At 45.7% G+C, this 60948-nt stretch overlaps 2 protein-coding genes across 2 annotated transcripts; one reads left to right on the plus strand and one right to left on the minus strand.

Moving 5' to 3' along the window:
- The first annotated feature begins 25783 nt into the window (after positions 1–25783).
- Positions 25784–27035, plus strand: id1 (inhibitor of DNA binding 1, HLH protein). Its single transcript, XM_068593923.1, has 2 exons — positions 25784–26254; positions 26468–27035. The coding sequence occupies exons 1-2, from the start codon at positions 25892–25894 to the stop codon at positions 26501–26503; spliced, it is 399 nt and encodes a 132-aa protein (XP_068450024.1). The 5' UTR covers positions 25784–25891; the 3' UTR covers positions 26504–27035.
- A 3834-nt stretch (positions 27036–30869) lies between these two features.
- ncoa3 (nuclear receptor coactivator 3) lies at positions 30870–59738 on the minus strand. Its single transcript, XM_068593922.1, has 22 exons — positions 59636–59738; positions 42145–42249; positions 41723–41883; positions 40303–40403; positions 39934–40108; positions 39638–39829; positions 39379–39465; positions 38942–39085; positions 37958–38105; positions 37195–37829; positions 36124–37085; positions 35903–36026; positions 35485–35724; positions 35070–35282; positions 34815–34932; positions 34171–34342; positions 33276–33638; positions 32954–33160; positions 32619–32850; positions 32341–32533; positions 32011–32230; positions 30870–31878 (listed from the first exon to the last, which is right to left on the minus strand). The coding sequence occupies exons 2-22, from the start codon at positions 42228–42230 to the stop codon at positions 31867–31869; spliced, it is 4785 nt and encodes a 1594-aa protein (XP_068450023.1). The 5' UTR covers positions 42231–42249; positions 59636–59738; the 3' UTR covers positions 30870–31866.
- Between the last annotated feature and the right edge of the window lie 1210 nt (positions 59739–60948).

Consider the following 60948-nt stretch of genomic DNA (forward strand, 5'->3'; position numbering starts at 1 on the left):
GACAGCAGCATGGGACAGCTATTGCCCGGGAGGCCGGGGAGGGGGGCGGGGGTTAGATTACATAAACTCATACAAGAGCCATGGGAGAGCAGGAGAGAGGAGTGCAGTAATAACCTGTGGATCACTTCTCTCTGAGTCAACATCAAGGCTCTTTGTTTATTTTTCATTATTTCCCAGAGGCCCTGAGCTCCTGGGAGAGAGGCCTCGTGCACATGAACACTGTCTCATCTGAAGTACAAGCTCAACCGTAACCGTCTTTTTCAAGTCTCGAAAACAACTGTATCCACGGGGACCAAAATGATGGCTTCACTATTTGTGTGCAGGTTTTCTGGTGGAGCCTCACCAGATGACACAACAGCCTACAACCCAGGGAGAGCACTCCATAATCTGTTTAAATATGTCTCTGAGAAATGTTGGTATGATTACCTGCAGAGCTGTTATTACAGCATTACTGTGGGCTTGTTAAGTGTCTCCTAGCAATGGTTCTAGTGCACAGACACGTCGACATCACTGATGACAACAACAGCTGGAGGACATGATGATACACACACACACACACACACACACACACACACACACACACAGATGCATCGTTTCGGTTCAAGCGTTGAAACGAGAGAATCAACGTTAACAAGAGACCAGCCAAGAGTGAAAGCGAAAAAAATTCCAGCCTCGGAGAAAATAATTTGAGTGAAAGGGTAACTGCCACCCGCAGACAGTTCAGGACGCCACAACAGTCGTAAAAAAAAAAAGAGAAGAAAAACCTCTTAAGGCAGTTTGTTACAAACCAGGTTAACACACTGGAGAAGTTTACAACTGGAGGTGAGGCACAATAAAGCACTTTACACAGTCACTGTGACTGACTGGTTTGGCAGACAGACACACACACACACACACACACACACACACACACACACACACACACACACGCAAAGACACTCCCAGCAGAGTGATTTTTTTGAACAAGTATCTTTGTTTTATGACCGTTCTTGTCTGGTTCTATCTGACAGGGCATGACCACTCTTAAATTTCATTTCAACTCCCACGTTCTGTCCCAATACAGCCTTCAAAAACTTTACTCAATTAATCATTTTCACCCCACAGGTAGTTTGGTAGATCTGCCTGTCCTTCTGTCGGACCAGAGGAATTCTCCATTGGATGTAAGACTGCAGCCATAAAAAAACACGGTATTTGGGTTTTCAGTCAGCAAAGTGTGATACAGCTTCAGTGAAGACACGAAATACGTATGTAATGTGAAATCAAAGCGACTCTCTGTAACTTTTGCTGAACAGCAAGACAAAATCACAATCAGTTTCGCTTCATTTTTGCCAGATTGTCTTCAGTCAGTTGAATTAAAACTTAGGACTAAGAGCGAATGCAATGGGATCAACGAGCAGGAGACAATCCTGGATGCATGAAGAGAGCTGAATATTGTGTCACCAGCCGGCCTTCTTGTCAACCTGCCCCAGTGGCCACTTCCAGTACTGCAACGTGAATTCCCCTATGGCCCAGCAGTGTTTCCCCTGTAGTCCATCATCATTACAAAAAGACTATAAAACTGTTCACAATACAAGTCAAACTGCAAATTAAGCCACACATTACTCTTTGCATCATTACGTTTGAACCTTTGAAGGTTGAGCCTTTGATAAAAAGCTATTTTTTAAGAATGTGACATAACGTCAATTTAAAGTAAACCAAACGAGATCAGTGAAAGAGGGAGAAATGTGCACATTATGCCGTACACCAGAAACAACAGAAACAAACTGTGAAGCGAGTGAACATATGTACTGCGTGAGCAACTTTGGTTGGAACAATTTGAATGCCCCCGAGGTGAGTTTGATATCCAGTTCTTTTGAGTCATCCATTGAAAAAATAAACATGCCTAGTCGTGAGATATGAGTGTTTCATGATTCAATCATCTTAATGTGGCATAAGAGATAAAGTGTGTCAGCTCACTCAGTAATGTTAGTAACTCAGCAATATGTATGTACCATTTGCTTACGTTATTTTTCATTGCATTTGATCATTTACAAATGTTACATAGTGCCAGGGATTCAGGGTAAAGATGTGATGAACATGTAAAAGCGGCTTTTACATGAATCTGTGTTTGTTGATCTCTAATCGAACCAGGCAGTGGATACACGCAGCAATTCTCTCCCACCATGGCTATGGAGCTGTTTTCCTCCCGGCTTTCTTTATAACTTCGCCACCACCGCTTTATCAGCAGCCAGATCATATACACAGCACTTCTCTCTGATTGCTTTTCTTCCTGCCTGACTTTATCACCAGTCAGAGTTTATTCTAAGCCTCCTGATAACACGTTAAGCCGGTGTTTACCTAACTCTCAAGCACAGCTAATACCAGCGCGGGCACACCACCTCAGTTGTTGAGCCTCTCCCAGCGGGGCGCTTGGCAGGCATTTGTTGACAGTGGTGTTGCCCCAGTAAGCCTGATGATTCACACATAATATTGTGCCAATCTGCACGTCTCAACACACCCCAATGGTACACATGCTCCACGCCTAGCCAGCCAGTCGGGTTGCTTATTGCAGCAGCAGGACGCCAAAACTTTTCTTGACTCACGAGTAGAACACACTCTTCTTTCTTCTTCATTTATTGTGCAACTGCGAAATGATTCAGCACCTAATCCTTAAAAGAAATATAAAAAAGAATCCGCTCAGCTGCCTCTCAGTCTGGTTTGCAGTAAATCGCTTGGCATTAAGCTTTATTTGCTTCTGTCAATAGGGAAAAACTATGACCAGTGCTGTACTGTTTGAAAAGGTCAAAAAAGGCTTTCGTCAGCATCCAATAGAAGGGGTTTTATTGTGTCAGTGGAGAACACCTTTTTGTTCAAACCAGTTATCCAGGGTCGGGTTGGTGCTTGAGGAGAACCTTTGGGCGGTGTGGCTCTCGTCGAGCAGAACAGTGGAGAAAAACCTGTCGCCGCGACCTTTGTCACACGTGATACTCAAGCCCCCGGGTCCTCAGCGCAGGTGAGACGCTCTGCACCTGTAATTGGAAGCCCCAAGTGATAGTTCACCTCTATCACTTGGGACTACTTGTTCTCTTTGACTTTCACAAAAATAACCTCCCTCTGTTGTATCTGGTGTCTTTCTCCCCTCTCTCACCCTCAGTATCTGCCCTGTGATGGAAAACAAGGGTGGGAACCAGAGCTGACACAGATGGTGAGAGGACGTGGAAGGTGAAACGTGAGAGGACAGAGCAGGAACACTGTTTGTCCTAATGGCTCCCAGAGAAGGCAAACAGCAACTAGTGCTGTCCAGATGTTCGCTGTCCTTCTTTACTTCATTCTCTCTTAAATGAACATTTTGTTTTGCCCAAGTAGCTGGATAATTTGTTCCATTTGAGGCGAAGGGGGAGGCAGGCAGGCGACAGGCAGGCGAGCAGCCTCACAGGTTCAGGCCTTGTTGGAAGGGTATCATGTAGCCGCCTTTTACGACCTGTTTAACACCAGAAAGTTGAACGCAGCCATTTATCCCGCAGAGTATGACACGGTGTGAATGTGATAGGGTGAACACAGCAGTAAAAAATAAAAAAAAGGTTCATTACAGGGAGAGGAAATCAGGCAACATGGAAAAAAAAGAAAAGGCCCCTGTTTGTCTGCGTTAAATTATACTGACGCTGCCTCTCTGGCAATACTGACAGAAGTTGTTTCTACAACAACTTTCCACTGCTTAAGAGGGAGACACTATTGTGCTTGTGCTCTTGTGCCAAGGGGAAACCCTGATGCAGGCTGTTTACTGAGGGAGCAGTTATAAAATTGAAAGCAGCCACTGTCAGGCACAATGGATGATTAGCATAACAATTCATGTCTCAGCTAGAAAATAGAAGTTCCCAACTGCCTCCCAAGACCATCTGACCCACCAAAACATATTTATCTTATGGAGCTGAGGGCTTCATCCATCACGTCGGTGTAATGAGAGATAACACACATGTCTCTGTTTACGTATTAAGGGCTGCCATACGAAGGTAATGAGTTCTCCCTTATGTGATGTATATGTGACAAATCGGAGGGGGGAAGGAAAAAAAATCGACAACAGCATCAGTAGCTTTCTCGCACCGTCTGTGTGATAGAGAGAGGAGAGATCAATGGTGGGAGAAGATGTGTGCGAGGCGAGGATTAAGAGCAGGAGTGTGGGTTCGGACAGGAGTTGTCCCCCTTTACACGATCTTCAGCGGAGCAAGGAACATTTTTCTTGACAGCAACCAACAGGAGCCACTATTAAAAGGCTGTGTGTGAGAGAGCGAGTATGTGAGGTATCATGTTTATCGCAGTGCTGTTTATTATGAATGTCAGAGCCAATATGTTTATATGACCGCTCTTTGGCTCAGGAGCCTGATCCACCATTTTCTTGAAAGATCACTGGAGGGTCCCCCTGTGAACACTTAGGCTCTGGCTTTCAGAGGGAGAGGAATAACAATCCCCTCTATGATGTCTTCCACATGCGCTCCATGACGCGCACTCTTTTTTTCTTCTTTTTCTGACTACTTTGTCCTTCATCAGATGTGTTGGGAGGCTGGGCAAGAAGGAGAGAGAAGAGAAAGAGGGAGACAAGGGGGAAGAAAGTGAGTGGGAGAGAGGAAAAAGTGAGAGCTGATCTTAAATTTCAATTGAGCCCCGGCAGCTACGCAAACAGTGGATGGAGTTGGAGGAAGGGGGAGACACAGCAGCTGAGGCCGAGGGATGGATGGATGGATGTGGAAGAAGGGCGGGAGTGAGGCACTCGGCAGAGCCACTCAGTCTAGACTCCAGATGTGCAGGCAGCAGCAGTGTGGCTGTTTTGGCCCCCACCAGGCTGCTCTGGGAGTATCCCCGGCACATGTCCCCACGCCGCCTGTAAATCAGCCCCGCCAGGCCTCAGGCCGCACCGCAGCCACAAAACCCCTCCGCCCGGACCCCCAAAACGGGCCGGCCGGCGACAGACGGACGCCGATGAGCCCACTGTGCCGCGTTAAGCCTGTAATAGTCTCCCTCGCTGCCTATATGAGATAGAATAGGCTCCACGTTTTAGGAATTACCATCATTTTCCTTACACACCTTATTTTTTTCAGCTTCTTGTTTTCTTAAGTACGTGTTTGCATGCATGCGTAAGTGTTCCTATAAATGCAGATGAGGCACAGCATCAGGGTACAGCTGCCTATAGATCAGAGAGGAATGCAGCTCGGTGTCATAAATGCTGCCGTCTCTCCTCATTTAGATCCACCACAGCTCGTCTGCTGCTCCGCTCCCTAGTCTCACTGGCACCAGGGCATGCCTTCAATAGCACACTGCTTCCCAGACTTCACATCCACTCCAACATCCACAGAGAACATTCACACAATTACAGATTCCTGCTGTATGTGTGTGTGTGTGTGTGTGTGTGTGTGTGTGTGTGTGTGTGTGTGTGTGTGTGTGTGTGTGTGTGTGTGTGAGATCCGTTCCCATCAGTGCTCAACACATAATTAGATGTTGGACTGGGAGGCCCGTCCCATATATAGTAAGTAATGCAGACCACAAACATGCACTTAAAACCAGATTTCTTATTGTACTCCATCAGACCAGAGTGAGCTATTTTAAAGGAGGGGAGTCTTTCAGCGGGTCACCGTGCAGCGTTTAACACATCCAAGTCCATGCGAGCAGAAGTGAGCACATGAAGGCGGAGGCCTGTATGTGTTTCCAAACCAATCCCCTGCTATTGTGCAAAGTGCTAAAGTCAACGCTTCACTCAGCTGTTCAAACAGGTAGCGTGGAAACATTGGAGCGCTGTTTAAGTTGATCCGGCTGCAGACATCCTCTGAACAAACAGGTGAGCGTAAGGAGAGGGGTGGGGGGGGGATGCGGAGGTCAATGTGTGTGTGTGTGTGTGTGTGTTTGTGTGTTTGTGTGCGTGTACACTCAGCCGTGACTGTGGCCCTGTGAAAAGAGGCGACCTCCCCTTCTATCTGCTGTGTGTGAACAGGTGAGCAAGCCACCATTTTCGGTCCAACCAGTAGACACAAACACAGGAATTTAAACACACAAATACACCTACACACACACACACATCAGCTGATCCCCTTAAACATACCTATGCTTCCTCATGGCGAGATTCCAGTAGCAGCAGCACTCACAAGCCTCGCTTGGATCCGCATGTGTGAGAGTGTGTGTGTGTGTGTGTGTGTGTGTGTGTGTGTGTGTGTGTGTGTGTGTGTGTGTGTGTGTGTGTGTGTATGTGTGTGTGTATGTGTGTGTGTGTGCGTGCACGCGTGCATGCATGTGTATGTGTGCACTTCACAGTTGTTCAAACATCTTGACTGTGTTGTTCCTTGTCGTTGGGATTCGGTGGGAGGTTTCCCAGCATCGAGGTCCAGACCCCGTATGGGACGCTACAGGATAAAACAGCTGACAGCCGTTGAAATGCTCCTGGACATATGAGGTTAACTGTGCTTTAACCTCTGCACCTCGGGAGAGGAACGCTGCTAAAACACAACACAGGCCTCCGACTGGACTGTCATCAGTAGCTTACATTGCACAATGAATTGTACAAGGCTCAAAGACACGAGTACTGTGAGATTTGTAGCCAATGTTGTTTAGTTAAAACCTACAGTATGCCTTGAAGTGATGAAACAGAGGGATGGGGATGGGAATGTTTATGAATTAGTAGCAGTATCGAAGTGATTCAATTCATTCATTCAATGGAATATCTTTAGGTTTGCCACAGGTGACCAGAAAAACTCCCCCTCAAGCTTTTTGTTACTATATCTATATTTATCTATCTATCTATCTATCTATCTATCTATCTATCTATCTATCTATCTATCTATATATATATATACACACACACACACACATGTTTTTCACAACTGAACTGTCAATCAATCTTTAGGACGGTTTGGTCAAGTTTGCATTTGTACTACTGTCACTTTGACATTACTGTTAGCTAACACTCGCTATCTTTAAACCATTTCAACCGTTAAAATAGCTTCACGTTTAGCTTTTATATTTAGCCAGTACTTTTAGCTGGTATTTCAAGTGATGATCCATTAACCTTGATATCCAGCACTTTCAACTATTTTCAACCATTCATGCAAGCTTCTCTATTCATTTGTGTAATTACTTAAAGCTCACTGTTAAACCATGCATACCATACATGTGTGCTTTATTAAGCTAACCTGAAGCTATTTCAACTGCTGAAATGGCTTTCAGTAAGATGGTTGAAAATGTTTTCATGTAATTAGAAAGCTACAGTTATCTGTTTCAGCTGTGAACTCATTACCTCGATATCCATCACTTGTTATCTATTTCAACCACCTATCAGTAGATTTTTCCTCTATCTGATACTTTTGAGGTGCACGATTCAGCTTCAGTTTTAACAGTTTATCTAATACTTTTAACTACGTACTTGAACTGTTTATCCATCATTTAAGCTCACTATGTGACCATTTGTCCAATAATTTTTGCTATCAATTTCAACTGTCCATCTATTACTTTTGAATAACAATTTGAACTGTTTATTCATTATGTTTAACTGTCTGCTTTGTACCACAAGAGGGCCTCCTTCACCGTCTAAGATCCTCCTGGGGTCCACAACAGATAGGCGTCTGTGTGTGTATATGTGTGTATTTTTCCAGAGTCTGTTAGTATGCATGCATGAGCAATCCTGAGTGGGGGGATTGCAGGAGACAAGGCAGTCAGTCAGTGGGCCCAGGGCTCTCCCAGTTAATTAGTAGCAGGGCTAGGCCACAAACGGGCCAGCAGCAGCCGCCTGGACCACAGTCATCATGTGAAACGGCTGGAGGGCAGAACGTCTCCCTGACGCTGCAGATAGAGCCGTTCAAAGAGCTTATCTGAGGCTGTCTGGCCTCGCTTTATCTGATCTGACCCCAGCTCATACGCCTCCTGTTACACTATGTTTCATCTGGTGCAGAGCGTGGAAGGTGTTCCTGTGTATGTGTGTGCATGCATGCAACTGAAGGCCCTCGTGTGCGTGTGTATTGGAATCTGGTTATGATGTTAAATGCTTGGATTGGATGTCAACCAGGCCAGTGTGAGGTCACCATCCGTTGTAACGCAGTAAAATAAAAGGGGGCTGTGGGTAGAGGAATGAGGCTGCATATCAAATCAACCACAGGTAATGTCATTGTTACAAGGCAATCTGAAATCATTTAAGCGTACATTTGTGCAGTGATTTATGAAGTGATTTATGGGAAAATTACTCAGACGAGCTCTGTGGCCTGCACTGGATATGTTCAGGAGTGTGTTTTTGTTTAAGTCCATAGCACAACAGAACTCGTAGAACCCCAGGGTTTACAGAAAGAAGTCTGATATTGTCGAAGGTAATCAGTAATCTTACAAAATCACATTCTTCAAACGGCCCTCTGAGCTTTGCAATGAGTATGCACTCATCCTGCAGGTGATCATTTATTTTCCATTATATGCTAATAAGCAGTGTTGTATCTTTCAAATGAGCCGCTGCACAGTAATTACGTACCCACTCTAAGCTTTTCTCTCTTGGCACCGGCTGGTTGTGGGCAGGGACGAACAATTCAGACACAATTTAGCTACAATGCTGCAGTAATTGTTGTTGCCCACTGTCTCCCCCGGGGGTGACCCCTCACTTCCCGAAACACAAACACATGCAGATACAGATGCACATACTCACACACATTAACACACAATGTTGACACAGCTTCGGCCGGGACACCCCCTTCTACACCATGACACCCCCCCTCCTCCTCGTTCTACCCCCCTCCTCGCCCTCCTACTCCCTTTTGCCTTCTTGATCCCTCATCCCACCGTCCCTCCCTACACACACACACACGCACAAACACACACACACACACACACACACACACACAGAGTGCTGTTTGGTGGAGATCAGAAGCCCAGCTCAGAGGCCCCACACCTGGGCATGTTTGCGAAGGAAGCGGGCCCTGGGCGGGCTGCGCTCCATGCGCCTGTCGACTGGCTCCACCAAGTCTGGCCAGCTGTGCTCCTGGCCTGGCCTCGCGCTGTGGGGGCTGTGCAGCTGGGAAAGGCATGTTTCCCAAAAGAGGAGGAAAAAAAAGACTGGGAGGGGAGGAGGGAGGGAGGACACAGAGAAGAGAAAAAGAGAGAGAAAAAAGAGCTTTAGGTTATTTCAAGCTCATTACACATTCATCCCTGAGCTCTCCTAAAGCATCTCCCTTTATATGAAAAAAATCCTTCTGAACTAAGCTGGTTAATACCTTGGAGGTGTTGGAAGTCATTATTGGATTTTTTTCATGGAATTATCAAGCATGTTTAAATGATTGGTGACATGTTTGAATGATTGGTAACAAAATAAAAGTCTTGCAGAGCCGATACTCAAATTGCAGCTCTTTTTGAGATAAATATACCACGTTAAAAGCACATTTTTTACACAAACACACATTGAAGTGTTGTTTTCACAACTGAAAACAACACCTCAATGTGGAATTCTTTGCACTTTTCCAGAAAATTAGGACAGCTGGTTCTTAATATTAATCAAAGACAGCAAAATGTTAACTCACGCAGTCTCAAGGAAAACAAAGAAAGTGTTTTACTGCAATGCACTTTAATGTTGAGTCAATGTTTCAATTTGTTCTATTTTGTTATTTGGCAGATGCTGCAGTGTGATGAGGCAGCCTAGGGATACAGTGCACGCACTCAAAACGTGCACCGGTTTAAAGAGACGACAAACAAACTGTTGCAGCATCTGCTGTTTCAGATGTCACCTCTTCCTGTGTGTGTACTTAGCCCGCTGCCATGTGGAGCTCCTGAGGGCTGTCGAGCCCAGCAGTAGCTCAGGAAGTGGAGGACGTGTGGAGAGGCCACCGTGTTCTCCTGTCACTCAGCACTCGGAGGAGCAGCCAGCCAGGCCGAGCCAGGCGGACCTGGGCCAGAGCGCGGCTTAGCTGCGACGGGATCCCTGCTCAGCCCGCCCTCCACATCTCCATTCCCATAAACGACGTCAACCCTATCTATGATGGATTGGGAATGAGATTACATCTCTGCTGCTGTTATTTTGTGTGAGGAAAGTGAAACTGCCGAAGATTGCACTCAAACCCGGCTATGTCTCCACGGCCCCTTCACTTGTTCAGTACTACTTCAGTGCTTATAGCTGTTTGTATAGTTCAGATTTTAGACACTGTGATACTCAGTGTGCTTACATGATGGTATAAATTTGAATTTTGCTTAAGTCGGACTATGCTCTCTTTCGGGGCAACTGCTATTATCCTAATATACATGGCAGTAAATAAATCGAATCATTGGCCTGAAGCATGTCATGTCCGATACGACAGGTGGCGCTGTTTTCATTACATGTAGTGGTGATACAGCCATCTCCGCTTGACCTCCTCACTCTTCATAATGGAGAGAACGCCGCTAGCTTCGGTGGTTGTCGGGGAGCTAGCGGAGAGCAAACGGGGAACTAGCAGCAGCGCTAGCTGGCTACAGCACGGAGCTAGTGAGGACACCCACCTAAGGTACGACTTTTACATTTGTTTGTTTCTGCCGGCCGTGAAAACTTATCGTCTCTTTCGACTTCCGGCTCACGACCTGGGATGGAGGAAGCGAGGAGGGCGGCGGGACCTCGGGCATGCACAAAGACGCATAGTCCAATTACTATCCGATTCACCGTTTACATGCCGCGATTTCCGAATTATCAACCGAGTCGGATCGAGTTACCCAGGGGTGTTAATCGGATGGTTGACGGACCGCAATTATTCGAACAAAGGTGTTTAGATGAACGGGATAATTCTATTTGAGTCTGATTAAGCCAGTAATTCGAATGCATGTAACCACAGTCACTCTCTTTGCAGGTAAATTGAGCCAATTAAAACAGCGTAAGCAGCAGTACACTCCAACAGGTAGGCTTTGGGCTTGTTTAGCTACAGATTGAGCCTTCAGGTGAAACAACACTAGTTATCCTGTCTAGCTATTTATTGCCCCCACCGGGTTGATCTCGTCGGAGGACCTCCAACACGTGGAAGCAGCCGTGCAAACAGAGGAGCAACACACTGAACCCACTTGTTTGTTTCACAAAGCATAGAGCCTGCTGACACACAATGTTTTCTGTCTGCAAGAGCCCATGTGTGAGCCACGTCCCTCAAAGGAGGTGCTCACAATTTGGCCTCAGCGCGTGGGGGAGTGGGCTGAGGTGGCATACTGGCTCACAGCGGCCCACGGCCTCTCTTCAGGTTGTGTTGGCCGGCACCCCAGGACCTTCCCTACTATCCCCAGTAGTGCTGCACCCTGCTTTGGCCTGACCTGCCACCCTGCTGTCAATAGTGGCCCAGGTTCCTCACACGGCGAGGAAGCAGCATAAGGTCAACATATGCTGCTGAAAACAAAAGTGGATGCTTTTGCCACAACTTCATGTGTTGACAACACACACACAATGAAAGAGATCAAAATGTTGCCCCGATAAAATGGCATGTATGGGTGACAGCTGATGTTGTGATAGCTCAGATTGAGAGGCGTCTGAAACCAAACGATTTTCTTTCCTACACACTCTTTCAGCTTCTCCCCTCTTTTTTTTCTCCTTTCTCTGTAGGCCTGTCCTTGCTCATCCACTGAGGCGCCCTCCTTCGCCGGCTGTCTGTGCTATGCCCTTCCTGCCCCATCTCAGGAGCCTGTTCTCAGGCTTGGCGTACCGACCGGAGCCAGTCTCTGCTCGCTACCACGGCCCACACACCCACACCCACTACATTCCTCCACCCGCAGCCAGAGGGGAGGGCGAGGTGAACATCAGTCTTAATGGATGAGACGGCCCGGCGTAATATTGCAGGATATTTTTCTCCACATCAGCAGGTATGGACTTTGTGCCTGGGCCTGATATCATGAGGCCGTGCGATATCTGTTAGGCTCATTTTCCTGTGATGTCCTTCATAGGTCTGCCCTTTCAGAAGACGATCCATCTCAGGGGGATCCGATTTGCTTTGCTTCATATCAAAAATAAACCTGCAGCATAGCAGAGAAAATGGGAAAAACAGTACAGGGGGAAAAGAAGACCTCTGGAGACGAAGAAATCCTGACAAAAGCAGAAAGAGGGGATTATCTCCCCAGCTGTCTGTGCATCAGGAAGTCTCTCCCAGAGAGTCAGCTCGGACCGGCCTGATCACAGAGAGCACAGGAAGTCCCCCTTAAAGAAGAGGAAGTGAGCACCAGCTACAGGAAGTGAGTTTTTGCAGCTTCGGCTCCACAAAGTCTGGACCCCGGAGGGAGGGAGGGGGAGGAGGAAGGGAGGCCGCCCATCTGAACACCAGAGTGTGAGAGAGGAGGAAAAGAGAGGGAAAGACACACGAAGGGAGGTAGAGACAAGTTAGGGCGTAGTGACGGCAGTGACAGCTGTCTCCATGCCGCCAGCTGTGTGTCATTTAGTGAGTGCTTATAAAAATGAGCCTGGCACCAGGGAGTGATGTTCCTGATGCTGTGGCGCCAGGCGCTCCGCTTCAAATGACACTGGGTGCCACCACTGACTTCCTCTCAACCTACACACACACACACACACACACACACACATATACATACGCATATAAATGAAAGAGCACAAAAAGCCCAATAGAGCACAAGTAAATGCAGGCTTGTGTTTGTGAGAGGCGTATTTTTTGCAGCTTCTTGATATCCCCTGCAATCTCCTACAATAGAAAATTGAATTGTGTGTTCTACAAGTCATCTAATTACACAATACTGTGATTCAACACTATCCCGGTGAAGCAGAGTGCGTCAGGACAAACAGATTAGTGGCTCACCCCCACCGCTCACATGCCCACCTGTGTTCACACATTTTCTGCCTAAGCCCGGTGTTTTGCATGTAAATAGTGTGTCGCTGTGCTGAGGAGGTGCTAACTTCCTCTGTGCTGCACCTGGCCGACTGCTCATCTCCATAAAGAGGGAGGGGGAGTGGAGGAGAGCCGCAAGGACGGAGGGAGAAAGAAGGGGAACATCAGAGGTGTTAATGGGTTAAAACCTGGTAATTGGGGGGTACTTAGTTGACTATTGTCATCCTGATGCCTGAGGGACAACAGATGAAGCCTCATTTAGATTTCTTAGAGTTCACGTGCCACTTGGAGCGCTGATACCTTTTAACTCATATCAGTACTCTTTTGACCTCATCCTAACCCAGTACCTTTAATGTTTGCGCTTCACATTTTATATGCTATTCCAGTGTTTTAGGTTACCTATGCATCTGGCTTTTAACTTCCATTTGCTGCTGTGACACAGTAATCAAGTCGATCTTACCCTTTATCATAACTCATTCCTATTATGAACAGACTGTTCCTTTAAACGGGTGAACTCCTACTGGATGCCATGTGCATATATATATTTTCAGCATACAATATTTTTACGAGGCATCCATGCCATAAACATGCAGTTGTAAAATTCCAGCCAGTCTTGAAACCACATCTCAAAATGGCCTTTTCCAGATCTCTCCATATTTTTTAAATTAAATGACGAACAATAAGAAGGGACAGTTTGACTCCATGCATACACAGATTAGTTGTCATATCTCTGCACAGCCGCTGTGACGCATGTCTTTGTGTCCTCCTGCATGTCCTTTGAACCCATCTTGTTCATTTTTCTGTGATGTACGATAAAGTATAATACGTTATGTTGTCATTTTGCTATCAGACGCTATCCGGGCCTTCCAACAGTATCTATGAGGGCTTCGTCAAGGTCAGGCCGCAGTTCTTCCAGAAAAACCCTTCAGACTCGCAATTTTTTTTTCAGATGGGACTCTGGCGTCTTGGAGTCAGCACGAGACACACAGTCATAACATTTGCGTCCAAGTCTTCCAACAGACATAATTCAGCACAGCTTTGAAAGCAAAAAGCTGATAATATTCAAAATGACCGCTGTCATCATACTCAAGAGAGTGAGCAATCTGGCTCGGGGCCAGCCAACTCACTGCTCTATATTTGGTCATTTCTTCTGGCTTAAAATGACTTCACCGATGCAATTTCAGCCGGGGCCCATGTGTTGTTTCAGTCTCATTTTCAGTAAACTCTGTGATCACCTTGCCTCTGCGTTCCAGAGGCCTTTCACTGGGAGCACAAAGAGAGAGAGGGGCGTTAGTCCACAAGAAAAGCCCAGCTTTGGCTTCTTAAAGAAAGCAGAGGTTTAGCTCTTTCACTTCCACTGCATTGTTATGCTAAGGACCAGCTTGGGAATAAGAGTGAACCATTAGCATCTGAAGAAGAGCCAACATCTGAGGGAAACATGTCTTTAAGGCCCCAAAGAAAAGAATCCATGCTGTCTCTCCCTCTCATTTTCTCATTCTCTAACTCACTCACTTGTTCCTCAACTCAACTCTCATTCCTCACCATTCGAAGGCCCATTCTCTTTTTTCTTTCAGTTTCTTCTGCCGGCTCTTTTGGCGGGATAAGAGGTGTATATGTGTGTGTGTGTGTGTGGGTGGATGGAGAGGGGGATTAGGAATTAAAATGCTTCATGAATCAATGAATATAGCTCTTACCAGATACTATGCATCTATATCAAACAGGCTATATTCATTAAAGGTCTATTATTAAGACACCACTTACTTAACTGATGTTGCCAGGAGAATTTGAGCTTACTTAAAGGTTTGCTACCATTTACAAATTGAACATATTTTACAAAATCATTTCAAAGTGAATTTCTGGCGCTGGCTATTATTTTTGAAAATGTGTTGCTGCAGAACCTTTGTTTTTATTATTAAAAAAAGACGTGTGCACAATTTGCAACATTTTGATCACAAGCAATATCAGATCAGTGAAAGATGAAACAGGATTGTTGACATTTGGATTCTCAGTCATTTGGATCCATTCAAGGCAACGCCAAAAAAAAGCACAGCGGTTCAGAATTGTGACATCAGTAAACTTTGTACTCTCTCTTTCATTTCTATAGTACGGCATTGGCTACACTATCACTACTGTTATCCTGTCAGCTCCAGAGCATCGGTCACGCAGTTTGGTGCTAATCAACCCCCCCAAATCCCATCATCAAATGTGGAAAACTCACTTGGTTTCGGGTTTTAAGCTTAAGCTTACTTTATGTTTCATTGTTTTGGTCAGGCGGTCACTGGAACCAGTTAAGACACTGTTAAAGCACTCTTCAGAGTACTCAGCAGCTTATGATGTTCTTTGATATCATCTTTTCTTTTTACGAGGGAGTTAGTTAAAGGAAACTCAAAAACTTTGCACGTTGGTGGGAGACAGCTGAAAAAGTACAAGTACTGCGAGTACTGATCCGATTCTTGGTATGTCTCCTCTCAAGGCATTCATTGGCGTAGTTGATTATTTATTTCAGGTAACATTGAGTCCAGGGATTACAGAAACCAATAAGGATTTTGACAACAAGAACAAACTTATTTAGTTCGGAATCGCCATGTCACGGTCGACACAAGATCAGTTCATTCAGCGCATTAGATTGGCGCATCTCGACTATTCACAGTACAAACACATACAAGATGTCATAGTAACACAAAATAAAAATGAATTTGCTCTGAATTTTAGTTTAGCTGAGAAGCAGGGCAGTTGAATATATGGCATTTAGTTTCTGCAACGAAGTGCATTACCATGGAACGACAACAAAGCTTTGACAAAATCAAAGCCTCGCTGATGCCAAGTCTCACGTGAGTGCAGCCTAATCTACCCGGAACAATCACGTTACCTGGATAATTGAACATGGCATCATTACGGCATCCAAGTGCGAAAGCGGCTTTAGTTTCTGTACTGCTGTGAGTCTGGGTTTTTTTTGTAAACAGCCTGAACGCTGACAGTGTTGCTCCTGCAGAGCTGGAGTCGGTCAGGGGGGCAGCTGTGGACACACACACACACACACACACACACACACACACACACACACACACACACACACGTCATCCTTGGGTGTGATCCTACCCCTGGGTCACAACTGGATATGGAGTTGACCGAACTGTAGAGTGATACTGTAAAGATTTGGGATAAACAAACACACTGGAGGGCAAAAGGCAGGAACCAAAACCTAGAAATGCTGAGTCACTGGAGTTCTGCGGACTGTTATGTTCCCATCTCGATGTTGACATCGAAACGGAGGAGTGATGACTTGAGTGGCTACAACAACACCACCAGCAGCAGCACTGTGAGGCCTACTGTCTGCCTGATAAACACATGACTCTGACAGGGTTTTTCGGTCAAGCCCTTCTAGCCGTCTAAAGTCTCAGTGAGGCACAAAACCATTCGGCTAAAGAAAAGAATGACTAAGTCGTGCACCTGCCTCTCTTTCAGAGAAACACAGCCAGCACACTGACAGGAGGGAAGGGGGTGAGAGGGCTGTATGAAAAAAAGGAATTTCCAAGGACAGGGAAGATGTTGTGAAATCATATTGCGCATGTAGCCCGCACAGCTGCAGAGGGAGTGAATCGCTCCATGCGCAACAGCATGAATCACCAGAAAAGTTCCTCAGAAGTCAGTTCATGCTTTCAGCTTTCTCTCTCCCTCTCCCTCTCCCTCTCACACACTCCTCCCTCTATTATGTTTTCCATACCTTGCCTTGTTTATCACAGGTGCAAGCGGTGAAGTAAGCTGACTAGATTATCCACATTTGCAATCTGTGATCACACCCCCAATCTCACAGCCATGCACAAACACACACCTCAGTATCACAATGAACAATGCTTGAGGCATCCAAAGTCTCTGCATCAGCATGAGATCATGTGGCACATTTAACCCACATCGCTCACACACTTCCTGCTCCCTCCTCCTCCCGGCTGCACTCTAACGCAGGTGGCTGACTGCAGCAGCCGGAGCAGCATTCCTGCTCGGTTGTTAAGTGACATCTCCTCTGTAGAAGTGTCCTCATCCTCATCCAGAAACATCAGATGACTCACAAGCTTTTTTTAAAATTTATTTATTTTACCTCACATGGATCTCATTGAGTTTATTTTATTTTATTTTTTAATGTCTGCAATGCTTATGGGGGCTGCTTTGGGTCAGTGCACCTACAGGATTTTGCTGCCGACGTCATATTTTATGAGCTTTTTAGCCGCTGCGGCTCACAAAAGGCCCGGTCACGTCATCATTCAATGGCAACATTTTAAAGCAAAATCAATTAATCTCGGACAAGTAAATCAACAAAATTTGTGTGATGAGAACTTTAAGCCATTGACCAAAAGCAAGCTACCTTGACAGTGCTGACCTCTGAGGAAACAGAGGGCTCGATGGTCCAAAAAGGAGGCAGCTATATATCCTTTACTATTAGCTGTATTTCAACTTTTTACTTAATGCCACAAAACTTGGTTTGCAATATATTACTAAATTTACAATGAGTCAAATTTGATAAGTATGAAAACCCAATCGTGAAACACATAATAGTCAAGCTTATTAATCTTGAATAAAACATGTATAACTGTGTTTAGGAATTGCATACTAATGAGTTACTCATGAGTGTCCATGTTGGAACAATGCTTTATGAATTATGAATTAAGTGTTTACTCACGCTTTACTAATATTAACTAGTGTGTAGATTTTTTCAGACAGATGTGAAAAGTCAGTGGTGCAAAAACATCTTTTGAATAATCTGTGACAATGCATTGTCCTGTTAGCAACCAAGCTAACAAGCCTGAGGGGCTTTTATGCCCCTACGACAACCCTGACTGCGTAAACGGATGTACAGCCTGAGGATAAACTACTGTGACTCGCCCCGCCAAAAGTAACCAAATCACCAAAATTCACAAGAAACATATTTCTTATGAATTCCACTGTGTCACTCCTTCGTGTGACCGGGCCTTAAGAAGGTGGGAAACGAGGAGTGACCGTATGTGGAGAGGCTGCCGACATCTTTATCTGTCAAAGCTTTGGCTCTGATGCTAAATTGACAGCTTTAGAATACGTCTTTAATGCTAATTCAATGGCTAAATCTACCCGGGGCCGGGTTAGCTGTAGTGCCCTGTAGGGCAGCGGTGTTATCCAGGGTCCCTAAGGACTGTCCAGTGCTGCTCTGTGTGGTCCAGCCCCCCCAGGAGAGGGCCGGGGCGGTGGGCTTCGGGCCTCTGCCTCCCTCTCCTCCTTGTCCTCCTTTGATATCAGGAGTGCTGGAATGGAGGAGTATAGCACTGGAAGGGAGAGAGGAAGGGGGGGGACTCTCCCTCGTTGCCAAGCGAACGCCATATGGGCAGCTCACTGGTGTTACTGGGGGCCCGAGGCAGTTCCCAGAATTCACATGATAATGAAGCCCGGGGCCATTCAGAGTGCTGGCCTAAAGCTGGGCCTAAGAGCTTTTGATAGCCCCCAGCAGCCTGTAGGCCTGCCCACCCCGGGCCCAGCCAGCTTTCCTGCCAGGCCCAAACCACCTGTTTGATTTTCCCAGGGCCCTGCCACAGCAGAGGGAGAGGAGAGAAAGAGGGAGCAGGGAGGAGGAGGGGAGGGGCAGCAAAGGAATGTCTCCCTCTTATTTTGTCACTGAGTGTGTACTTCCCATTCACTTCCTCTTTATAATCCTCCGGCCCTCCCCTCACGTGCACACACGCATACACACTGTTGCATAGACACAGGCGTGCACGCGATCACACGCACCCGAGTATAACCTAGATGCACATACGCACACACCCCTGCTGACCCGCACACAGGCTCTTTCGCCTTTTGTTAAAGCCCCTGAAACAATCCCAGGAGAAGAATGACGTTTAAAAGTAGGGCACCTTCTGCTGCATCGAAGTTTCACACAAGCAGATTCCTGGAAGTGGGCCCTGGGTTAAAAGCAGGGCACTTGTCTTAGATGTTTGTCTCTCGATTCTACATGGGAACCAGGGGAGGGTCCATCCTGGGGCGACAGAGGGGACTGGTAGTAGGGGGACCTGTAGGGGTGGGGGTGGATAAGAGGCTGATGGAGACTAGGGCGATGAGAGGAGGGAACTGGGGATGCCGCTTGTGGCTCTTGCGGGGGGTCGATGCATGTTTACAAGACGGCCACATTCCTTTATCGTGAGAATGGCTGGTCGATGCACAGCAATAACACAGAGACAACAGACAGGGCAGATGGCCCCCCGGCCTCCCTTACTGTAGCCACAGCACATGAAAACAAATGTTCAACCCTTGCGTGTTGCTTTGTCAAACAACCAAAGGTTGCTCGGTGGAAGAACATGAATGTTGGGTCTGTTTAATTTAGTGATGGGGCTTAATATGACTTTAATTTGCATACAAGGCGCTGAGTGAATGAGGGCTCTAATCTGGGAAGAATTTCTGGAAGAATATTTCCTGTTTGGAAATCATGTGATGTGATCACAGTAGCACGTGCACACACACACACACACACACACACACACACAAACAGGCCGCAGGTGTGCAGGTGTGACGCCGTGTACTGCCAGCTCTAGTTCATGGCGTTATGGGCGGGGCAGCGTTCCAACAGTTTAACCTGAAATGCTACTTTGCTGGGGGCTAAACACCTGCGCTGCACTCACGGCGAGTGAGAGAAAAGGTAAGAGAGGATGGGGGGTGAGGGTGTTTACACCTGAGATGCCTGTGTTTACCCCCAACCCTTTCCTTACAGGTTCTCTGGTTACTGTAGTCTGTTGTCAGAGCAGTTCTTTTAACACATTATTCAGGTCAGGTGTACAGGGGACATCTGCATAGAAAACATTACAATAAGTCTGCACTGCAGCCCTATTGACAGTGACAGGAATACGCACACCTACACCTGTCGCACCTGCAGTGCCTTCTGTAGGGCACATGAATGGATAGCCAGATTCCCACACCCAAGAAAATTAACTTCCTCTCGCTGTTGTGCCCCTATACAGCTTTCATAAAAAGAAACAACAAACAGGAGGCGAAACTTGAGCGGGCTCAGATCACAGCTGAACCAGCAGAGACTGTTAAGGTGGGACTTTAGTGTCAAGAGCGTCAGGAGAGAGAAACAAAAACTCCCCGAGGCCCAAATAACTTGATTATACCCGCTCCACAATCAAAACAAAAGTGGCAGGCCCAATCTGTTCACTGTCAATGGCGGCTCTCATTTGTCAAGCCCATCCAAGAGGTTGGTTCTCAGGCGACTCGCACAATGCCCAGTGACAAACAGGAGGGCTCTCCTTTTAGCCCTGCCTGCCACCGGGAAGCCCATCTGAAGTATTAATCTTTGGGTGGAAGAGTGGAGGAGAGGGCTCAGCCTGGCCCAGCCATTGTCCCCAGGCCTGGGCCCTCTGAATGGGGCTTTGTCAGCTCCCCAGCTGCCACTGTCCATGCTGCATCTTTGGGCTTTGGCTCCCATGTCCCCTGGCCGTGCTGACTGGACGCCTCTGTGCAGCTGTGGGGATGTGTTTGTGTGTGTGTGTGTGTGTGTGTGTGTGTGTGCGAGCCTGTGTGGGATGGACAGAGAGGTTAGGTGACAAACCATTCCTCTCACGCAGACACACACAAATACGTGGCGCGACGTGGTCATTTCAAAGTAGTGCATGCTGTTGCCATGGAATCTTAAAACAACCAGAATGAGTCTCCATCTTTAATACGTTAGTTCAGTTTCTTAATGCAACTTCTATTAGGGTGTATTAAAAAAAAACAATGTATTCAGAAAGATATGTATTTATCTCAATGGCTCTTAATTTTACTGCTCTTTTTTTTTTATCAATTTGATGAAATCACATTCCTAGGGCAATTTGTTGGTGACCTTTCACCTTTTTATGGAGTTCATTAAATGATGTGTTCATATATATATATATATATATATATATATATATATATATATATATATATATATATATATATATAGACAATACTGGAGCTGATCTGATGGTTCCCCAGAAGCAGTTATTTGTTTGTCCTTCATCTCCCTCCTATGGTCGGGGCCAGCTGGCCAGCAGCATTCAGGCCTGTCCCCCACAGGCCGCCTCTGGCCGCCAGCTGGGAACAGCTGGTCCCCCCTTCTGCTACCAGTGGACTCTGGGCGCTGCTGGAAGTCCTGGAAAGGAGAAGGCCTCACAGGATCTGACAAACAGGCCGCATTCACACGTAGACAGGTTCTGCTAATGAAGAAGCCTCATTAGGCCACATTTACAGTTTCTATAGAGGTGCATCTATTGTTCGGTCCAAAGAGGGGAGCAATAGCCATGGGGCTCCTCAGAACAATGGAGTACCTCATCAGGTTGCGTTGCCAGTTTCACCGTAGGCCTCGGCGCAGATTCAGATGTAACTCACCGACCATCCTGTGTGTGTGGTGTCAGCGGTAAACTGTTGCAAAAGTTTTAAAAAAAAAGTAGATGGAGGAGTGAGGTGGGATTGTGAAATAGTTGCTGGTGGTGGTGGTGGTGTGGGGGGGGATGACCAGTGGACAGAAAAGGGTGGCATTATTAGATTTGCAACAAGCCGTAACACTGTCTCCCATTGTGCATCCCTCCACCCCTGCCCTCCCCCAAGCCCCTGACTGTAAAGAACACTACCCAGGATCCCCTCCTCCTCCTCCTCCACCCTCTCACCCCCTCTCACCCAGCCTCACCCCAACACCCCCCCAACTAAAGCTCTCTCTCCAGGCAATTGCCACTGGAGTGGAAAGTATTCCAGAGCACAATGCCTATGCTCTCAATGGGTGCTTTAGCATGCCACCAGTGCGCTGTCACCAGCAGATGGGGAGCTAATTAGAAGCCATTAAAGGGCTTTGATAGTGTGTGTGGGAACCAGGCGGAGGGAGATGGCCACAGGGGTGTAAAGGAGGGGTGAGCTCTGGGTCCGGTGGATGCACACACAAACACATAGACGCGCGAGCGAGAAAGAGATAGAGAGAGACCAGGCTGTCCCTGCGAGTCCTCCCGGGCCAAGGACACAGAGCAGAGGACACCTGTGGGGCTTCAAGGCTCTCTGTGAGGCTTCGCCGCACATCAACTATCAGATGGAGATAGTGTTCCTGTAACTTGCCCCTGGCTCTCAGGGAAGGGCATCTATCCACCCACCCAGTCTGCTGCCTGCACACAGGAAAAACACCCATTGGAGGCACCAGCCGGTCTGTGCTGCTGATGACACATCTGAACTAGGACTCCCACAGGAAGTGACTCCCAACCACCGGTCCTCAGTTATTACAGAGGCCGGGCTGCCCAGGGAGGTGCCAGGCCACGGCGGGACATAGCAGGAATCCAGGCAGAAACATACACAACGCACACCCACCGAAGCCGTGACACACACAGTATACAAAAAGCTCACATTCAGCGCGGGCCTCCTCCACCTGTACCTGAACGTCCACCTGTCAGTCATCACTCAGCCGAGAAGAGATGTGACGTTGTGGTGTGGCACACGTTTTGTTTTTTTTGTGTTTTGTATCCGACACCGCAATCACCCCTCCCAGTCCCATGAGAGCCTCTCCACACACCTGCACACAGGTGTGATCATTATCAAGCAAACAGGAAGAGCGTGACAGGGAACTGGAAACTAATCCCACAGCTGCAGGGAGATGGCCCATGTGTGTGCGCGTGTGAGTGTTTGTGCGCATGTGAGTAAAAATTGTTGAAAACTTGCATGTGGCGCTCTCCTCTAATAATCAAATTCCTCAACATTTCTTTTCATCAGTGCATCTCGATAATCACACTGAAGTCAAATCCCTCGTCTAAGGAACCATTTATTCTCCTCTAGCATATTGTGCAACGGTCACTTTCATGTTTCAGGAAGTAGTAAGCACACTACTTATTGTCCCCACAGCAATAATAATAGCAGCAAAAGTGTGAAAGCATTGCTGGAATGTCCTATTTCCTCTGACTGAATTCCTGCACCAACTTCCTGTAGTGCGCTTTTGTAGATCTATTTGCTGTTGCGATAAAGAGGGTGTTCCAGCTAATACGTTTCCTCTCTACCAAATGAAAACAATTCATCCTGAAAAACGCTACTGGGAAACGGCTTGTGTGCTGGAACAAATATAGCACAATGTCCTGAACAAAAAAAGAAAGAAAGAGGGAGACACGTGTTGCCTTTCTGTTGTTTAATGGCTGCAGGACGTTGCAACAGCACTGTCACAAACAGTAGCCTGTCACTGCAGTAAAATGCCAAGTGATAATCGGCTCACATGTAACAAGTCCAGTGGGAAATGAATTCTGTGTCAGCGATGGAGGAGGAAAGGGGAGCTGAAGGAGGGCACTGCCATTCTGTCAGTTAAAATCAGGAGCTAATATGTTTCACTTTTCTCTCCCCTCCTCTGCCGCTTCCCTCTGTCTTCCCTCTCCCCTCTCCTTGATGTGCTGTAAACAGGCTAAAAAGGGCCCAGCTGTGTGGAGTTATTGTTGGTGTCAGTAGGAAGTGCTGATAGCTTTTGCAGCTGAACAAAAGCTGGATGAGGGGAGTGGAGGGGCGCTCCAGACACTGTGGCTCCAGCCTAGATTCTCTCCCACAATCCCTGCACCGCACTCCCATTGTTCTGCATCCCTCCCCTCCTCCCCAGCCCCCCTCTCCGCCCTGTCAGCTGCGACCTAGGACAGAGGGCAAAAAAAAAAAAAAGAAAAGGAGAAAAAAGAAAGTTTCTTAAAAAGTTTTTACAGGCTTCTGCGACAGCGAGAAGAAACTAGCTCGGTGGTAGTTAACTTTGTTGCAAGGCAGCAAAGCAATGCTGATGTTATCTTGGGTCTGGTACAACATCTGTGTCGATATAAAAAAAGGGCCCTTTAAATGGCATTTATGTTAAAATGGGAAGAGAACAAGCTGTTTTAGTTCCTTCAATATGCAAATTAAAAAAAAACGTGATGAAAAACTGCAGCATGGTCTGTTCAATAGAATATTAATGATACTCTAAACAAAACAAACCTGCATTTATTACCCATGATATGTAACTAATCCTATAGTCACATGCAATACTTAGCTTATAAGCACAACATATGGTGTTATACAGTGGTGGAGAATGTTACTAATTTACTCAAGTAATGTGCTATACAATTTGAGTGTCATAAACTTTACTTAATTATTTTTTATTTCATGCTACTTTAAAGCTTCATAACATTTCATGAGACAAATATTGTACTATTGCGTTTCACAACTTAGTATTGTATACTTTGTTTTGCTATAGATCAAACTCCTCAACAGTGTACAAAATATGAATGAATAGACTTCACATTGGTCTGGCACACATAATAGATTTTCAATATAATAATTTAATAAACCATAATATGACACTGACAAGGGCCACAGGGCTGAAACTTTTCACCCTGTTAGCACCTTTTGCTAATAATATTTACTGAAGTAAGTTTTTGGAACGAGAGCAACTTAAAGTTTTTTTTAAAAATCATTTTACTTGTTTACTGGAAAATAATACATATCCCCTTACTAGCTGCTAAAGAGGGACATCTTTTTTATTTTTCTCAGATAATTTATGTGAGCCAGCCAGTAAGTAATACAAATGGGATTTGAGTTTGCTCAGTTTTTTTGTCCTAAAAAATAATTAAATTATCTCTGAAAATGAATGTGCATTCCATGCACAAGTTAGTCCACACTAGTTGACATTAAACGTGACCGTGATGGACAAAGGGGTACACTACATAACTGCAAATAAAAAGGCACGCATTGGATGAATGAATGAATAAATAAACTGTTTTAAAGTAACCCCGTGGGACATGCAGTCAGGGGGCGATGTGGAGGAATGCAACAGTTATTGTGTGCAAAAGTGCGGCAACAACATCGTACCTTCCCCCTCCTCTGACAGCCTTGGCTCTGCAGGTGCGCGGGGCGGTAATCTCACCCCGCTGCTTTAAAGTGATAAATGAACGACAAAGCTCCGGAGCCGGTTTGTTCTCAGGGTCCGCGCGCCACGCAGGTGAATGGAGCAGCGCGAGAGAGCGAGCCCTCTTGTTTGACGTCTCCATGGAGACCGCCCGAGCGGCGCCAGGCTGACAGGCGTCAAGGCTCGGATGAATGGGTGACGTCACCGCGCTGGCGCCTGCCAGTCTGCTCGGGCTTGTTTGGACAATCTGGGGGGAAGATTTCGGAACAGAGCGATGCGATCTGAGTGTGCACACAAGGCTGAGCACACACTGCAGAAACATGTGAAGGAATCCGGGGAGCTGCGGCTCTCACACTGGGCTTCCTTCAGCACGCAGGAGCAGGAAAAGGAGAGTCTGTGCTGCGGGGAAAGTGCACTTTGGAAGCATAAAGGGGAGCTTTGAGTTTTAAAAGACGCTTGAGATGTTGGTGTGGGAATGGGTCCGCAGCATATTTTCCTAAAACAATCAACAATCTGTCCTCAAATAAATTGAATAAACTGCTAATCTCTTTAGCGAATGCATTCCACTGATACCCCCCCCCCCCCCCTCCTCCAGGATGGGTGGTGGGGGTCAACGCAATTTTTTTTATCATCCTGACCAACTAATTAAAGTTAACAAAAACTGAGTCTTTTCCCAGAATTGTTTGGCCATCAATTGTCTTATTATTTTTTTTTTTACTGTACTATTGTCATCCACATCTGCAACAATTGTTAGAGGCTGTTAAATCTGGGGCACGGTGGTAGCCTAATTATCATTAACCATTCATCCCATTCATCCTGGCCCATCCCACACACATTCCCACAGTGCATAGGCATTCACCACCCCTTGACTGTCCCCAGGCTATCTACACCTGCAGAGTCCCCAAGCCATGGACAGCTGGATTCCCACATATTACCCATAAAAGACACACATTTGTTTCCATTTGTAACGCCATCCCTCAAACAGATTGTAAATCCCGATAACCAGGCGAGAGCTGTCATTGGCTGAGAGTGCTGCTGTGGACCGACCCGTCAATACAAACTCTGCCGCCTCATTCGCTGGCTGTCTTCAAACGGCACAGACCTGACACGCCCCCGACTCATGCTCCGCTATAAAGACGAGGTGGTTGGTCCATGTGGATGTTGCAAACTGTCAACATAAACTTGCCAAGATCTCTTACGAGGAGGAGAAGCCTCATTGCTCACCTACTTTATTACAATCCGTCGTCATCTTTGGAAAACTACACTTTCGACATTAATCATGAAGGTTATCGGATCTACCTGCGCGCTGAAGAGCAAGGTCGGCGGCGAGGACATGGTGCGCTGCCTGTCCGAGCAGAGCTTGAGCATCGCCAAGTGCAAGATTCCGCTGCTGGACGAGCAGATGAGCGCTTTCCTTCACGACATGAACAGCTGCTACAGCAAGCTGAAGGAGCTCGTGCCAACCCTGCCCACCAACAAGAAAGCCAGCAAAGTGGAGATCCTGCAGCACGTCATCGACTACATCTGGGACTTGCAAGTCGAGCTCGACGAGCCGGAGAAGAGCCGCCATCACTCCGCCGGCAACGTCACCCGCACGCCGCTGACCACGCTGAACGCAGAGATCGCAAGCATCGCAGTGGAGGTAAATATCTGCTCATATACTGGAGAATAAACCTTTCAGATGCGTTCAGTGTCACACAGCGCCGCCTCTGCGTCGTGTTTTTCCAAAAGCCAGCACGCGTGCGTAAAAATGCCAAGCTTGTGCGTAAAGGTTGTTTTTGCGCACCGGTTTGCTTCCTATCCATGTAAAGCAGATGTACTAATCAAGCATTGTTTTCCCTTTTCCTCTCCGCAGAATGGATGCTCAGACGACAGGATTATGTGCCGCTAAGAGCTCGTGGAGCATCGCGCCATCACTCCATAGCGAGCAACGCGGAGAACGAACAAGGCTATCTGATGTGACTTCGAGACCACATCTATTAATAAATAAACCTTGAACTGTGTAGGGACGTTTCAAACTCCCAATGCTAGACAAATGACGTTGTGTGGACATCCTCCAGCGGCGAGGATCTCTGTCCCTTAAGGCTCTCGATTCATCAGAGGGCCCTGAGAGGAGAAGAAGACCGGCGGAGTCCAGATATAGACTGGGTTAGCCGGGGGACCAAGACATGTTCAGTGCAACCAGCGTCGCTCGTTGCTTGTAGAGTTTCTAAAGAAAGCTAATGTTTCTGTTACGCTCTTTGTATCTTGTGTAAATCATATAGAGATGTTCAACATTTTGTGAAAGAAAAAAGTAAAAATTTCTCAGATTCCTGAGCGACAAACAGTATTGTATATTACAATGCCACAGTATGTGAAACTATTGTTTTCTTACAATGTACCTTATTTGTGTTTTTTATTAAAACAAGACAATTATTTTTGAACAAGAACTCATCTGTGTTATTATGTGTGTTTGTGTTGAGAGAGAGAGAGAGAGAGAGAGAGAGAGAGAGAGAGAGAGAGAGAGAGAGAGATTGAAAGTGAGTAAGAGAGAGAGGGAAATAATGGTAATAGGGAAACTTAGAACTGTGATGTTGTGATACAACTGTGATGTTGTGATACAACATCACAACAAAAACCAAGAGATTCTAAGTTTTGATTTCCTGGAAAATACTAGAAGGAGGTGGTGAAACACCTGGTGGCTGTTGTGGGGATGTGATTGTTAATAGCAGGCCTCAATCCATCTGAATGGCTTATCTTGATGCTGACTTGAGTACTAAGGGAGTGAGAAGTGGTTGTCAATAAAAGTGTTACACCCAGAAGAAGCTGTTAAGACTTCCGGGTAACATGAAACTAATGCTGGAGGTCAACATAATGGCTCATAGCCAGTTAAATTGGTAATTTGCCTCTCTATGGGTCATTACCGTATCACATTACAAGAGGAAGTCTCATGTTAAATCGTCAAGTCTAAAGATCTTGACAAATTGAGGCAGTTTAAAATTAGATTAAGGATTCAATTAAAAATTAATAAATAATCGCAGTCATGACAAACGTATTTTTTCCCAAGACGATGTGACTTCACATTCACTTTAAAATTTGAATTAAATAAACACAAAAGGTAGAGGTGGTTTATTAGGCATGACGAGATGAATATGATTTAAAAGTTAGTTTCACTCCATAAAACATCCATTAAAAAAATGGTGTTTCGATATGTTATCGTGTAAATCAGCAGTTTGCCTCCCCTGCCGGCACCGCAGGGGTTAAAATGGCTTCGGCGAAGCGATTCGTTATAAGATTTATTCTGTCTCCCTGGTGCAATGTTTTTCCCATTTCCCTGCGGTGCGATGCGCACAGCTGCAGCCCCGGCGTGGCCAGTGTGTGATTGTGTTTGTGTGATAGCTTTGTGCCAAGGGCAGGGGAGGGCGGCGGGGCCCAGACTGAGCGGCGCCTCGGCACACCTGGGGAAGTTCAGGTTAAATAGCTCCACATTCCTCAACACACAGCTGATTGAAACATTAACAAACAGTAATCCACGGGCCAGGCCGCAGATGGGCCGGGAACCACGCCAACACTAGAGAGAGAGAGAGAGGGAGAGAGAGAGAGGGAGAGAGAGAGAGAGAGAGAGAGAGAGAGAGAGAGAGAGAGAGAGAGAGAGAGAGAGAGAGAGAGAGAGAGAGAGAGAGAGAGATTCCCACAGTACAGTCGTATGTTCTAAATGTGCTATTAATATATTTATATACTCCTTCCCCCTCCCCTTTCTGTTTTATATTTGAACATACACCGTTTAAGAACTGCCCATGAGTGAGTGCTTCAACAGAGCATCTTTAGCATATACAATTCTTTAATGTCTTCCTTTACACTGAAAACATATTTTCAGCTCTGATTATTTAATCACACATAATCATCAACAAATCCCGTTTTTATGTAATCTGTCTGAGTCGTGTGCAACATAAAGATCAGGCTATTGTGGTCTCCATAACACTCGACATTGTCTTGCCATTGAATCTCATTAGGACCGCGTTTTGGATGTTATGTTCGCTTGCTACTTAATTATCATTATAATTTTAATCCCTCGATCGATCAAAATGAATCAAAACTCGTGTCCCTTCCTTAACTCCATTGTAGTGAGCGCCCCCCTGCGGCCATGTCGTACATCTCAGCATTACACACTGCTGTGCGTGACATCAGCGGACAGCAGCGCCCTCTTGCCTTCACAGCGTGGACAACATGTGTTTATGGCGTCAACACTTCTGTATGTCGACATTAAATATTAGTTTTGTTTGTGACAGTTATGTTGGATTCAAAACACATGGTCATCTAAAAAAAAAAAGATTCACTTCATTAATTGAGCTTCAGTGTTTTACATTTTGCTCAAGTACTATTCTGAAATATAACTTTGATGTGACCATACTTTACTTGCTCAAAATGTTGTGCTTTTAATATTTCTGACAGGTACAAGTATTGGTTTCATTTTAGATTATTGTTCTATCTTTTAAAAAAAAAAATACATGTTAAGTTTTTAATTGATTGATATTTCAGATTGGTTGTCAGCAGTTCCACTTAGTTTTTTCTTCTTTACAACTCCATAAATCATGTTGATGTACCCTGTGACCTTTAGGAGAGGCCTGACCTTTGGGAATCCCCGGATTAACTGATCAAACAAACTCAATCTCAAGCAGCTAAAAAATGCATCTGCAGCGAATACTTCAGTGGAGTTTTGAAGGGCTTTTACTTGTAATGGAGTATTTTTTTTTTTTTTACAGCTCTACATTATATCTCTTCTAAAGTATTCTATATATAATTTATATAATTATATACATATACAAACATATATATATATATGTATATGCATTAAATATATATATAGGATACAAAGTAATTAAAAAAAAATATTTAAAACATGAGTATTATTAATAATGATGCCTGACTGCAGGATGCTCCAGTGGCGATGGGTATTAATTCAACAAGACAAATATTGTCTTATATATATATGTACATATATATATATATATATATATATATAAATATGTTAAATATTTAATAATATCACGTTAAAAACTTTAGTTAACTAGAATTAAAGTGCCTACCGTCTTGTGCAAACTACAGAGCGTCGTGTTGTTTTATTATTGTTATTGTAAAGTTTAAGCGCAAGATAAACCTTCTTCTCTCTTCCTCTCGGTCTCTGAGGATAAACGTCTTTCTTTCCTCTGCGCGTGGTCATGTCAGGTGCAGGTTTCCAGAAGTCAAACTCCACACACTGCTCGTGGGCGAACCCGGATCCACCTTCATTGTGTAGGTGGTCGTGGGTTAAACCACTACACCATCGTGTGGGCATAATACATTATGTATATTAAAAATGTAATGTAGTTTGGAATACAGGGCTCTTACTTGTAATAGAGTATTTTTTACATCTCTTCTAAAGCATCGATCACTAGCTTTACAGGATGCTTCGACTACCATTGTCTCTGTGTGTCGGCTACATCACAGCATGTTGATATTTGCCGTTTCTAGGGTCAGAGGGGTACCTTGCAGCCAGGAATCAGAAGATGATCGGAGAACCGGAGTCAAGGGTGTTTAAATAGAAATTTGTATTTACATCAATATCAACAACAGACAAAATCTGTAATATACATCCTGTAAAATGACAGCTTATTTTACCTCCAAACAAAGAAACACAAACCAAATTACCTTGCCTTTTTTTACACTTCATTCAAACTCTACAAGTTCCTTTTTTTTCCTGAAGTAACACAAGCTGGACATAAAAGTTGTTTCCTGACAGAAGAGAGATTGATATGTCTTGAAGTGGATTTCATTCCATTTGTATTTCTCTTTCACAGCAAAACATGCTGTGTTTTTTGTTTTTTTCTGGATGTAAAAACGTTCTGCTGTAGGTTGAGTTTCCAGTCCTCTTCGCTCCGCTAGCCGGACTCGGCCCCATACTCCTTACGCTTGCAGTACAAAAACCCATCAAATGCTTTTAAAAGATCTGTAATATGTACCCATTTACCATCAGACTAATAGAACACATAATACAAATGTACACCAGAAACTATACAGAGATGTGGAAAAATATCTTTGGATTGCGCATGTTGAAAAGGTAGATTCAGCGAGTTGAGAATAACAGTCAAAAGAAAATGTTGTGAATACAAATACACTCAGCAGACAGAGCTGAGGAAAGGGGCGGGACCACTGCGAGGACTGGGCTTGTTGGTACGCTGAGGAGTTCCTGTCCCCGTCTTCACGGTCCTGCAGACAAAACCCCACGCAGCTGGCCTCACACAGAGCCCAACGAAGACCACGTCGCTTCACGGCCAGACAGAATTCACTTCTGCCTTCTTCCAGGAAAACCTTCTGACGGTGTGAGAACTCCGCAGTTACTCATCACAACTCATCAAAAGTGTCTCACTAAAACATGGAATACACCACTGTTTCGGAAAACTGGAAAAATACAGCATTCAGAAAATGACAAACAAGGGGAGGGAACCCCAAACACGACTGCAACATTTGCAAGGAGCATTTAAAAAAAAATAATAATAAAAGATAATCATCCAACTCAACATTGACCTATGGGACACAAAAATACAACCAGGTCTCATACTTTGTGCAATAATGGGCCTTTAAAAAGCATGTTTGATATATTTTGTAGAATATTTACAATTCATATTCACAGAGGACATTTGAGACATCTAATACTGCAGTACCATTTGTTTGCTTATAACAGGTGTCATGGCGCTCAGTTACAGTCTAAAGCATAGAGGCGAGAGTTATTGCTCCGATCTGCATAACATAGTTAACTGTGCTTATAGCTTCCGATGACTTCAAGAATGAGGCGCATCCAAAGGGAAATAAAGAAAAAAAGAAACCCATCGTTGAGAAGGCATTGAATCTCTAGTAAGGCTGTAATGATGAAGAAATATTGCATCGATCTTTTGTTCCACACAGAAGCTTCCAGGTAAAGTGCAGCCACAGCTGGTTGTACCATAGTCCCGTTCTGCAGCTCCCGGCGAGCTCCGGGTCGTTCACGCTCACCCACACACACTGATATTCTGTGTTTGTGCATCACCTTAACCGGGGTACAGTATGTGAGGCGTCGGTCGTCCCGGTAGCTTCCTCCAGCATGAGCCGTGTGTCGTGCAGTCTGCTGCATCACGTTTTATGCTGAAGAACCCTTACTATGTATATGTGTGTGTGTGTGTGTGTGTCCAGCTCTTCTGAGGGCTCAGCCTGCTCTGCCATAGCTGAAAAGCTCCAGATTCTCTAATCAGCCACAGGTCTTCAGCAATACTTCTGCAGAGAAGAAAAGAGGAAGATGTGTAAAGTCTCCTTTGAGGTTTAATTTTTATTTAATATTGCAACTGTGTTTAAAAAAGCTGACCCGTATGTAAAGCCACTTGACTCCTTTGACAATGCATTACCTACCTGATCAGGTCCCATTGGCATTCTGCCCATTCCCATGGGGTTCATGCCTATCTGGCCTTGCATCTGGCCTTGCATCTGGCCCTGCCTTTGCATTTGGCCCATCTGACCCGCAACGGGTGCCCCGCTGACTGGCCCGGGTCCACCCATGGGGTTGTTCATCATCATGGGTCCAAACTGACCCTGGTTTCCATGCTGGGGAAACTGTTGTTGGGGGTACGTGCTGGAAAACCAGAAAAAATATGTATTTTCACACACTTAATGTTTTCAGCACTGTGCTAAAATAGTCACGATGAACTGAAAGCACTTGAATAATTGGTGACTAAATCATACTTGTTGCGTGGCATGCCGCCCTGTGGCCAGCCTTTCATGTCTCCTGACTGGTACATTGGCCCTCCCTGTGGATTGCCCTGCATCCCCGGCATCATGGTGGTCTGCGGAGAACCCCCCATTCTTCCTTGCATCATGTTTGCTGGCGGGCTGCTTCCTGGAGCCATGAATGATGGGTCCCCCTGCTGGCTCATCCCTGCAACAACAACAACAACCACAAGAGAGAGTCACAACTTGAATATCGAGGAGGAAATGACAGAGCTCTGCCTCAGTCAACTCACCATAGTTAGCTCCATAGTTGAAGCCCTGCTGTCCAGGCTGGTTCATGGCGGGGCCTCCAATGGAGCCGTCCATGCCTCCTGGTGCGGTGACATTTGGAGGCGGGCTGAAGCCTCTTGTTGCCGCCTGCCCCTGCTGCTGTTGCATCAGCATCATCATCCGCTGCCTTCTCATCTGCATGGTCATCATTTCCCTGCTGCGCTGAGCCATCATCTGGGCATTCAGGAAACCAGGCTGCAGACAAAACATCAATATTTTGACAGAAATTCTACAAATGGTAACCTGGCTGACGTTCAAATGCACAATACATTAGATGTGAGAAGTTCTGATCACATACCTGAGCTCCCATGTTTGCAGGCTGCATGCCGGGCTGCATGCCGGGCTGCATGCCAGCTTGCATACCAGCTTGCATGCCGGGCTGCATACCGGCCTGCATGCCAGCTTGCATGCCAGCCTGCATGCCGGGCTGCATGCCTGAATGCATTGCAGGGTTTCCTCCAGGAGCATGTTCCATCTTCAAGCCTTGCCGCGTCTGGTTCATAAACTGCCAGATGAGAAGATAGAAGAGTTAAATATGCCAGTTTGATTTCCAACTTAAGACAAGCTGACCGGCTCAATCTTTGACATAACAGGATGGCTCTCTGGGTCCGTGGGATCACCTGTTGTCCTTGCAGTCTCTGCTGCAGCTGCAGTCGGAGAGGCTTGGTGGCAGTCATCATGCGAGGTCGCATCATGTTTGCGCGGGGGTTGCCCATGCCCCCCATCCCCGGGAAGGCCCCCGTCTGGCCTACTTGATTCATCATGGGGTTGAAGCCTCCAGGAGATTGGCCTTGCATCGTGTTGCCACCATAACCCGGCTGCATGCCCATAGAGGAGGGCCCTGGGGGCCCAGGGTAACCTTGGCTATACATGGGCTTTTGGTCCATGCCTAAGGAGGAGTCTGGCCTCGGGAAAGGTTCTGATGGTGGGCACCGACCCGGGCCTCGATTCGGGCCCTGCTGTCGGCTTTCGGGTGCATGGTTCTAGGATACAGAGAAGCTGCATGTCACAATACAGTGAACTTTACTGCAACATCCAAAACAAAGCTGGATAGAAGTTGCTATGTAATTAAACTACTGACAGTACAACACATCTGGAACTCACAAAAACTTTTACTGCAAACTAATATCATGTTGTGGATTAGGACCCCCACATACAAATCACACCAAAAGCAGTTGTATAATTAGAGCAGCAGGGAAAATAATATACAGTCATCTTCATCTCAATGTGCACTTAAAATCGAGACAGCAGCCACCTTCACTTTGTTGTGTCACTTAATGACAACTATGCAGAACAAATGCATGCATTTATGAATTCTTATTTTACATAAAAAATAAGACTTAATAAAATAACACTTTGTGCTTCACTCAATAATCACGTTATTAATTGGAATTACTTTAAGAAGAACTGAAGTAAATTTCGACTCAAGCCCCGTTGGTGCTGGTAATGCGTTACTATTTCCTCTACAAAATGAGTATATGCAACATATTATGTCTAGTGTAGTGAGTGCTGTACCTGGCCTACTATTTCAGGGATGCCAAGGGCTCGGTCTATCTCCTGTAGAGCAATGACATCCGTGGTATTGAGCAGAGAGTCCAGCTGGTCGAGAAGTGCCCGTTCATCACTCGGGCCTTCGCTGTTGACCCGGGGCCCCAGCAGCTCCTCCAGTGGGTGCCCAAACTGGTCCCTAACGTGACAAATGTTCAAGGAAATGAGACTTCAATCACAAACACCATTAATACCATCATCTGGATTTACCTTGGGGATAACCATAATCTAAGGGATAGCATGGGATTGTATGAGGTGCATATCAACAGTCAATGTATTGCCTCAACCCATCATGGGTTGAAGCCTCCAGGAGACTTGTCTTGCATTGTGCCAACACCAGAACCGGTTGACACGCTCACAGGTGAGGCCCCTGGGGGTCCAGGGTAACCTTGGTTATAGTTGGGATTTTGGTCCATGCCTAAGGAGTATGTAGGTCCTCCACGTGGTACGCACCCCTAATCCCTGTATTACCAGTGACTACAGTAGGTGATAGACTGACTATGGATATGTATCCCATTCAACCCCACGTTAAAACATCCAAACTATTCCTTTAAAGACGAACTTGACAAACATTCAGAGGGATAGAGTTTGGACCAGTGCAGAAGGTTTACCTTTTTGTGTTAGTCTTTGGCCTGTCCAGTCCCATAGCAGGGTCTGGCCAGGACGGAGACTGAGGTGGGACCCCATGTCCACCAAACGGACTCATGCCCATATTGGCTTCATTGGTACCTGCAGAAATGAAAATGGGTAGTGTATGATCAATATAGAGAAGATAACAATGAGTCAAATTACCCACCAGCCAATTCCCAGAAAATGATTCCAAATCAGACAATTGCAACACTCGTCACTCATCACGTGAGACATACCTATATCCATGAGCTGCTGCTGCAGCATAGACCTGGTTTTCCCAGGTACACTGTTGGACCGGTTGATCATGGGACCTCCCATTGGACCAGAGCGACCCATGCCAGGGTGTCCTGGTCCGGCCGTGGGGATGCCCCCGGACCGCGGCATCCCCCAGTCCCCGGGCCCAGACATGGGAGGCCGCTGAGGCATTCCCATTCCTCTGCCCATTCCTCCTGATCAACACAAACACCATGAACATTAAGTGTTTTCAGCAGTGAGCTGAGCAACACAGTGAATACGAGACCCTGAGCTTCTGTACAACATGATGAGTTCAGCTGCAAAAAGAAAAAGGAACAAATATCCTCATACTGTCTTCTCTCTGGAAAGCACAGCCAGGCTGTCGAGGGCATGCTAAGAAATAAGTGTTTAAGTTACTTGTTGGGTTGCCCCGTGGTGGACACACGCCCATGCCCCCGGGAAAGCCATTGGGAACAGGCCCAGGTCGAATTGGAGCATCCATCTTCTCTTGTTTGACCAACGTGGGACAGGGGACATTACGTCTCCCGGCCAGCCCTCCTCCTCCGACTCCCTCTCCACCCAAGGGCTTGGCATCCACGGACAAGGCTCTTTGATAGGCGATGCGCTGCGCTGGAGGCATGGGACCTCTCTCCCCATCTGGAACACACACAATACCAATGTTGGATTACACACCCTCGAACATTTAGATTCTCAGACCAAGAATCCTCCACTGTGAGCTACCTCATGCTAGACTTGACACAACATGTGTCAATCAAGGCTGCAATGCATACTGCCCTGTGTTTCTCCACAGTGAGCAAGATTTGATTTGACTTACCATGTAAACTGTCGGGTATATTTCCCTGTTTGTTCACCCCTTCCTTGCCTGCTCTGGAGTCTGGTTCAGGGTAGAAGCCAGGGTTATTCCTTGGGACACCCAGAATGGTCTCCAGGGTTTCCGCCTGAACCATCGAGACACAAGAAGGATCAGACAAACAATGTTCTAGTGGGCATTTCAAACTTCAGCTCACAAACGTTTATTCTAGGCTAAAGCTTTACCTCATCCGACGGCTCCAACTTGACCTTCCCATCCATGCAGTGGGGGTCAGAGCTGGTGACCCCTGTACCCTGAGCTCCTCTCCCCTCCAGCTCCTCCTGCTTTGGTTTGACATCACCACCTTCCTTAGAGTCATCCTTATTGAGGAGGTAGTGTAGAAGGGCGTGGGGCTTTTCCTTCTTCGGGCTGTGTTGCTCCTGCTTTGATTCTGAGCCCCTGACCCCTCCAGCGGCTGCAGGCCCAGGCTCCGGTGCCCCTGAATCCAGGCTGCTCTTACCAGTGGCCTCGGCTGTGATGCGAGCCACATCGTCGGGAGTGTTGCCGTTCTGCAGAAGCTTGTGGAGGATCTTGTGTTTGTCCTGCAGTGACTGACTTGTTAAATGTCCTGGGCCGCCTGAGGAAGACACAGCCCCGTGATTCCCGCCCGTAGAGGAGGACACTCCCGTTGAAGAGGGGCTGGTGACCCCGGCTGTTCTGTCTTTCGTCTCGGGCGTGGAGCCCGGTGTGTGATTAGGGGGCACCAGCTCATCTGTAGGGGAGATGAGGAGCTGCAGAAGCTTCTTGTTGGACTTGGTGTCAGGGACCCGCCGGTTGGCTTCTCCCCCAGCCAGACCGGCTTCTCTGCTGGCCTGGCTGTCTGGCTTGTCAGGAGGGCCCTCGCTGGTGGGAGTGTGTGGATTCTGCTGAGACTGCTGCTCTCCTCCAGCTCCCAGTGAGCTGCCAGGGCTCTTGGAGTCGGAGTAGGCTGGGATGCTGGGCTTAGAGGGTCCCCCTGCTGCATGGTTGGTGGAGTTGATGCTCGGGGAGCTGTCAGGCTTGTGAGAGGGAGGAGAGGTGAGGGGGGAGGGCATTGGATTGCCCACTCCCTCACTAATGGCTTGAAGGGCATTCAAGGAGCTGCTGGAGAAGGTGGTCCCTCCTCCAGAGTTACCAGGGTGACTGGAGCTCATGGGAGAGTTCATACCTGCAAAAGACACAACCAATGTCATAACGCAAGTGTCACAAAATGTCACAGTTAGGAAGTAGTGATTTTCTACAGAACTAATAGATCTCGAGAAATGTTTGGTTTGTACCTCCGGGAGAGAAGGGGCTGGCACCCATCTTGGGGCTTCCTCGGACTCTGGGTGAACCCATGACGTTGTGTGTGGGGCCATTAATGCCTGGACTGGCCTGGGGGGGGCTGGTCATTCCCATCCCGTAGCCTCCACCTCCAGGTCCACCTCCATGGAACTGACCCAGCTGCTGCTGATGCTGCTGATGCTGTTGCTGCTGTTGATGCTGCTGCTGCTGTTGATGCTGCTGCTGCTGCTGCTGTTGATGCTGCTGGTGCTGCTGCATGCCATGGTGGCCCATCTGATTCATGGGCCCCATTTGGTTCATGGGGGAGCTCATTGGATGCACAGAACTCATTTGATTCATGGAGTTCATCTGACCCATGTTGTTCATCTGATGAACGTTGTTCATTTGATTCATCTGATGCATGGGGTTCATCGGGTTCATCGGGTTCATCTGGTTCATCGGGTTCATGCGATTGCCCCCACTGTACGGAGGCACTCCTCTTTGTGGCATGTTGCCCTGCTCGGCCCCGCCGTAGCCCCTGTTCATGCCCCCTCCTGGGCCCATGTTCATCGGTTGATTGGGGTTGTTCACACCCATGTTTTGAGGCCTTAGACCACCACTCTGGTTTCCACGATAACTATTCTGCTCCCTACAAGGGAATACAGCAGATAACAAAAACTGAAAACCAAACTAAGTTTAAGCACATATAACACAATTAGACAATCATCCAATTGGAGAGAAATCATTCCTGCAAGTTGTGGATCATCGCATTCGCACCTTTGTAGCAAGTGTGTGGAGAGGAAAGAGTGTGGTTCATTGGTGCTGGGATTTCTGCAGAGGTCGCTCCTGGTCTGGGCTGTGACCGGGGTGCCATCACACAGTGAGAAACGGTAGAGGGGCGTCTCCGCATGGCCATTATGGAAAGCTAGAGCATTCAAAAAAAAGTATTATTAAAAATGAGACAAAGCATGTGCAGCAAAAAAAAAAAAAGAGGCTGATAATCAGCTGTCCCAGGTTGTGACAGGGACTCAAGCTGAACTTCCAAACAATGCTTGCTGCATCGTACTGTGAGCACTGGAATCTTTTCCACATTATGTCACTGTACAAGCTGTTGCTCAACCTTTAGTCGCTAATGTTGGTAACAAATCAAACTACCATGTAGCCTCCAGTGATTGCTGTCTGAAAGCTGTTAATGTGAAGCTGACTGAATTAACTCAGCAATTACCGTTTGGCAAAGTGGATCAGAGGCTGCCGTCTTGTGATGAGTGAGAAAAAAGAAAAGGAAGTGTGGACCAAAAATCGAAACCACATAGACTCATACATTACACAGGAGTTACAACGGTGGTGAAATTTAAGTGTCTCGATTTAAAATATTAGGTTTTCTTCCTGCCACCTCATGAAATCAAGAGTGTTTTTTAAATTTGTCTCACAATTCCAGTAATGTTTCCTATTGTACTAGAGATGACTCATTAATGCTTTGAGCCTCTTATTCATCTAGCAAAGGCCGTGTCCTACATACCAAACGTCTAAACAAGGTGACTTGTGTTCTGGTACATTTCTTGTATACTTTTGTCGTGACAATGCTCAAACCTGCCTATCTGATCACCTTTATTAACGGCTCATGCCTTCGCCAGTGTTCTTTCCCCATGCAAAACGAGTGTGGAAGTAAAGTTGTGATGGCAAACACCTGATAATATAACAAATACTGGTGCCTTTTGTGGAAAGGACCATGGAGGGTACATGGCAGGGAGAGTTACATACCGTCTTGATAGTGCCGTTTGTAAGACCACGGTTGCCCCTCACTTCGGTGGAGGAACATCTGCATGCAGCGCCTCACCAGGTCCTCCCAGCCCGGACGCATCGTGGTGCTGAGAGAGGTTTCCTGCTCAATGCCAATCAGCTTACCTGCAATAGAAGACGCACCATTGGGATTGCACAAAGGGTAACGGCTAGTGAACTTTAGAGATGCAGTGTGTGCACCTAAAGGAATTAAGAATTTATGGTGTACATCTCTCAATAGCGAGAAGATAATGGCTTGAAAGGTCACATTGTCAAATGAGCACAAGTAATAAGCAAGTGGGAATTATAATTTGAGTGTGGCACAAAAACCTTTCCAATCGGAGGGACACATGTATACAACATGAATGCACAGTGGGAATGTACTTGCATTAATTAGAGGCAACACAGTGGAAACCTACCAGACAGTTCATGGCGTGTGCTAAACCTCTCCGTCCTCTCTACTGCAATGATGCGTCGCGCCACACAGATCATACATGACTGCAAATCTAAAAGCAAAGGGAGACATTGCAATGTTTGACGACACCGGGGGACAAACTGGTCCATGGAAAATATTGTGCGTATGGCATTATTTGCAACATTTAAGCACGCGTTGACCAATAAATGTGGTAGAAAGGGTTGCTACACACTAAGTGTCAGCCAAGACAGTCTGATTTTTACCTTCTCCCTCCTCCATCATGGCCCGGGGCTGGGTGAGGGCAAAACACTGCATGGTCTCATAGCGCTGGCCCCCAGGCCTCTCTTCTGACAACCCATGACTCGGACCATGACCGAAGTTCACCAGCATTCGACAGTTGAAGGTGTGGCTCTTCTGCCGGGGGGCCTCTCCGCCCCACGACGCTCCATTTGGTGCTATGACGAGAAATAGGCAACAGGTGAACACACATTCAAACAGTCACACACACTTGTGATCTTGCAGGTGTTTGCTCCCACACATGTTTAAACCCATGACTCACCATTAGACTTGGGTAGATTCTTGTGAAACTCCTCCCTGTCCTCATCATGGATGATGTTGTATACACTGGTGTTGATCAGCTCTTCCTGCTTGTACTGCAGGTACTGCGTCACGTTGTCCGACACAAATACAATGCTGCCCTCTCGGTTAACCACAAACAGAAAGCCATCCAATGCCTGAAGACAGCAAGGGAACACAAACGGAGAGTTGAATAGAAGACAAAGCATCAATTAAAATAAGATGATATTTTTTAGTATATTTGGTCACTGTTTGCCCTTCTATCAACCAGCTGAGACATGTCTATCAACTGCAAGTGAGCAATGACCGGAAAGCACTGGTCCAGCATATGGAAGATTGTCCCCAAGCTGACCTGTAGGAGCAGTGGTCCCAGATGGTCTTTGTCAATGACCCCTTGACCAGTGGAAGACACGTCCGCCTTCTGGACATCGTCATCACTGCAAGAGCTCTTTCCTGAGGACAGATGAAGCGCATCACACGCCTGATGAAGAGAGTTGTCCTTGTACAACAGCTTTCTATGTCTTCGGATTGTTTTGTTCGGTATCTCAGGTAGAGCTGCTGTTCAGAAGACCTTCATATTGACAAGTGCACGTGACCCCCACAGTGTAAAAGATGCTATTTTATAGTATTTTTCCTGAACATACTGTGGCTCAGGATCTGACGTCCACTTAGCTGTGGGAGCCGCCGCTTCTCCAATATTAGAAAACAGCATGCATTTGTTTGCCAGGCCAGCAGGTGGCAGCATGAGTCACAGATGAATGACTCGCATGCCTTTCTATTTTTAAAATCAGCATGTGTCGAAGGCTTTGTTAGATACCGCTCCATATAGCGGAACTATCTGTGGCACGAGACACCGAGCGAGACAACAAATATACATTGGATTTAATATAATTTATAACCAAACGTACCATTTAAGCACACAGAGCAGAGCAGAGCAGTGACTGACGTAAGAAAGAAGACACCGGGGTAACTGATTGTAAACCGCAGAGATATATGTGCACAGGAAGAGAAAAGGTGAGTTAAGACGGACAACAGAAAAGAAACAGAGGCCCGCCACCATTCACATCCTGTAACTATGGCAACCTAGCTGCATAACACGGGGCCAGCAGTAGCCAGCTGTGACCCTCTGGGTAGATTATAATATGATTGCTCTCTTTCTCTTCCTTATCCACTTAACCTCACAGATCTACTCTCAAGCAGCACTGAAACAGGTGGAGGAAAATATGTATATATATATTTATTTTTTTTGGTTGTTGTTGTTTTATCTGATCAAGTCAAATCTGCAAAACAATTGGAAAATGAGCAAAGGGTAGGAGCGATAAAAGGGCTGATTTCTGAGCCACCAGTGTCATTCGTCTCCCAGAGAGAAGCTCGGCCTGGCACTAACAGATACACACTGTCACTGACAGCCTTGAGCCGCGACCACCAAGGACTGGTCTCAATTACTGGTGTTCGTTTACCCCCGGCAATACAAACAGCCCAAGTGGCTGTCAGCGTGAAGCCGCCTGGCCATGAACCAAACGCAGCACTTCATCACTGGCATCGTCTGTCCTGCAGCCGGGCGCTTCACCGGTCGAACTTAATTCACCGTTTACTCCCCATAACAAAAAAATGTGTGTGTGGGGGAACAAAACATAACCAGAACAATCATAACAACAAGATGTTTTTTATTAATAATAATAATAATAATAATAATAATAATAATAATAATAATAATAATAATAATAATAATAATAATAACAGGCTTTGCACGAGGGTGTGCTCTGCAGTACCTTGCTCTTTGATCTGTCTGATCTGCCTCACGGTCTCCTTGAGGATGGCACATTTGTCAGGCTTGACGTTGAAGCTGTCAATGTTGGAGAGGTTCGCCGAGATGAGCTCGGCCAGCTCCTCGATGTACTTGCTCTCCTGTTCCCTCCGACGCTTGTCACACCTGCCGGGGCGCCAAGGTGATTAGACAAGTTGCCACGACAACCTCACCTCGCCAAGTCCCCCTCCGTACGTGGGACGGACTTGGTTCAGATGCTTCGCTGGCAGCAGACATTAGTGAGAACCGTGGAAAGGGTGTGTGTGTGTGTGTGTGTGTGTGTGTGGGGGGGGGGGGTGGTGGTGTATGCACTTGCTGACATTCAGACCAAAATCAGCAGCGGACGACGTGGACTGCGATGACAGACTCTTAACAGAAGTCACTCACCCCAAGCCCGGTGTGTCGCAGGTGGACAGTTTACGCTTGCGGTCAGCGCACAGCGGCTCCAACAAGTTGTCTCCTACGCCACTCATCTTCAGCGCATATCAGCACCTAAAAGCACAAAGCAGCACATCACATACACATATAATAACACACACACACACACACACGCACACGTATACATATACAGGCAGTGCAACATGTTTAGAGGAAATGAACCGAGAAAGAGGTTTTGTATGCTCATGTGTGTGTGTGCGGCAATCTAATGGAAGGACAAGTTGTGGATTGGAAATTGCCCTCGGCTGTCGATTTTTTGTGCAAAGTTCACTCGGAAATTACGCCAAATACAGGCAAACCATAAAAGCTTAGTGTCAAGTTATGGATAGAGGGAAATACGTAAATAACAGTTCAACAAAATCCTCAAGTCGATTGTGGATTCACACAGATTTATGAGGGTAGACTATCCAGTTAGCGAAGCAGCCTTGGTTCCTGCTTAGTGCTCGATGGGAGTGAAATCTCATCTGTTCCACTGCGAGGAGCGACTGATGATGATGTAGTGATGTGGAGCCTCGGGGGAGATGGGTCATCCTGCGTTCAGCCAGCCTGCTCACTAGAACGCTACCACTCTGCTCGCAGCGGCAGCACACGTACACGCTGGGTGCATAAAACACATTTCCAGTTCGCCTGCATGTGCAGGCATGTCGTGGCACTGTCCGTGTACGTGTGTAGCGACTGTCCCGGCTTGGCACATGTTCGCCAGCCTGCCTCTTTGTCTCACCGCTTGGGACAGTACTGGAATGGGGGAATAATAAACACACACCGCTCGGGCTTGTGGAACAATCCAGGCGAGGCTCCACATAGCATGTCAGGGTCTAGTTAAAAATTATCCCTCTTCTGCATTCTCCATACTAGGCTACATCCGTTCTTTCCTTTAATCGCTTTTAACTGCCCCCCCCCCCCACCAGCCCATACCATCCTAAGACAACTCCTCCCTGCTTTCCCTCCCCTTACTGGGTGGAGCAGCACTGGGCTGTGGACCCTGCCCTTGTTTTCTTGCTCTGGCATTGCCCCGTGTCTGACCCCCTCAGAGTTCATGTGAGAGGAAACCTCTGAAGCCAACCTCTAAGGTCACTGCTCTTTCCTATCCCCACCCAGAAACGCACACACGCAAAGCTGCGGCCGCACAACCAGATAGATAGAGTCTCTCTCTCTCTCTCTCTCTCTCTCTCTCTCTCTCTCTCTCTCTCTCTCTCTCTCTCTCTTTCTCTCTCTCTCTCTCTCTCTCTCTCTCTCTGCATGCTTGTGCGTGCATACACAAACGCTCCTAAAAAAACACAACACAAGAGTGAGCTCATTTTTACAGTGGAAAACTATAGAACGGATGGGAGCCGTTATGCAACTTCTGCTCCACGACTGCAGGCAGGGACACGCAGCCCCGTCACCCACCGCCACTACTCCAACAGGAGGAGCACACGCACACTCTGCGCCATAAATCTGCATCGCATGCTTCTTGTCTGCCTGCCTTTCAGCGCCCATCTCTAAATCTGGCCGTCCTGCTCCGGCTGTGACTCTTACTGCTTTTCCCTTCTCCCTTCCTTCCTTCCTTCCTTCCTTTCTTCCTTCCTTCCTTCGTGGTTTCTGTCCTAAGGCTCACCTCTGCAGCAGTGGAGAAAGATGACATCAGCCTCACATCCTGAAATGGACAAATGGCAGCGCTGGGCGCTGCTGAGGGGGGCCTTTTTGCAAATGGCCAATGCATAGCGGCGCGGTTTCTACTTCGGCCGTGGGAGAACAATGTTGAAAACTTCTCAAATCTTTTTGCTGCATGCACGCTCTCATGGGATTTAAAATGCACAACACAGCCTACTGCACTTTCTTTAAAAATGTTACAACAGTAGGTCTCATTAGTTCACCCATGTTGACATTTTGCACTTTTTTAAAAGTTTGGCGCGACGGAAATCTGAGAACTGACACACGTAGCAGCACTTCTACAGCAGAGTGCGAGATTGAGCAGCAGACCACCAAAAAACACAGCAGAGTCTCAACAGACCTAGCAGCATGCCGCTGCCCTGAATCAGCTTCACATTAACAGTTTTTGATGTGAAACTTGCACAGGGACAAGACGATGTGCGTTGCACAAAACCATCGGGCACACAAACAGCAGCTGCCAACGGGTGAGTACAACAGCTCATAGTTAAAAATAAAAGGGTCCACCTGGTGTGTGTGTGTGTGTGTGTTTCTACATCTCCCACATGCTACACAGTACAAGCCCCAGTCAAGCTCCATTCAGACTCTAGGGCCGCTTCAATACCTTAACATCTCCAGAAAACAGGTAAAAATCTAAACAGCCAATCAACGGGGGCATCTTCTGAACGTCTCAACATGACTCTATAACAGCCCCACTCCCTGTGAAAGCAGCATGATCCCTTTTATGCGTTTTTGCTTTCACAGAAATTCATGGGAAAACAACACATTTCTAAAATTGCACAGGAAGCCGCAGCAGATAACATCCTGTTTGTGTCCTCCCCTCAGCCTGTTCCTTTGCGTCACTACTTCCATTTCCTGGAAATGTGGCCACTAGTCCACCCTATTAACATGTCCTGCTTATCAGGCAGGACCCGGTTTGTCCCGTTCCCGACTCACACCTGACCGCTGCTGGCCATCAGAGGCCGTGCAGAGCTTTGCGTACCAACTCATCCTCACAAAAAGGTCAGAAAACTAAATTTAAACTCTGCTCGGTGACATGACTTTCCTCACTGTTGTTGCATCATTATTTATGGCAACCCATAATGCTACCTTGTTGTGCACCTAACTAACTTAGAGAAGAATACACTACACATGTGCTAGTAACCAGTCTGTCAAAGCCTTCATAGCTTTCATAACATAACCTTCAATACTTCACTGCAATACTATTCATAGCCACAGTGAAGAAGGCCCTCTGGGGTTTTGTGTTTTCTCATCACAGCAGTTGGATAAGCTTTCATCGGGTCACCAGACAGGAATCCCTCTTCAGCCGAAGTCCATTTAAAGTCTTTGCGTTTCAAAATCGAAGTTACTATATCGTACTAAGAAACAACTTTTTGTGAGGATTTTCCCTGCAGCACTGTCATGTGAAGGGATCTGCTCTGCTATTGTGTTTTAAGCATCATGGGACGACAGATGCAAATGATCTTACATTAGGTTAAATCTGGTACTGTGCAGCAAGTTCAAATAAATAAAATGTCACAAAACTGGGAGGACAGTGTTTTGGGACAGACTGCTCCCAAAAATCAGTGACCTTTAGCACCATCATCCTACTGCCTCAGATAAGTAGATGTCCTTTCCTTCATGAAATCTAATAATAACCACACGGCTCTAAAAACAAAGATTCACTGAAGAAAAAAACATTAAAAAATAAATAGATTTTTGTTTCAACCTCTGAAAAGAAAATCCAAATATTATGAGGCCTCCAATCAGGTTTAGTCGTAATAGTCTCAACTCAGTCGCCACGGCCAAACTCAGCTAGTATTTACAAGGCTGCAACCTACTACCCAGTACCCACAGAGAGAGAGAGAGAGAGAGAGAGAGAGAGAGAGAGAGAGTGAGTGTGTGTGTGTGTGTGTGTGCATGTGTGTGAATGGAGAGAGAGTATGTGTGTGTGCGTGTGTGTGAGTGTAGAGAGAGAGAGAATGTATGTGTGTGTGTTTGTGATCCTCCACCACAGACCACTGATCACATCAGTCCTAAACGCAGGGCTGCAACTGAGCTAATGCTGCAGCTGAATAATTTAGCACAGAGAAAGAGAGAAAAGCGTTCCCTTTCTGTCAGCTGTCCAAACACAGTTTAATAATTCTGAGTCGACTCTTCCGAACAACAACAATTCACTGGAAAAAAAAAAAAAAGAGCAAGAGAGCGACGGATGAATAATAATCTGATAATTATTGTTTGTTCTGTTGTAGCCTCGACTCTCGTCGGTGTCCACTGTGGCTGTTCAACTTTGTTAATCCCTCAGTTGTCCGTCAGAGGACACACTACACACACACACACACACACACTGCGCGTGAATGAATGACTTCTGGTCATGAAATGTAATTCAGACCAGAAGATATAAGCACCAGTATGAATATGGCCGCATCAGCAGCAGGAGGAGGAGTCCTCGTCAGGGCAGACTGGGTAGAATAAAGAGGGGGAGGAGGCAGGGAGAACAGGGAGGGGGAGGGGAGGAGAGAAGAGACACAGGCGCCGACATAAATAGGGCTGGGTATCCATTATAAAAATGTAGATCTACTGGTCGCACATTGAAACAGATCATCAACTAAACTAGTTTACTACTTGTGTATATCATTTACTGCTCTATATCTAAGAGTATCTATAAAAACAAAAGTCTGACTGCAAAGGACCTAAAATGTCAAAGCTACAGTGAAATGGTGCAAACTGTTAAAATGCAAAACAGTGGGCGCATGTGGCTAATGTTGACTGCACAGATAAGACCTGAGGTCATGAGTTGTTATTGCTAATCAAGTCAGATTTTTAAAAGTATGGAGAGTTTCACCGGCAAGACTAGTACATTTCAGATGGGGGGGGGGGGGGCTTTCTGCTCTGAAGGATTTACAGCAGTGGGCAAGAATACTGCAGAAGCTCAATTAAATTGATAATTTAAAAGATTTGCTTCATGTCGTTTATTTACGTAATTTCTTGCACAACAAAGAACCCAGAATGTTACGTGTTTGAAAGCATCGGGTAAGAATATATAGTTTATTTAAGGCTCGATTGAAATGCGACATGTAGGATCAAATGTTTTTGATAAATCATCACAATTTTTAGCTTAGTTTTGGTTGCTTTTTCTGGCGGAAGCGTTGGTCACACATGATGTGTTCAAGCAAGGACTGTCGGAAACATCAAGAATCTGACGACGACGACTTTTTTATTATTATTTTTTTTACATCTTTGGGCTATTATATAAACTCAGTAGTGTTGGCTGTTGCTTTTCCCTCCTGTTGGTGGGTTTTGGGGTTCATTGGCGATGCAAGCGTCTCACTTTGTAAGCTTTTCACAAAGAATCAAGTTATAGCTAATTTCTAATTGAAAAAGAAAATTATAATAAAATATTGTTTTAATAATTAAAAGTTATATCTATTTTAGAATGTAATTGTTTTTCATAAATACACAACATGTATTATAATTCTTTGTCCCCATTATCTTATTTTCTAATTGAGCAGCTCCTGTCTGTTCCTCATGGCCATTTTCACGGCCAGCCAGACACACACACAGACACACACACACACACACACAGACACACACTGCAACAACGAGTCGATAAAATCTTGATCGTTGTATCCTCTCGTATGTCACTCCATGGTCACATTGCATGCTACAATAACGTAGCAGCTAGGCTAACCGTTGTTGTTAGCTTGTTAGCTAGTCATTCATTCCCGGTGTTTGAGCTGCGCTGTTGGGTTAGACAACGTCTTATGAAATGTTTTTTCGTTTTAAAATACCGCTGGGCTTTAAGAGAAGCAGTGTGTAAAAATCACACACAACAGTCCGGATACAGTGCTGCTTGGATTTGTGGTTCGATATCTAATTAATAACTTTTGTTGAGGTAAAGTGCAGTATCCGGTGTGTGCCTGCGTCTGTGAGTGTCTGTGAGTGTGTGCGTGTGCGTGGAGGACAAGTTCTGACGTTCCTGTTAATTTTTTTTGATTTGTGTTTCTTTATTTTTCATGAATTCTTTGTTTTAAGAGTGTTTGCACAGTCAGTTCTGTTCTTGTAACACATGGTTACAATTTAGTGCTTTTTGAGAAAAACTTTTTTTTTATCCAACTATTCGACGAAATAGTCAACCGATCATCGATTATTAAAATATTCGTTAGTTGCATCCATCCATCCATCTCAGTGGCGGGCCGTGCTTTTCGGCCATGGGCCATATAGTCCACATCACGGTCGCACTGGTGGAAAAAGGTGTCACACCCGACCCGCGGATACGACTCCACCACACGACGCGAAAAAAAGACGAAACTCTGCAGTTGAACGATGCGCAGGGCCAGACCCACGAAGCCACTTCACCCACCAGCGTATACTCTCACTGAGTGTGATCTTACACACTCATCTCATCTGAATCATCTTTTCAACATGTGAGGCAACTAATGTTAGACCAGACTTTTCACATGATAGCAGTCCTCATCATCATAAGAGGGGAGTAACTACGTGAGCAAGTTTTTCTTTTTTTTCTTCTCTCTTAATCAGCAAGCGAGCTGAACACCCTTGGAGACCCCCCTCCCCCCCTCCCCCCCAACAAAAAGGCCTCTTTTCTTACAGACATGCTGCTCATGAGATTACTTAGAGTTGGGACTGAATGACACTGCATTGTTGTTTTTGCTCTCTGTTGTAGAAAAGCACTTCAGCCAGTGTTATAAAAGTGCATTACTGCGATGCGCAGGCTAAAGGCCAGAATGGCAGCAGCGTCGGTCGTTCAGGACCAGAATAGTGAGGAGGAAATTCCTGCTCAGCCTGAAATAAAGCCTGCAATCTGAGCTCCCTGAGACAATGAGTGGCAGGCCCAACAATAAGCAGAGGCCCACCCGATACAAAGATACACACACTTACAGACCCCCGAAAAACACACGGAAACGCACGAGCCCAAATTGACTATATTAGAACTGTGTGTGTGTGCGTGTGTGTGTGGTTAAACAGGGTTTGAGGATGTGGAAAGACAGCAAACTATACTCTGAGATTGTCTTTTTTTTAACGCTGACATGAGCTTGAAGAAGAATTTAGCACGATTACTTCCCTGTACCACACACGCACACGGCGTAAAAAAGAAACAAGAGGGCCGAATTACTTCCTGCTTTGCTTGAAAGAGTGTCTCCTCCTGCTGAGCGTACAACCAGCTACCGGGTTAAGTGCGACTGGAGATCACACACTGAAGGCTCAATGATTTTGTCCAAGAATGAATCCTGTCCAATAAAAAAGCCTTTAGACTGAAATTATAAAAATTAAAATAATTGTATGATATAGTTTTTATACATTAAACTGCATATTTAGAAACCCCTCCCTTCTAGAAAAAAAAGCCCTGTTGTAGTATATCTCTGCGTATTTATACAGTAAAGAATTTCATCAGCTTCTTCACGCTTAGTTTTTTTGCAAAACTAAAAAAAAGTTTTGGGACGTAACCTGAAATGGAGGAATCTGACCATGTGAGCGACCGTTGAGCTCCGTTTCCAGGTTGCAGGACGAAGGAGCGCTTTAAGTCAGCATCACTTCTGGATCTGTACTCTTCTCTCAAAGAGGAGAACTTTCCTCACGTCACAAGATGTCCAGTGCTCTTGTTCAAGACAACACAGACTGGACTTTTCTCACTGAGAAAGAAAAATTGAACTGGAAAACATGAAAAGCACTTATTGCTTTTGTATAAAGTAAATCAGGTGCTCGTCTTTAACATCATCTTTAAGGCAAGCAATGGACTGAACATGGACCAAAGAAGGAGTGGTTTGTCCCTCACAGGGACCCTTACTACTGACCAGTACCTGCTCAGAAAAAAAAGAAAACACATTTATAAACTATATATGTTTGTATGTTTTAACTTCCTGTTGCTCCAGAGTCCTGTTATATTGTTCTGATAACATTACTTTAAAATAAAAGCGTGCAATATACTAGTTTTTACTTACTACTTGAATTTGGCGCATGATGCCATTAATCGCAGAAAGATCATGTGATTAATCAGTTAATTTTTTTCAACTTTGCCCAGCCCTCATCTTAATGCATTAATGGTGAGATATACATGACTGCTAGCGCAAACCAAAAGTACTGCGCTCCAGTTGAAGGAATCTATTTTGGTTGAAGTCTAATCGCCATTAATAAAAAGAGGTGCTCCCACAATGAACTTCCATTGAGTGAATGAGTGTATCCCACCTTGAAAAATAATATAATTTAAATGGTTTTAAAAGAAAAAAGATCAGGCTTCTGCGAGGAAGTAATGTCAGGGAGATTTGAAAAAAAGCTATAAAAAATTGGTGCCGTCTTGGCACTTTTTGAAGATTCTTAATTAGTTTCGGTTGCAATGAATCAGATTTTAAATACTTACTTTCCATTTTGAATAAGGAGATATTTTAGGAACGCGTCTCGACACTTGTGAACTTTCAATGCTGGAAACTCGATGCTGGAACCAATATAATTTTTTCCATTTTACTCCGCTAGATCTCGGGAATAACAAGGGAAGCAAGGGCGACATCACTGCTCTTGCTTTGTAGGATTTAGATCCACACACTTTGTTTTGCAGCCATTTATCATCTTAATGTTTTGGGGATTCCCCCTTAATTTGTGAGGGAAGATAAATTAATACTTTTCATCGATTCAAATGCACTCTTTTGTTTTTTTAAATTTGTTTTTCAGCCGACATTACATGTGATTGTAATCAAACATGGGCCAGTGGGACTAAACTGGAGCCAGAAGGTTTAATGGAAAGATGTGGAGTGTCGCCACACAAAATGTGACTTCAGGACGGGGACGAGGAGGACACATGTCAAGCATGTGTGTCCTATAAGTAAAGCTGTAAATTGTTGAGATAAATACGTGTTTGTCAGCAGTGTGTCTGGGGGTAGAATACAATGTTTTAGTCTCTTTATTCCTACAAATACTAACTTTAAATGTGATGAGACATTCAAATCATGTCGGTGTTGAAAAAATAAAAAACAAATCCATTTCATTTCTGACCATACTCACTCACTTGGATAAGTTTAAGAAATGAAATGCATCAACAAGTTGAACTGATTGAGAGTCAAAGTCCCACAAGTGGCGGTTCAAACGGGAATGAAGCGCTGATGCAACGTGAGTGAAGTGAGCGAAGTGGACGCGGAGAGCAGACTGGAACGCTCGCTCAACAGGAGTTTGAGAAACATTTCGGACGAGCGTCAGAAAGAAGCCTCAGTGTTTCAGGGAGCCTTTAAGGCTCAATTTCACTGGGCCTAAAATGTTCGACAAACACGAACGTGGTCTGCGATGTTCTATACGCTTAAAAAAAAGTTTCCACAACTCGACCCAAGTCACACACAAGCCTATCAATTAATTAAACACTGCGTTGCCTCTCTGCAACTTGTTTCTTCCGACTGGAAATAAAAATCCTGTTGAGGGACATTTTCTGATACAAGAAGTTCACAAGGCCTGTGAAGACATTCGATGCATGTGCGGCTTTTTCCCTCAAACTTGAAGTGAACACGATGCCCATAGATGAACGTTGTGAGGGAGAGAAAATAGTTCAAAGCAGTGTGAAGCTGCCTCGACAGGATCGCTTTTTCCCTGAGAATAAATAGCTAAATATCCCCCACCCGTGCGTAACGCATACACACACACACACACACACACACACACACACACACACACACACACACACACACACACACACACACACACGGTGTGAAGCTCTACATTTCTTCTCAAACAAACTGCATCATGTAGAAAAACCAGGGAAAATAAATGAAGGTGGTAACAAAGAGATGGCAGATTCCACTGTGTGTGTGTGTGTGTGTGTGTGTGTGTTCATGTGTGTGTGCGTATCTCCTACAACTATCCATCATTAATGCGGACAAAAGACCAGAAAGGACCACACGGCCACAGCACCAACCTGCCAAATCAACCTCTTGGTTTTCTTTAAGCTCGACATATCGGGGTGTAAAAAGTGCGGCGATAAGAGCGAGGACAGCGGCAGCATCCAGAGACCCGAGCGACCAACCCGACGCAGACGGCTGCGATCATATGAGGCTAATATTATGGTAATTTGTTCATTAATCAATGGCTACCCAGCCTTTTATCTGGAGAGCCAGAGCGCCTGGGCCCAATCAGCCACCATACTGCTCGGTCTGATAACACGCACACGCAGTAAAGATTTGTCCACCATTAATTACTTCTGGCAATATGTTTTTAAATTGTTGTTCTCCGGGATTTTTTTTTCTAAAGAGGCAGAAATTCATTTTCAGACCACAGCAAGGCTCTGACGATTTTTTCGCTTCCCTCCTGCGTGCCTTTCTCTCCTCCCTCTCTGTGCTCCCTCCCCCGTCCCCCTCCTCCCCGCCGTCCCTGTTGGATTGGTGGAGTAAACACAGGAAGAGAGCGGGCTCTGTTCCACCACGCCAGAGCAGGGGCTGGGCGTTCCTGCGCAGCTCCTGCGCCGGGGTCAAAAGTTTACTGTGGTTTTCATTTCACCTCTCCTCAGCCAATCACAGCGCCACGCTGCAGCGCCTGAACTCTGACCCGTGCAAAGAATTCCACTCAAAAGATGGTCTGACGCCAGTTTCACAACTGCAACCCCCCTTCCCAGTTTCCCCTCTACTACTCCTTTTCCTTTCTTTCAACCGGCCAGTTTCACGTGTTGACGGAGCCGAGGTGAAAAAGATTCCAGAGCAGGAGCGGAACTGTGCGTGTGTGTGTGTGTGTGTGTGTGTGTGTGTGTGTGTGTGTGTGTCTGTGTGAGGGGGGTTAATCCTGGAGTGCTCACAGCTAATGCTTTGCTAGAAAACTATCAACGCTTGCTTTCTTTTATCTCCCGTTTGGACAAACGGATACTCTCAGTGCAACGAAAATGAGTAAATACAGAATTTAACTTCAAATCGGAGAATCATGAGGATCATTTTACAGTCTGACGCACAAGTGCAGACCATTTCAGGAGACTTTAATAGTAAGAAAAAAGAAACGAGGAGCACTGCTGGGCTGGCACAAAAACACGCAGCGATCCGTTTAGGAATCAAGTCAGAGTTGCTCGGTTCGATTGGACGCGCGCTGAGCTATAATCTAACTGTGGGTTTGTTTTCGTCCTGTGACACTGCACTCTGTTCCCATCTGCTGAGTGATTAAGCCAGCACTGCTAATAAAGTCCCTCATACGGTAGGGGAGCGGGCAGACGACGACTCACGCTGCTCTTTGCTTCAAACCTCTTTCTTGGTTTTCAGCCGCACACAAAAAAAACAAAAAACAATCAAAAACGTTCAGGTCAATGTTCATGCACACAAACAGACACCCACACTGTTCCAAATAAAATGCTGCACAGAGGCTTTCAAACTGTCACACCAAAAGAAAACACGGCCGTCTTAATGGAGCCGCATGTACGGGGCCTTGAATTACACTCAAAACTGATCCCCTACTTGTTCGGAGGCCGACCATTTTATTAGTTTTTAGTGAAAAGTTTTGTCAAACTGATGTTGGCACCTCACACAGTCACAACGCTAAATAGCTGCAGCTGCTGGAATCCTTGCAAACTCTTTATAAAGCCTTATTTAAGTTGAGATCATTTGTAGTAAAGCAGCAACAACGTTTCACTACCCATTCCTACGAGGAAACGCCTTCCTACTCTTCTTCAGTGTAAAACTTTTAGCTTAAAGCCCAGAGAGTCTTTGATAACCCTTCATTTCCATGTAACACTGTCTTTTGTTACGCTACTGGTGTGTACATAAAAAGGATGAATGATGAAATGACTGACGATAACTATCACTCAGCCTATTCTGGATATAAATTGTGAAATTGAACCTGAACATGGACTAAACAGAAAGCACCAATGCTGGACGAGATCAGGTTTAATTGGAAAGGCAAAAAATAAAATCAAGAATCTTGTTTACAGTTATCACAGGACAAATTGTGCAGCCTCTCAGTGAGAAGAAGAACTCAGAACTGGTCTAAAAGCTTAATGGTAACGTGTCGGCACATGTTGCTCGTAGCATTGCTGTGAAAGCGTGAACACATTCCCCCCAAAGTAGCTGTATACACACATTTCATTACATTGAATCCATTAGATAACAAACAATAATTTAAACAATTCTATCTGCAGGACATGGGGAATATGGCACATTAACAAACTCATGTGTGAAGTTCACCACTTCTTACCGTTGATTGTGAACCGGCAGGGAGGCTTTATCTCTCCTACCGGTGAAGCAATACAGTGTGTAGGCAGCGCGGCCCAACCTGTACCAACAACACCGCATCGTAAATCTGACCGCTATTTGAGACATGCAGTGGATTTTATTTAAGTTCATGTTTTTAGGATAGGTTCAACTTAAAACAATTGCTTTGAACTTTGTACCCATTGAAGTCAGAATGAGAAATATACTGGTCGGTCTGTTTTTATTTGAAAAGAAATGAAAAAATGTTTAATTATGCTCACTGTTTTCCTTGCTATTTTTGCTTGTCTGTCAAAGGAAATTAACTGAATCTTAAAAAACAAGCAGGCTGACTTTCACTTCACTGTATTTGCACCCTATAACTGTCTAAACTCACAAAGTCCCATTTCAAGTGCACCCCGTGCAACTGGGTGGATCGGTCGGTGGTGCTAACAGCGCAGCGGCCTATACGTCTCCTAGTTAGTTACACCGCAGTCGTGTAGATTCACTCGTTCCTGTGCAGCGATTAGATGAGCATACACAAGCGCCACAAGAAACAAGCCCCGTGGAAACATGGGGACCGTTTGCCAAAAGTAGAGCCTACCTCCATACAGAACACTTTGTGAGTGGTGTTTTGGTACACAAATATTTCATCGGTGCAAAGCCTAGTGCGAAGTGGCAATGCCAGGAGGCAAACCACCTTTTGACTGGAGGGTTGCCTTCACAACAAGCCGCATACACCAGAGGTGACGTCAGCAGGCAGTGAAGGGAAGACGAACATTTTCCACTTTATCCCAGAGCGAACCAAAAACAGAAAAAGAAAAACTGGTCCAATTAAGAAATACATGTTGTAGAACGAAGCGGGAGGGTAATAAATTACCTGACACATGGCTGGCCAGTGTTGAAACGCTGTCGTAAGTCTGAGGCCTTTAACGATGGTGTGGAGGTCCGTTATTCACAACTTGACTTTTCATTGAACTTCAGGCCACAATAAAAAAGGAGAAATCACATGTGGAAAAACCCTGAAATGCTGTCGACCTCGGGGCTGCGAGCAAGACGTCTGCACGCTTACTGCCATTTGAGGTAATTTTGTTGAATGAAAGGCGCTTTTAAAATTGCAGGTGAGCTCCACGCTGCGCCCCGACTGCAGTCCCTGTTGCTCACGCACGTCTCCCCTTACATCTTGCACACTGCAGGGCCATGCCAGCCACAGCTGCCTCCCAATCCAGACCAAGAAACCACACCTCACTGCCACATGAATCCAACATCGAATCGTTTCATCTCGGAGATGCACAGAGGAAGAGGACGAAGATGACAATGTAAACAAAAAAGGGGGTGAGGACAAGCAACCATCTTACAGCGCTCAATTACAGGGCACAGAGTGTTGAGGCCCTCGATATTACAAAGATTTTTGTAAAAACGTCTGAGAGTACCCGATCACTTTACGGAGGTCGAGGCCAAAGCTTCTTGTCTTTTTGGTTGCAAAGTAACTATTCTGCCCGCGCTAACCCAAATACTTTTTGCGTATGAGAAGAGTATAGGCAGAACAATTGCAAGAGGTTGAGAAGTTCATCCAGAAACGACAGTGTCTCCTTTCTCTTCGCCAGCCTTTTTTTCTCTTTACGCTGAATAACAGACAGAGAGAGCATCTGGTAGCAGTTATCTCACAAACCAAACTTTTTTTCACCCCTGTCTCTCCCCCAAAGCATTTTTTTTTTTTATAAAAAAGGGGGCCCTAAAAAATAAATAAAACACAAACAAGGTCTTGCTAACAATTTACAATGGTAACAAAACTAGGCCAGGGAGCTACCCTCCCACTGGCTTGTTCAGGTGAACCCCTTTTATGAGCATTCTTCAGCTGGGGGAGCGAAAGTTAAAGGGGGAGTTGAAGTTAAAGAGGAAGGGCAAGGAGGGGGGTGGGGGACAAAGCTCTTGGCACCCCCTTCCCTAATAAACCCTTGCCTTCGTCCAATCAACGAGGACTGCAAAGAGTGAACTGTTCCAAATCCTTGCTGGTTATAAAGTGGAATTGGGTGCAATAATTGCTTCAGGCTGCCCATTTGGCTTTCAGAAGTGAGCGTGGCTCCCATATGGCTTGGCTACCCCAACGCTTGGGTATCACCTTAGAGTTGAAGAAGAGGGGACCGAGGGGATCGTTGAGATGGGACTTCAAATGGAGTCGAAGCGCAAACCGCACCGCTTGACTTTGGACTCTGTCTGGCTTCCTCCGACTAGTGAACAGCAACCAGGCTTCAGGAGCGCTCATCTTATATTCTCGCTCTCACTTGTTTGGGCGAAGTAGCTGTAAATATTTTAGCAGTGGAAACACGACTGTCTTGTCGAGCAGCGTTTTCTATATTTAGCTCCATACAAGAGGTAGTCAGAGCCCTACCGGGTGAGTACTACCACACCAGTGAGGGATTGCTCACTTTGACGAACACAAAGACGGGGTCGCCGGCCCTGCGTGAGTGACCTTGAGACGACGGGGGCTGGACAAGATGTTTTACACAGCCTGAGCTGACCGCGGGGAAACTTTCTTAAACCTTGGTTGTAAACCAGCCTCCTGGAGCAAAGTGTAAATGTCCACAGTAACGCATCAGAGAATCCCCCTACAAACGACGAATACTCTGACGCCGCCTGGAAATGGGAAAATCCCAGTCAGAAGTTATCTGTCAGAGGCAGCGACTCGACTAACCTCACACTACCTGCACTGCTGTCGAACAATAAAAAATACATTTTTCAAAAAAGTACTACGATGTCACGTTTCAATTGAAGGGAAACCAACAGGCTTTGATTCCAGCTCGGTGTGTCATCAAGAGTCTTCTCAGTCCACCCACACAGCCATTAATCTTAAAATTAACACCCAGGCCCATCACATGACCGATTGGCAGTTACTCGAAACGAAACCCATTATCTCGGTCTCTCTGCCTCTCTTTAGGCACACAGACTGACGAAATGCTCAAAGAATGCCATGTATTCAGAATCCAGAGACGCAAAAATGCAGTTTGACAAAGACAGATTGGAGACAGTTATCCAAGAGTGGCACGCTCTCCACTTATTCCCCCCCCCTTTTTTGATGATACCAGACAGTATTTTTTTTTACTCAATACAACCACATGGCAGCAACATTTACCCAAGTTCACGCAGCAAAAATTAGACTGGTGGCTGAAAGTTTTTTTAATCCTAAAAAAAAATATACACTTCATTAAGAAACTTTATTTCTAATTCAACGTGCAGACTTCAGAAATCCAGTTCAAATCTACGTCGCTTTACACTTTTATTACATTACATTACATGTCATTTAGCTGACGCTTTTATCCAAAGCGACTTACAATAAGAGCATTCAACCGTAAGTACGAAGTAAGAACAACAAGAATCAAGACAGAAAAATTTCTCAAATGAAGTCAAACTACTAAGTGCTATCAGTAAGAGCCATCGAAGTGCTGTCTAAGTGCTGCTGTCATTGTCTTTATTCAAGGTATAGTCGAAAAAGATGAGTTTTTAGTTTGTTTTGTATTGTATTGTTGACAAGACGATAACGTTAAACGTAACCTGTATGAGTAATAACTAAACATCAGCATTGGCACTAAATGTATGCTCACACAATTATCAATCACGCAATCTGATACAACCACAAGGTCTGCCACCAGAGAGACATCTCCTGGTCCCATGAGAAAAAGTGATAAGTTAATGAATTATTGAGAGCACAGGGGCCGACAGACAAAGAGCGAAAGCCATGCGTCCCGGTCACTTCTTCGCCCCATCTGCAGTCAAAGAATCCCCCAAAGATTGATTCATTGTTAACGCAGCCTGACACCCTGTGTGAGGGAGAAAGAAAGTGGCAGATAAAGGGACAGAGAATGGGGGACAGGGGGCTCCTTTTGCCAAGAATATGAGCAGAAGCAGTTTCTTGGACAGGTTCCCACAGTGGTTGTTCTATTACTCACAACAACAAAAAACACCACATCCGTGGGCTTGAGTAATGGCATTCCATCAGACTCAAAATAAAGACAAATCGGCTCTTCTGACGGCATTGAACTGCCGGCAGCATCATCCTCGCCCGTTCTGTCCGCTTTGCGTCTCCACATTGTTTAAGATAGTGCCGCTCACACGCCATTCAACGGGCCCCCTACGATCGCGCAGTGATGCGACACATGCACTCACATTATTTCAGAATACTCCAACGTGCAAATGTGCATTGGGCCGCTAACGCCTGCAAGTATTGGCAGGGATGGCCCCAGGGGGAAAGAGCGTGACCGTACACCTCGACAGTTTCAGTGAAATGACTAACATACCTGCTCATTGTTCAGCCTCCACATGAGCTTGCTCTCAAAGCATGGTCCCCCTATGCTACCTCACAAAACTGAGTGCAGAGAAAGCCAACCTGGACTCTACCTGAACCCTGTGAGTGATCGTCCTCCCCCTGCACTGAAACACATCCATCTCCCTCTGCCAGTCTGTCTGTCCATCTCTCTCCCTCTCCCCCACCCTCCTTCGCACACTTTATCAGAGGGGAAACGACAGCATCTATCACACTGTGATTGGCCCTTATACCACCAATTACAATCATGGCTATGTAATCTCACTACAGCCATGCAAACACATAACAGATGCTGTGGTTCCTCCAGAGCATCGAGTCGGTTCAAGTTTGGTTGTCAGTAGCGGATGCCAGTGGACAGACATGGTGGGTTAATCGTGACCTGCAGCTGGTTGACGTCATAAACACATCAATCAATAATAAAATCTGTTTTATTTTGCAAAAGAAAAATGGAGTCTTAATGTCTTATTTTGCAAAAGAAAAATGGAGACAATTGTGTGCATCGCTCACGTCACGTGACATGACTACATTAAAGTGTTGCTATTTGTTTTAGATGGTGTTACACTCATCGTGTAAAATACTATTTTTTTTAAAGGGTAAGAAAACTATGTCGCATACAAAATACAGGTACGACACATCGTTACTACGTTCACAGTGGAGGCTCAACAACACCTTATTATTATTATTAAAATGTAGTTACACCAGACTGTCACGTTAGCTGTGAACAGGAGATTCCCGCAGCCCCGTTGTACCGAAACTGTGAAGCAAGTCTCACACAAAAAGAGAAAGCAGCACCCGGAGCCGCTCGGCTGTTTGCTGGATAACGACGACCCGGCGACGGCTCCACGAAGTTCACGTTGCGTGTTTAAAACACCCACGAGCTTTGTTTTAAAGCAGTGAGGAACAATTAACGCTAACATGCGGCTATCGCACCCCGGCGGACCAGAGAGCATCTTGTATCTCGTAAACTTTGTAGCTAGCTGATACTGAGAGAGGGGGGGAAAGGGAGGGGGGGTTGGGAGAAAAGAAGAAGAAAAGAAAAAACAGCGCAACCGACACAAAAGGCACAATAACAAGCGAGAATTGACGCGAATGCTCATCTTTTTTTGGGTGTTTTAGGAGCCAATAATGGCACAAGGGACATGCCATAATAAACGGACGGAGGTACGATGGCTCGTTGTGCCGCCGTCGCTCACAAACCCCCACAGCCTGCTCAGGAGCAGAGACACACAACTGTCCCTGTGACAAATGTGCACGTCCAAACGCGCGCTGCCACCGGTGTTTTAAACTCACGAACAACCGACTCGAGGACGAAACGCAAAACAAAAAAAAAACTCACCGGCTTCGATGCTTTCATTGAGTGGATCAGTTTCTTTTTTTCCGCCTCTACAAACTCTCCGCCATCTTCAGCAGGACCGTGTTTGTTTAAATGCGAAACACTCCCAGAGCGGAGGAAGCCAGCTTGTAGCAGCGCGAGGTGTCTTCTGGGTAATGTCGTCGCTTTCCTGTCGCGAGGCGCAGCAGACTGCTCGCCGCGAACTACACGCGCACCAATACCCATCGGCGATATGAGCGGCAGCGGCTGATATTATTAGGGGAGAGATTTAAAACTTATTTATAGGCTGGTGGAAAAGCAGCTTTATGCAAATTACGTATCATACCCCTGAAGTGTTACATTAATATGTTGCTCACAATTTATATGTTTTACAAAAACTACAGACTTGAAGACAGAACACAAGTGGGCATTTGTAATTTTGTAAACAGAAACATGTACACACATTGTATGGAAGGGTGACATGGGGTGAGGTGTGACATGGGGTGAGGCATTTTGACAGGGTATTTGGTGTAATATGGCCTGCATTAAGCAGGAACAAATAAATTTACCAAATATGAATTACAATCATGATATATGATCTCTATACATGTTAATTAGAACACTCTTTTGGATTATGCTCTTTTTATACCTTGACATGTCATGTACAAAGTAACTCCCACTGATTCTGGGTCTGGTAATCGCTCTTGAACAGCAACAGACAATGGAAAAAACTGTCTGTACTTAGGAGGGAGGGAGCCAAAGATGGAGGGAGAGCAGCAGGACCTGTAGGGTTAAGGGATGTAAAGAAGAGAAGAGACAGAGTTCAAATTAACTCCTTACTTGTTCTTTCCTGCCTAAACTTTGCAATCATCTAACATACTTTGAGGTGGAAGAAAAACTAAATAAAAGGGTGTGTTGATTTGTATTCCGCGTTGCTGCTAAGGAGGTTCATTACCAAAGTCACAGCATTTTATGTTGTGCAACCAATTCAAAATAATGTAATCAGACAAAGCTATTGCTGTCCGACGTAGCGCAGGACTACGCCCAGAAGTGTTACACAACTGGTATAGAAGGACAACAAGCCACATGCATTTTTTGATCAAATTGATGTTAAACCAGATCAGGTATATTGTTTGTGATTGTCGACTCATGACATAATGAAATCAACAACAAGTTATTTAAAAATGCAATCCCTGGTGCATTGATTGTTGAGTGTTTTTGGTCTGTTTGTATGTCTTCCTGATCGAGGGAACCTCAATTACATTCCATGGAGACCCAAAGAGGGGCCCAGTGGCCCTGTGTTTGTGCCCCTTCCCCCACAAAACACAGCAAACTGA

This window comes from Clinocottus analis, unplaced genomic scaffold (assembly GCF_023055335.1).
Source record: "Clinocottus analis isolate CAN_PGR_092001 unplaced genomic scaffold, fCliAna1.0.p SCAF_3, whole genome shotgun sequence".
Lineage (NCBI taxonomy): Eukaryota > Metazoa > Chordata > Actinopteri > Perciformes > Cottidae > Clinocottus > Clinocottus analis.

Coding starts and splice junctions, on each gene's coding strand:
- id1 (XM_068593923.1), top strand. CDS start 25,892: ATGAAGGTTATCGGATCTACCTGCGCGCTGAAGAGCAAGGTCGGCGGC. Junction 26,255..26,467: donor TCGCAAGCATCGCAGTGGAG/GTAAATATCTGC, acceptor TCCTCTCCGCAG/AATGGATGCTCAGACGACAG.
- ncoa3 (XM_068593922.1), bottom strand. CDS start 42,230: ATGAGTGGCGTAGGAGACAACTTGTTGGAGCCGCTGTGCGCTGACCGC. Junction 35,283..35,484: donor ACCACGGGGCAACCCAACAA/GTAACTTAAACA, acceptor TGTGTTGATCAG/GAGGAATGGGCAGAGGAATG. Junction 34,933..35,069: donor GCAGCAGCTCATGGATATAG/GTATGTCTCACG, acceptor TCATTTCTGCAG/GTACCAATGAAGCCAATATG.